This window comes from Lissotriton helveticus, chromosome 7 (genome assembly GCF_964261635.1).
Source record: "Lissotriton helveticus chromosome 7, aLisHel1.1, whole genome shotgun sequence".
Classification (NCBI taxonomy): domain Eukaryota; kingdom Metazoa; phylum Chordata; class Amphibia; order Caudata; family Salamandridae; genus Lissotriton; species Lissotriton helveticus.
Genome location: NC_136068.1, coordinates 681,816,432 through 681,888,520, shown reverse-complemented (window position 1 = coordinate 681,888,520; position 72,089 = coordinate 681,816,432).

The following is a 72,089-nucleotide window of genomic DNA, read 5'->3' as shown; positions in this document are numbered from 1 at the left end:
CTCACTACTCTGCCCTCACTCACTACTCTACTCACTACCCACTACTCTACTCACTACTCTACTCACTACTCTAGTCACTACTCACTACACTACTCTACTCACTACTCTACTCACTACTCACTACTCTACTCACTACTCTGCACTCACTACTCACTACTCTGCACTCACTACTCACTACTCTGCTCACTACTCACTACTCTACTCACTACTCACTACTCTCCACTCACTACTCTACTCACTACTCACTACTCTACTCACTACTTTCTACTCACTACTCTACTCACTACTCACTACTCTACTCACTACTCACTACTCACTACTCTACTCACTACTCACTTCTCTACTCACTACTCTGCACTCACTACTTTACTCACCACTCTACTCACCTCACTACTCTACTCACTACTCTACTCACTACTGACTACTCTATTCACTACTCTGCACTCACTACTCACTACTCACCTCACTACTCTACTCACTACTCACTACTCTACTCACTACTCTACTCACTACTCACTACTCCGCACTCACTACTCACTACTCTACTCACTACTCTACTCACTACTCTACTCACTACTCTACTCACTACTCACTACTCTACTCACTACTCTACTCACTACTCACTACTCTACTCACTACTCACTACTCTGCACTCACTACTCACTACTCTACTCACTACTCTACTCACTACTCACTACTCACTTCTCTACTCACTACTCTACTCACTACTCTACTCACTACTCACTACTCTACTCACTACTCACTACTCTACTCACTACTCACTAATCTACTCACTACTCACTACTCTACTCACTACTCACTTCTCTACTCACTACTCTGCACTCACTACTTTACTCACTACTCTACTCTACTCACCTCACTACTCTACTCACTACTCTACTCACTACTGACTACTCTACTCACTACTCTGCACTCACTACTCACCTCTCTACTCTACTCACTACTCTACTCACTACTCACTACTCTGCACTCACTACTCACTACTCTGCGCTCACGACTCACTACTCTGCACTCACTACTCACTACTCTACTCACTACTCTACTCACTACTCTACTCACTACTCTACTCACTACTCACTACTCTACTCACTACTCACTACTCTACTCACTACTCACTACTCACTACTCTACTCACTACTCTACTCACTACTCACTACTCACTTCTCTACTCAGTACTCTGCACTCACTACTTTACTCACTACTCTACTCACCTCACTACTCTACTCACTACTCTACTCACTACTCTACTCACTACTCACTACTCTACTCACTACTCTACTCACTACTCTAATCACTACTCACTACTCTACTCACTACTCTACTCACTACTCTACTCACTACTCACTACTCTACTCACTACTCTACTCACTACTCACTAGTCTGCACTCACTACTCTACTCACTACTCTACTCAATACCCACTACTCACTTCTCTACTCACTACTCTACTCACTACTTTCTACTCACTACTCTACTCACTACTCACTACTCTACTCACTACTCACTACTCTACTCACTACTCACTTCTCTACTCACTACTCTGCACTGACTACTTTACTCACTACTCTACTCTACTCACCTCACTACTCTACTCACTACTCTACTCACTACCGACTACTCTACTCACTACTCTGCACTCACTACTCACTACTCACCTCACTACTCTACTCACTACTCACTACTCTACTCACTACTCACTACTCTGCACTCACTACTCACTACTCTGCACTCACTACTCACTACTCACTACTCTGCACTCACTACTCACTACTCTACTCACTACTCTACTCACTACTCTACTCACTACTCACTACTCTACTCACTACTCACTACTCTACTCAGTACTCACTACTCTACTCACTACTCTACTCACTACTCACTACTCACTTCTCTACTCAGTACTCTGCACTCACTACTTTACTCACTACTCTACTCACCTCACTACTCTACTCACTACTCTACTCACTACTCTACTCACTACTCACTACTCTACTCACTACTCTACTCACTACTCTACTCACTACTCACTACTCTACTCACTACTCACTACTCTGCCCTCACTACTCTGCCCTCACTACTCTGCACTCTGCCCTCACTACTCTGCCCTCACTACTCTGCCCTCACTACTCTGCCCTCACTACTCTGCACTCTGCCCTCACTACTCTGCCCTCACTTCTCTGCCCTCACTACTCTGCCCTCACTACTCTGCCCTCACTACTCTGCTCTCACTACTCTGCACTCTGCCCTCACTACTCTGCCCTCACTACTCTGCCCTCACTACTCTGAGTCTGCCCTCACTACTCTGCACTCCCTACTCTGCCCTCCCTACTCTACCCTCCCTACTCTGCCCTCACTACTCTGCCCTCACTACTCTGCCCTCACTACTCTGCCCTCACTACTCTGCACTCTGCCCTCACTACTCTGCCCTCCCTACTCTGCCCTCCCTACTCTGCCCTCCCTACTCTGCACTCCCTACTCTGCACTCCCTACTCTGCACTCCCTACTCTGCCCTCACTACTCTGCCCTCACTACTCTGCCCTCACTACACTGCCCTCATGTGAGAAGTTGGCCTGATAGGTGATGTTTCCAATTCTGGAACCCCCTGTTATCAGACCAAACAATCCCTTATGGTGTCTGGTTGTAAGTCAACCTTATTAGACAAGCTATCCTAGGGGTAGCATGGACTAAGCAGCCTAAAGGCTTAACTTAAGAGGTCGTGTTAAGCGAGCTGTTTTACCACATACAATCCTGTAATATCAAATGAAAGGACACCACACAAGTATATATTATAAAAATATATGTGTTTATTACTAAAAACAATCCCCAGTATTCTTTATGAATAAAGGGGCACAGGCGTTAAATCAAAAGCACAGTTTAAACATACAAAGTTGCACAATTATGGATGAGGGCGGGTGGCCACTCAAACCATATACTAAACAAGTGGTATAAGAGATGCCACTCAAACAGTGGTTAGGCCTAGGGCCTAGGGAATCGCTGGGAGCAGTCGGGACAAGCAATGCTGAAGTCGGGAACGGCCCACGGGATTCGGGAGCAGTGCGGAAAGCGCACGCATGCACCAATGTTAACCAAAGGTGCTTAAAAGTTGTAAAGTTAGAGTTTAAGGACACTTCCGCTGAACCTAGAGGAACAAAACTTAAGACACAGACCCTAGAGATGTGTACCAGTGTGGGAACACCGGCGGAGCAAAGTTACCTCACCCACAGGAAGCGGGTGCACAGGGTCGAAGTTGAGTCGGGTTTCGTCACGCATGCTCTTGGTGCTTGAAGCTGAAAGGGCTGCAGGCGGGGTGAAAGTGAAGTGTCCGGTGGAGTCCAAGGGTGGACTCAAGTCGAAGAGTACCTGAAAGCAGAGGGGACAGAGTCTGGGTCACTCAGCAGTGACCAGGGTGGAACCAGGACGGAACCAGGCAATGTCGGGCGCAATCAGGTGGTCGTCGAGGAGCTTCTCTCCGCTGTCACGTGGGCTCTGGGGCATCTGCGACGTCCAGGAGCAGGTCACGATCTGTCCCACGCAGGCTCTCGCCGTCGGCGCTGTCGGCTTCAAGATTGGAGCAAACAACACTTGGCAAAAGCAATCCACGCGGAACCGGGAGATTGCTTCTCACTCAAACCAGGAAGGTCAGAGTGGGGGCTCCTTTTCAGGGGAGCTGGTGCAGATCTGGAGCAACCAGATTCACAAGTCGTATTTGTAGTTTCGTCGGCACAGGGACCACTAGCCAGCTGGCAAGTGACCGGGCCAACGCGTTGAGCCAAATGGAGCAGAAGGGCCCCACGCAGCACTCGTCGAGTGTGGAGGGCTGAACTTCGTTGCAAGAGTGGCTCAGGGTGGGGGCTTCTCAAACCCCGGTGTACAGCTTCGAGGGTCACTCGTGGGCTGCACGGTCAGCGTCTCGTGGTCAATTCAAGATGGCGTGCCCCACGCTTCCGGTCGCCTCCACGGGTCTCAGCTCTGCAGGGACTGTGGATCGGGCTGTTGGAAGGCAGACAAGCTTGATCTCGTTGATCTCTGTCGCTCGAGTTCCGGCGGGAACTGCAACAAAGTAGACGTTGAGGGCTGGATGGTGCCTGTTTGCACAGGGTGGTCACTCCTTGACCACAAGGGAGATTCTTCGGGCTTCCACGTTGAGTAGGAGGTCCAAGGGTCCAGAGTTTCGTTTCTTATGTTTCGTCAGGAAATCTGAAGTGCATTGGCACTGCTCCCACTCTTATTCGAATCTGGGGGGCGTGATTACCTGCTAGGTCCCCCCCTATGGGTGGGACCCAGGAAGTGGGTGGATACACCCCCTTCTTTTGATCCAGGCCGCCCTGGCACGAGGGCTGGAGTGCCCCAGAACCGGTTTGGCCGGATTATGCAAGGGGCAGCCTTGTGCGCCCCAAGCAGTGTCTGGTTTCTTTCAAACCTCCCTGCTACAATCCACTATCTCCTGTCTGGAGGGTGGTGACACCCTCCTGTGACAGGAAACCCTTTTTCCAGGCCCCATTTGGCTGAGTTTCGGTCAGCTGCAGGGGTCCAGACTCTTGTCTGTGGCAGAGGCATCCATTTTGTGGATCTAAGGTCCTTTTAGAAATTAACCGCATTTAAGTAAAGTAACATGTCTTACCCCTCTAGAGGGGTGGAATGCTATCCCCGTCGCCCGAACTGGCGAGGGGATAGTATTCCAAATCGTATGACACCTTACATGACATGTTTTGATAATGCCAAACTAAAGTTGCTATATAACCGCGAGGATTATAAGGCACTTAAGAGTATATGGTATGGCATTATCCTGAAACAGCTTAGGGAGTTGTTCCCGACAGCTGCAGACAGGCTCAGCTCATGCTAGAGCTCCATCTCACATTAAACCACGCACTCTGCCTCCAGGATTGATGAGGCCTTCCATAGGAGTGGCTCACAGGTTTATATGTGTCCAGATATAGGTTTAGATATAGGTATACTATATCTAAGTAAGGGGTGATTACACCCCCTTACCCCAGCTGAGTGATCAGCCAGTTGTGTCAATTTAAGAACCGGCCAGGGGTGGCAAAAGATATGCTGCAGCCCCTGGTAGGCCTTGGTGGCCCCTATGCCCTGGGCACCTATAGTGCATTATACAGGGGCTGACAAGGAGTCCATTTCCAATTGTGGTATGTGCCTATAGCATATGTATCAGTAATTTAGTGAGAGAGCAGCAGGCTGGGGGTCTGATCAGCAGGCCCACAGCCTCAGTAGTCGAAAACCAGTGAAGCAAAAAGCAAAAATTTGGGGTGACCATAGGATAGCAGACCCTACTCTCCTACACAACCCCCCCCCCCAAACGCAGGGACATTAAACTAACCTTGACCAGATAAGTCTTCATGTTCTAAGTGGAAGTACCTGGAGAGACCATCTGCATTACCATGGTCAGTCCCTGGGCGGTGCTCCACTGTAAAGTCCATCCCCTGTAGGAAAATGGACCACCTGAGCAGTTTGGGATTTTCACCCTTCATCTGATTGAGCCACAAGAGGGGCTTATGGTCTGTCTGAACTAGGAAGTGAGTTCCAAACAAGTAGGACCTCAACTTCTTCAGGGCCCAAACCACAGCAAAGGCCTCCCTCTCAATGGCTGACCAACGTTTCTCTCTAGGGGTCAGGCTTCTGCTAATGAAAGCAATGGGCTGGTCTTGACCATCTTGATTAAGTTGTGAGAGCACAGCTCCCACCCCCAACTCAGAAGCATCTGTCTGTACAATGAACTGTTTGGAGTAGTCAGGACTCTTCAGGATAGGTGCAGAGCACATGGCCTTCTTCAGGTCATCAAATGCCTTTTGACAGCTAACTGTCCACTGAACCTTTTTTGGCATCTTCTTGGATGTCAAGTCATTTAATGGTGTCACTATAGACCCATAGTTTTTCACAAACTTTCTGTAATACCCAGTCAGGCCCAAGAAGGCTCTGACTTGTGTCTGGGTAACTGGAGGAGCCCAGTCCTGTATGGCCTGGATTTTGCTCTCCAGTGGCTGAACCTGACCTCCACCTACTAGGTGGCCCAGGTATACAACCTTACTCTGCCCTATCTGGCACTTAGTAGCCTTGATAGTTAGGCCTGCCTTTTGCAGGGCCTCCAAAACTTTCTTCAGGTGGATCAGGTGATCCTCCCAGGTGGAGCTAAAGACAGCAATATCATCTAGATATGCTGCACAAAAGTCATCCAACCCAGCAAGGACTTGGTTCACCAACCTTTGGAAAGTGGCAGGTGCATTCTTCAAACCAAAGGGCATTACCACAAACTGATAATGTCCACTAGGGGTAGAGAATGCTGTTTTGGCTTTTGACTCTTCAGCTAGTCTGATTTGCCAGTAGCCAGCTGTCAAATCAAATGTGCTCAGAAACTTGGCAGAAGCCAATCTGTCAATGAGCTCATCTGCTCTTGGAATGGGGTGAGCATCTGTCCTAGTGACAGCATTGAGACCCCTGTAGTCCACGCAAAATCTCATTTCTCTCTTTCCATCTTGGGTATGAGGTTTTGGCACAAGGACTACTGGGCTGGCCCATGGGCTCTCTGATTGCTCAATCACTCCAAGCTCCAACATCTTTTGCACCTCAGCCTTGATGCAATCCCTGACATGGTCAGGTTGCCTGTAGATCTTATTCTTCACAGGCAGACTGTCACCAGTGTCCACCACATGGGTACACCAGTCAGTCTGGCTGGGTGTGAGTGAAAACAAATGCCTGTGGGCCTGCAAAACTTGTCTGCAGTCCATCTGTTGCTGGTCAGTGAGGCTGCCCGCCAAGGCTACTCCATCAACTGACCCATCATCAGGGTTCTGAGAAAGCAGGTCTGGGAGAGGGTCACTCTCTTCCTCCTGATCCCCATCTGTGGCCATGAGCAAACTCATGTCCTCCCTGTCCACAAATGCTTTCAAACGATTCACATGGATTACCCTGTGAGGGCTCCTGGGTGTTCCAAAGTCAACCAAGTAGGTGACCTCTCCCTTTTTCTCAATGATAGGATAGGGTCCACTCCATTTGTCCTGGAGTGCTGCTGGGGCCACTGGCTCCAGTACCCACACCTTCTGTCCTGGTTGGAACTCTACCAGTACAGCCTTTTGGTCATGCCAAGCTTTTTGTAATTCTTGGCTGGCCTCCAGGTTTTTGGATGCTCTCTCCATGTATTCAGCCATCCTGGAGCGGAGACCAAGTACATAGTCCACTATGTCTAGTTTGGGCTTTTTGAGAGGTAACTCCCATCCTTCCTTCACCAAACACAATGGACCCCTCACAGGGTGGCCAAACAAAAGTTCAAAAGGGCTGTAGCCAACCCCCTTCTGTGGGACCTCTCTGTAAGCAAAGAGCAGGCAAGGTAAAAGAATGTCCCATTTCCGCCTGAGCTTCTCTGGTAATCCTTTTATCATGCCTTTAAGGGTCTTGTTAAATCTCTCCACAAGCCCATTGCACTGTGGATGATAGGGGGTGGTAAACTTGTAGTTTACTCCACACTCCTTCCACATTGCTTTCAGATAGCTAGACATAAAGTTCGTGCCTCTATCTGATAGTACCTCCTTGGGGAAGCCCACTCTTGAGAAAACTGCAATGAGGGCTTTTGCCACCACAGGTGCTGTGGTGGTCCTCAGGGGAATAGCCTCTGGATACCTGGTGGCATGATCCACTACCACCAGTATAAATCTGTTCCCAGATGCTGTTTGGGGGTCCATTGGACCCACAATATCAATTCCAACTCTTTCAAAGGGAACCCCCACCACAGGTAGTGGTATTAGGGGGGCCTTTGTTGTGCCACCTGACTTACCACTGGCTTGGCAAGTGACACAGGAGCGACAAAACTCCTTGACATTTTCTGACATATGAGGCCAGTGAAAGTGTGAAACAAGCCTGTCCCACGTCTTGTTCTGGCCTAAGTGTCCTGCAAGGGGAATATCATGGGCCAAGGTAAGAAGGAACCCCCTAAACTGCAGAGGTATAACCAACCTCCTGGTCATGCCACGCTTGGGGTCTCTAGCCTCTGAGTAAAGGAGTCCATCATCCCAATACACAGTATGGGTACCTTGGGCATCCCCAGCAGCCTCAGCAGCAGCCTGCTGTCTGAGGGGTTCAAGTGAAGGGCAATCTAATTGAGCCTGCCTCAGGTCTGCCCTTGAGGGTCCCCCTGTCCCCAGAAACTCAACCTGGTCAGGTTCAAGTTCCTCAGAGACAGTCTCCTCTTGGACTGCAGAATCAGTTTCCTCTGAAACTTGATCCTCAACCTGGGGCAAGGTGGAAGGCTCAGCCTTTCCTCTCTTGCTCCTTCTCTTGGGTTGTGGTTGGTCTATTGTTCCAAGATCCACCACTGGTTCAGGAAGGCACTTCTTAGCCTGAGACCTTGTCACTGCAAGGACATGCTCTGAAATCCCTAGCATTTCTGCATGAGTCCTGTACTCCACTTCTGACCAAGCTGAGCTTTCAAGATCATTGCCTAACAGACAGTCTACTGGAAGGTCTGCACTCACAACAACTTTCTTTAGGCCATTTACCCCTCCCCAGGAGAAGTTCACAACTGCCACACTATGGGAAGTAGTGGAGTTGCTTGCATTGGTCACTAGGTAACTCTCACCTAGTACAATCTGTCCAGGGTCCACAAAGTCAGGTGTCACCATTGTGACACTGGCACATGTGTCCCTGTAGGCCTGAGCCAGTTTCTCATTAATTAAAGGCGTCTGCCTATATTTGCCCAGGTTACTGGGACTCACTGCAGTGGGCAAATCTATGTCCACATCATATAGGAGAACTGCCTGAGTAGGGGTTCTGACTAGGCCAGATCCTACTTCAATACCCAGGGTCAACCCAGCTACATCCTTGGACTGTGTTCCACCACTGCTTACTGGACTAGGGGTTGCAGTTGCTTTAGGAGCTGCAGTGGTGGGGACTGGATTTGTCTTAGTGCATTCACTGCCCCAGTGTGAAACTGATTTGCAGGTATTACACCAAGGTGTCTTTGGACCTTTGTTCTTCTTCTTCTTGTTTCCATTTTGGGAACCACCCTCCTTACTATTAGTTTGGGGGCCTGAAGACTTCTGGTCTTTTTCTTTATCTTTCTGATTTCCACCCTTCTGGTCTGTTTTCTTCTGGTCACCACCTTGGTTCTGGGGTTTCTGCTTAATCCTTGTTCTGACCCATTTGTCCGCCTTCTTTCCCAATTCTTGGGGAGAGGTCAGATCAGAGTCAATAAGGTATTGATGCAACAGCTGGTTTGTACAGTTATTAAGGATCTGTTCTCTCATTATAAGATTGTACAATCCTGTATAGTCTGAAACTTTACTTCCCTGCAACCAACCCTCCAAAGCCTTAGTGGCACACTCAACGAAATCAGTCCAGTCTTGAGTCTGTGCTTTTTGGGTGTCTCTGAACAACAACCTGTATTGCTCAGTGGTTAGGCCAAACCCTTCAATAAGAGCACTCTTCAAAACAGAGTAGTTTTTGGCATCCTCAGGTCTAACTGTGAGGAGCCTGTCCCTCCCTTTCTCAGAAAAGGAGTACCATAAAATTGCAGCCCACTGATCCTGAGGAACCTGCTGTACCATGCAGGCTCTCTCCAGAGCAGTCATCCATTTGTGGATGTCATCCCCTTCCTTGTAGGGGGGCACAATTTTTGTCAGGTTTCTATTATCATAGCCCCTGTCTTTTTCTCTAGGAAGATTGCTGCCACCAGTGGCATCTAAGCCAATCAATTTCTGCTCTCTTGCCAAGGTAAGCCTAGCTTGAGCCAAGGTAAGTTTAGCTTGAGCCAGGGCTACCTCCTCCCTCTCTATTTGGAGTTTGACAGCCCTCATTCTGGCCCTATGCTCAGTCTTCTGAGAGGCAGTCATACCTCTCTCAGATTCTCTTGAGGCACTAGAAATATGAGAGTCCCCTGAGGGAGATCTCACTCTTCTGTTGCCTGGGAGAATGTTATAGGTTCTGGGGAGGTGCTGGCCCTCTCCATTCCCTAGTAGGTCTAAGTTGGCCTGGTTAAGCCTGGCAACTTGGACCTGGCTACCCCTCTGATCCTGGTCTTCTGTGTCCTCAACATCTGAGTCCTCATCCCCCTCTTCTCCTTCTTCTCCTTCTACCTCCTGAGGGGTACCAGTTACAGGTGGGTTCTCTCCATCTCCTGACTCTAGGGGAATTCCATTCGCCCTTTCTAAGTCATCCTGTTCTAGAATGGCTATCAGGATAGGACAGGTGGGACTTCTGCCCCTTTTTAACCCTCTTGATACGCACAAGGCAATCAAGTCCTTTCGGGTTAGTTTGTCATAGCTGGAAGTTGCCTGGGTAAGGTCAACTGTCACAGGAGTAGACCCTGAGGCTTTTCCTGTGTCAGACATGACTACTAGTGAGGTGTAAGTGGTGCACTTACCTACACTAAGTGTTTTCCTACTGTACCTTGCTAGTGAGTTGTAGTCAGGGTGTGCTAATCCCTTTTATCTACAACTACTAAGTTCAGTAGAACTTAATATGCTAAGCTTTTGATTTATATGTACCTAGAGGTACTTGATGTGATCTTTCAATTTGATAAAAAGATTGCAATGGTAAAACAACAGCAAGCTCAAATCCCACCGCTGCCACCAATGTGAGAAGTTGGCCTGATAGGTGATGTTTCCAATTCTGGAACCACCTGTTATCAGACCAAACAATCCCTTATGGTGTCTGGTTGTAAGTCAACCTTATTAGACAAGCTATCCTAGGGGTAGCATGGACTAAGCAGCCTAAAGGCTTAACTTAAGAGGTCGTGTTAAGCGAGCTGTTTTACCACATACAATCCTGTAATATCAAATGAAAGGACACCACACAAGTATATATTATAAAAATATATGTGTTTATTACTAAAAACAATCCCCAGTATTCTTTATGAATAAAGGGGCACAAGCGTTAAATCAAAAGCACAGTTTAAACATACAAAGTTGCACAATTATGGATGAGGGCGGGTGGCCACTCAAACCATATACTAAACAAGTGGTATAAGAGATGCCACTCGAACAGTGGTTAGGCCTAGGGCCTAGGGAATCGCTGGGAGCAGTCGGGACAAGCAATGCTGAAGTCGGGAACGGCCCACGGGATTCGGGAGCAGTGCGGAAAGCGCACGCATGCACCAATGTTAACCAATGGTGCGTAAAAGTTGTAAAGTTAGAGTTTAAGGACACTTCCGCTGAACCTAGAGGAACAAAACTTAAGACACAGACCCTAGAGATGTGTACCAGTGTGGGAACACCGGCGGAGCAAAGTTACCTCACCCACAGGAAGCGGGTGCACAGGGTCGAAGTTGAGTCGGGTTTCGTCACGCAGGCTCTTGATGCTTGAAGCTGAAAGGGCTGCAGGCGGGGTGAAAGTGAAGTGTCCGGTGGAGTCCAAGGGTGGACTCAAGTCGAAGAGTACCTGAAAGCAGAGGGGACAGAGTCTGGGTCACTCAGCAGTGACCAGGGTGGAACCAGGACGGAACCAGGCAATGTCGGGCGCAATCAGGTGGTCGTTGAGGAGCTTCTCTCCGCTGTCACGTGGGCTCTGGGGCATCTGCGATGTCCAGGAGCAGGTCACAATCTGTCCCACGCAGGCTCTCGCCGTCGGCGCTGTCGGCTTCAAGATTGGAGCAAACAACACTTGGCAAAAGCAATCCACGCAGAACCGGGAGATTGCTTCTCACTCAAACCAGGAAGGTCAGAGTGGGGGCTCCTTTTCAGGGGAGCTGGTGCAGATCTGGAGCAACCAGATTCACAAGTTGTATTTGTAGTTTCGTCGGCACAGGGACCACTAGCCGGCTGGCAAGTGACCGTGCCAACGCGTTGAGCCAAATGGAGCAGAAGGGCCCCACGCAGCACTCGTCGAGTGTGGAGGCTAGAACTTCGTTGCAAGAGTGGCTCAGGGTGGGGGCTTCTCAAACCCCGGTGTACAGCTTCGAGGGTCACTCGTGGGCTGCACGGTCAGCGTCTCGTGGTCAATTCAAGATGGCATGCCCCACGCTTCCGGTCGCCTCCACGGGTCTCAACTCTGCAGGGACTGTGGATCGGGCTGTTGGAAGGCAGGCAAGCTTGATCTCGTCGATCTCTGTCGCTCGAGTTCCGGCAGGAACTGCAACAAAGTAGACGTCGAGGGCTGGATGGTGCCTGTTTGCACAGGGTGGTCACTCCTTGACCACAAGGGAGATTCTTCGGGCTTCCACATTGAGTAGGAGGTCCAAGGGTCCAGAGTTTCGTTTCTTATGTTTCGTCAGGAAATCTGAAGTGCATTGGCACTGCTCCCACTCTTATTCGAATCTGGGGGGCGTGATTACCTGCTAGGTCCCCCCCTATGGGTGGGACCCAGGAAGTGGGTGGATACACCCCCTTCCTTTGATCCAGGCCGCCCTGGCACGAGGGCTGGAGTGCCCCAGAACCGGTTTGGCCGGATTATGCAAGGGGCAGCCTTGTGCGCCCCAAGCAGTGTCTGGTTTCTTTCAAACCTCCCTCCTACAATCCACTATCTCCTGTCTGGAGGGTGGTGACACCCTCCTGTGACAGGGAACCCTTTGTCCAGGCCCCATTTGGCTGAGTTTCGGTCAGCTGCAGGGGTCAGACTCGTGTCTGTGGCAGAGGCATCCATTTTGTGGATCTAAGGTCCTTTTAGAAATTAACCGCATTTAAGTAAAGTAACATGTCTTACCCCTCTAGAGGGGTGGAATGCTATCCCCCTCGCCAGAACTGGCGAGGGGATAGTATTCCAAATCGTATGACACCTTACACAACATGTTTTGATAAAGCCAAACCAAAGTTGCTATATAACCGCGAGGATTATAAGGCACTTAAGAGTATATAGTATGGCATTATCCTGAAACAGCTTAGAGAGTTGTTCCCGACAGCTGCAGACAGGCTCAGCTCATGCTAGAGCTCCATCTCACATTAAACCACGCACTCTGCCTCCAGGATTAATGAGGCCTTCCATAGGAGTGGCTCACAGGTTTATATGTGTCCAGATATAGGTTTAGATATAGGTATACTATATCTAAGTAAGGGGTGATTACACCACCTTACCCCAGCTGAGTGATCAGCCAGTTGTGTCAATTTAAGAACCGGCCAGGGGTGGCAAAAGATATGCTGCAGCCCCTGGTAGGCCTTGGTGGCCCCTATGCCCTGGGCACCTATAGTGCATTATACAGGGGCTGACAAGGAGTCCATTTCCAATTGTGGCATGTGCCTATAGCACATGTATCAGTAATTTAGTGAGAGAACAGCAGGCTGGGGGTCTGATCAGCAGGCCCACAGCCTCAGTAGTCGAAAACCAGTGAAGCAAAAAGCAAAAATTTGGGGTGACCATAGGATAGCAGACCCTACTCTCCTACACCTCACTACTCTGCCCTCACTACTCTGCACTCTGCCCTCACTACTCTGCCCTCACTACTCTGCCCTTCCTACTCTGCACTCCCTACTCTGCACTCCCTACTCTGCACTCCCTACTCTGCCCTCACTACTCTGCCCTCACTACTCTGCACTCTGCCCTCACTACTCTGCACTCACTACTCTGCCCTCACTACTCTGCCCTCTCTACTCTGCACTCCCTACTCTGCACTCCCTACTCTGCACTCCCTACTCTGCCCTCACTACTCTGCCCTCACTACTCTGCCCTTACTACTCTGCCCTCACTACTCTGCCCTCACTACTCTGCCCTCACTACTCTGCCCTCGCTACTCTGCACTCTGCCCTCACTACTCTGCCCTCACTACTCTGCACTCTGCCCTCACTACTCTGCCCTCACTACTCTGCCCTCACTACTCTGCACTCCCTACTCTGCACTCCCTACTCTGCACTCCCTACTCTGCACTCCCTACTCTGCCCTCACTACTCTGCCCTCACGACTCTGCCCTCACTACTCTGCCCTCACTACTCTGCCCTCACTACTCTGCCCTCACTACTCTGCCCTCACTACTCTGCCCTCACTACTCTGCCCTCCCTACTCTGCCCTCCCTACTTTGCCCTCCCTACGCTGCACTCCCTACTCTGCACTGCCTACTCTGCCCTCACTACTCTGCCCTCACTACTCTGCCCTCACTACTCTGCACTCTGCCCTCACTACTCTGCCCTCACTACTCTGCCCTCACTACTCTGCCCTCCTTACTCTGCCCTCCCTACTCTGCCCTCACTACTCTGCCCTCACTACTCTGCCCTCACTACTCTACACTCTGCCCTCACTACTCTACACTCTGCCCTCACTACTCTGCCCTCACTACTGTGTGTGTGTGAAATACGTACGTAAAAATCAACTCAAGGTGATGGCAAATAAAACACGCCGCAATCTACATAGGTGTTTTTGTTTATTGCAAAAATCTCTGTTAAACTCTAACATATTGAAGGGAGGAGAAAACAGCTACGGAAATCACTCCTCGCAGACAAGAGGCAAATGTTCGTGCAACAACAGAAATATCTTTTCAGAAATCTTGAAAGACTGCGCACTTTTATTTTAGAACACACGCGGATTGGCGAGGCAAGGGTGCTTGTATGCGAGGTATCTTAAAAAATACTGTGACTGCCCTTGAAGCTACAGGAAACTTCTTTCCATTATCTCCGCCGTGAACGCGGCACTCTGACAGCTCCTAATTAAAATGAATGGACTGCCGTGCGCGAAAGGTAAATGTTAAACGCGCGCATGATACATGCAATGCAATGGTGAACGCGCTCGCACCATCTGGATTGCATTACACGGGCACTCTGACAGCTCCTAATTAAGATTAATAAGTCTGCCGTGCGCGAAACCGCCGACAATATGCCAAACATGGCGCGCGTAAATTACATATAGCCTATCACGTCTAGGCTACTAAATAGACAGCACAGCGAACACGAATCACTAGGCAGATGCCATAAAAAACGCGGCGCGCACTAAGGAATGTGCCAGCCCGGACCCCTTTCAGAATTCTTTTTTTTTCTAAATACATAAGAGCTCGGAAGCTCCGCCCCCACTTCGTGGTGACGTAGGCCCGAGCGCTAAAAATGCATGTTATGCATTTGCATACACAAAGCGGCAAGCACCGTGCAGTGCCTGCCGCATTGTGTATGCAAATGCAGGGGGGTACCACAGGTACCCCCCATGTGCACCCCTCGCCTTCACCATGGGGGCCTGCAACGGGCCCCCAAAGTGAAGACCGCCTGCTTTGCCATGGCGGCATTGCCGCCACGGAAAGGCATCTGACGAAGCCCATCCTGATATGGCTGGCGGTGTCTGATAGACATCGCCACCATATAAACCCTTTTCCGCCCCGGTCCGCCGTGGACCCCCCAGCTATGTTAATATGGCGGGGGGTCATTGCAGCAAGGATGGCGGGAGGATCGCCCCCGCCAGGCCGATGTTGGCTACCGCCAGCCTGGCGGGGGCGATCCGCCAGCCATCCTAATGGGCCTCTTAGTATGGTTACATTCATTTGAAATGGCCCCTTCCTTGCTATGATATTTTGTTGGCTGATCACCCTGCTTTGTTTGTAAACCATTTGATGCTTCTTCCTTGCTATGGCAATAATAATGGGGCACTTAGCTTCATTTTTACTTCAGCATCCGTGCGTGCTAGGCTTACTATCTTCTGATGATGGCAACTCGGTCATCTATTTATTTATAATGCCTTTTAGTCCGATGCTTAGGGCTGTACCAGTTATTAAAGGACCTGAACCCAAAGTATATGTCCGAGCCAAAGGCTGAGGTGAAAGGTTGTAAGGATTATAGAATATTCTACCACATTTGGTTGGAAGGCTCTAAATTAAAAAGTGAGACACAGAATGACAAACATTATTGGAGAAGAAGGCCTGTACCAGCCGTTATTGCCCCTGTGTCCCTTCATTGTTTTCCACTGAGCTCCCAACTGCCCAGTGTTGTAATTATCCAAGGACGACGACACTCTGGTAGATATTGAGCAGGGTGGAGTCAAAGAGTCTCCAGCAAAAGCTCCAAACCAGTAATACCTGCCCAGGAGGGTCCCCATTAGATAGCATTTCTATTGTAAATAAGACCAATGAAATTTGGGGTTAAAATCACTAAATTGTTTGTAAGAGGTGGAAGGTTTCAAGAAGCATATCTGTTGGATTCACGGAGGGGACGTTCCTGTCAGAGCCCGGTAGAGGCCCCACTTATTTATTGGCAAAGGTACTGGACCACACAGTAGTAACCTTCTACCAGTTGCTGTTGCAGCCTGCAATTCCGGGACGATGCCTGTACAATAGAGTGGACATTCCCAAATTCATTCTGATACTACCATTGTTGGGACTACCCACGGAATACCACACTTGGCATTTGGACCACAGCAACTACTGGCTTGGACGGAGACAGGGATAGATACAGTTGGAGGCCGCCATTTTGAAAATGCCCTGATCCCTTTTGAGGACTCAGTAGAAAACCATGACCTCCCAGTGGGCCAGTTCTAACAATATGAAGCCTTGACACCCACCTTTGGTGCGTTATGAGGCAGGGGCCGGGACGAACCAATGACGCATACCTTGTTTCATGCATTACTTACCTTAGGAACAGCCGGGCACCAGGTACAATGGTTTTACATGGCACTGATAGAGGCCACTTTAACACCCTTTACCAAGATCAGGGAGAGGTGGGAACAAGCCTTAAATAAGGAATTTACTCACCGAGGCTGGCATTACCTAAGGCGGTGCCACGCAACACCAGACTGAAATACATCCAGTTCAAATATGTCCATATGACCTAAATTGACTTCAAACTATCCATGGAGGGGTGATGAGCAAATGTCCGAGTTGTACCTCCCCAGATACAGACTTTATACACATGGTCTGGAGCTGTGCAGTAATACGCCCCTTTTGATGCGCAGCGACAGCACAGATAGGAACCACCTTGGAGAGAGTAGTGGACAACTCCTTAGAAGTATGCCTACTAGGCTACTAGGCTTGTTCCCCACCCACCTAAACATAGAATAGGGAACAAGGGCCTCCTTTATGAGAAGTGACGCATCGATGCGTGAAAGCAGCGATGCGTCACATCTCAGTGCGCCCTCCTTGCGACATGATTGATGCGTCATATTTACTGTATGACGCATCATGTCGCAAGGAGTTACAGATACGTCAGTGACGCATTGCTGGAGTGTGTCACAAAAGTGACGCAACTCCAGCAATGTGTCCTTTCACATGGGGCAAGCCCCAAGTGAAAGGGCCTGTATCAGTCTTACGCCTGCTGTGAGGCAGGCATAAGATATTGACGCATTTGCATCCTAGAAGTGGCGCAGTGAAATCTCATAGATTTCACTGCATCACTTCTACGGCCCTTTCTTGAGTCAATACGCCCCCCTTGCATACATTATACCTGGCGCAGGTATAATGTGGCGCAGGGGTTTACAAAGTGACGCATCTACCTAGATGCATCACTTTGTAAATATGGCGCAACAAGGCGCATTTTTTATGCCACTGGTGCGTCACAAAAAGTGACGCACCGACGGCGTAAAAGTGACGCACAGTCTCATAAATGAGGCCCCAAGTTTATAGACTCAGCTACGGCCCTAGCCAAGAGGCAAGTAGCAATGGCATGGAAATATAGTCCAGGGCCACAGATTGAAGCCTGGAGACGGGATGTCACTAATTGGACCAAAGCTAAGGGCGGAGCGTTGACTAGAGAGGAAGCGAGAGGTAACGTCCCATAGCAGATCAATGGAGAGAACTAATGCATACTGGGAATTCCCCCCACAAGTGACTAGCAACAATGGGGGAGATGGTGAGGCAACAATGCCTGCAAGAGTGACCACCGATATGTAGGTGAATAGAAACGCAGTTCACCCTAGATAGGCTCCTGTAAAGTTTTGATGCCAGCAACCTGACCCTTGTATAGCCTCCAATACTGAACACAAATTCCTGTTCTCCACCACTCCGAAGTAATGCACCTTAGGCATACAGGACCCACCCAAGGAGTGGAAAAACATATTTCGTCCTCTGTTGCCCTCACACACCCCTGGGGGTGTCATGCTTCATCATTGGGCGTTTGCTCCTCGTAGGGTCAGTAAGTTATGAATTGCATCGACACGTGCACAAAAGAATCAAGATGTGTAGCGCGTATGCGTTTGAAGATGAATGTCCGATTTATTTAGTATGCGGCCATGTCTAGTAACATGTTAACAAGCTTGTTACTTGGCAATATAGGCATCATGGCTTGCATTGAGCGATTGCGCATGCATTAGGGATTAGTTACCCGGACACATGCACATGCGCATCGAATACGCGCTGTCGTGCATGCGCTCACCTTCTGATTACCGTAGGACTTCCCGGAAAGGGTTTACCTCCAGGTGTATTCCCTAAGTATTTAATGAGCACAGACGCCCTTGCCTAGTTTGGTTCACTATTGGCTGACATTCGGATTGGGTTGGTGCACAGGAGGCAGCACCCCGGGACAAACGTAAGGCTAGATTTAATTTCCGCAGAAGGTATCTGTACATCTCTACTCAGTAACTTCTGAGTTGGAGTCACAGTCTGATTCATGGCTGCATATATCTCTATTTCTATTCACTTGTCTAGTGATTCGAAGCCCGGTAATGTGCGGGCGCCGAATGTTGTTGCCAGAGAAAACATCGCTCAAAAAGCGAGGTGAGCACTTTGGAGGATTAATAAGTTTGATGGCACCCATTGTTTATGGTGCCGCCTTTTGCATTTATTGACGCCAGTTACTGAGAGTTTGAGTCATGTTCAAAATACATTTGGGGCAACTGCTTGTACCACGCATGCGATTTACGAGCATATGTAGTTTTCGTCACTGAGGGGTTCCCTTGAGATCTTGATAGTGATATCTCTTTAGGGGGGTTCCATACTGAGTAACCTTCGGTGCTCTAAGTGTCTCATGAGCCAGTTTTGTTGTTTTTATGTGAAAACGATGTGCACACATTGGTGGCACATTTTATGTCATCAAGTTGTTACTGATGTGCATATATCTTTGTTTTACTATGTTCTCTCTTCCTAGGGATTGAACAGGAGCGGTACATACAATGAAGCTGTAGTCAGACTACGGGTTTACAACCTCACCGCCCGCCCTGTTGTATTTAGAGGGTATTTTAATTTAATTCACGTGCACATAAATTTTATAATACTGGTCCTGATGAAGCGCAAACAACCCTTAAGGCGACGGAGGCGCGAAATATGTCGACCCATGACCTTCTTGATTCCTGGGGTTAGTATACCTACAGGAACAAGATTTTATTGGGCAGTTAAATCTGCTAAGGGTATATATATTAAACATCTGCTGCATATTTACCCCTTTTCAACCTAATTTTCACTTTGCACGCACTTGTTTACCCTCATTGGACCCCCACCCCACACACCCACATGCACCATCCGGCTGTCCTAAAAAGATCTCCGATAAAGAGACCCTTCGGGGGCCCGTAGGGAATTGCAGCGCTGGCCCTACGAGGAGCAAACGCCCAATGATGAAGCATGACACCCCCAGGGGTGTGTGAGGGCAACAGAGGACGAAATATGTTTTTCCACTCCTTGGGTGGGTCTTGTATGCCTAAGGTATTGTTTCCCTTTTCCCTCCCTCCTTCTTGCAACCCTTTTTTAATATAAACAGGTGACTATTTGCACCCGTGCATTTCAGGTGACTATTTGCACCAGACGCTGAGGAACTTCTATGGGAATTCACAAGGGCATATTATCAAGCCCCTTATCGCCGATTTAGCGGCAGTTTCCTGCCGATAAAAGCGGCGATAATGTATCGCCCTTGCTTGATAATATAGCCCCATAAGACCATCTATGATGAGGGGTTAACACCGTGGAAATGTACGACATCAAAAAGGTATTGGGGCTTATAAAAATTAACATATGATGTACTAATTGCTCTGCATAGATTCTGTCAATGTATGTATGCATAACAAAAAATGCCAATACATTAAAAAAAAAACATCTGTTGGATTTTTTTTTTGTTTTTGGGTGTGATAAGGTTCCACCATTTTTGTCCCATTAAAAGATGTTGGACTGAATGCCTGGTTTTGAGGGTCAGGAAAAGAAATCGATATGAAGCATGTCAACAGTTTGTAGTCACATTTGCTGATACTGTCATACTAATTTTAAGGATTTGTGGTGAGATCTAAGGTGGTGATACTTTGTGAAAAATGCTTATCCTCTGCTGGGATTTAATGACCACTCTTTGAAAGAAGACAGTTTTCTTCTATGATTTTCTCATGAGAACATATGGGAATGTGCTACAGTTGAAATTCACAAATATCTTCCTGCGCTACTTGAGAAATAAGTCTGACATGCTGAGCAAAACATTTACTGCCAATAGTAACAGTAGCCCGTCAGTTCATTCCCAACTGTTATTTTGAAGCGATAAAAACTCTGGGGCATGCTAACAAGCCCCTAATGCAACCGGAGTGCCACTTTATCTGCCACTTCGCCAGCGTTGCTCTCAACCCAACATTTACAAGTTGGCACTAAGCCACTTAGCGTGGCTTAACAACACTTGTAAATATGCCCTTAGGGCAGCAGTCTGCTGCAGAAAAGGGGCGGGCATGGCTGTTGCTGTCGCCTTTTTGATGCTGCCACATATTTACAAGGTATTGGGCAGCCCCCAAAAATAGACCAGGAAATACCTTGTCTTAAACAGGCAATACGAGGAGAAATGTGGCATCAGACATAAAAACAGCAAATCACCTGTAAAGATTGTTTATGTGCAGGAAGGTGTCCCAGCCTGCATATAAACAATAATCCCTGCAGGGCAGGCACCATTGGAACATGGCGCAAGGGTGCCTGCACTGGCGCTAGGCAGCTTTTTTAGCACCAGTGCTAGGGGAAATGCAGGGTTGTGCTGTATTTTTGTAAATACGGCGCATCCCTACAAATAACAGGCATTACCAATTTTAGAGTAACACCACGCGCCAACATTTTTTTGTAAATATCCCCCTCAATGCAGCCATGTAATCTTCGAGGTAGTAGAGCTTTGCATTCGTTGCTATCCTGAAAATCCTGACCACAAGCACAGAGCTCTGGGACTCCAGCGGCCATTAAATACACATAATCAAGACCGACATAAGTCAATGAAATATCTCGAAACATATAATTAGAAACTATTTTTATTCAGGAACTTCAAATTACTTCTGTGAATCGCAAATGCACCATTGCACCAGTTTTCTGGTGATGACTCAGAAATAATGATGGGTTGAAACACTGTCAACACTACCTGGAATTAGACCTGGCAGTACAATTATATGCATTAAGCTGATTGGACACACAGACTATCAGGTGCACCATCACCTTCCTCATAAAGGTACGTGTGGCAGAGGTCTATGTATGACCAGCAATTTTCAGGCGATAATAGAAAATGTCAAGATAACCTAGGTGTTTAATGTAATTGCTAGAAGGATCTGAGTTCTGTCTAGTTGCATTTTTGACTAAAGTAGCATACTGAGGTAAAGTGCCTGCCGCAAACCACAACTTAGGGCTCGATTTTGATGTTGGACGGACCTGAGTCCATCCAACATCGATTCGGTACTAGGACCGACCAACCTCCTGTCAGCGGTCCTGACCCAGCGTTTAGAATCGACCGAACGATGTTCGGTCACACTCCTAATTTTCACAATGGGAGCATGCAATCCGACAGGAATGCATGCTCTCATTGTAAAGAGAAGAGGTGCAGTTCATCCCTGCACCCCCTGGTAGGCACCTCAAGGTGCCTGCCAGGGGGTGCAGGGATCAACAGGGTAGAATGATAGGTGCCCCCTAGGCCACTAACCGGAGGCTGTGCACCCATAGGGACCCGGCTGGGGGCCCCCAAAGTTGACTTCTGACGGCGTTTCTGTGTTGGAAAGGCCGGCACAGAAAGGCTGTCAGAACCTGACATTTGTAATCCCTTGGGCGGAAAGAGCCACCCTTTGGGATTACTGGAGGCTTTCCGAATGGCAGACTGGCTCTCTGAGCCCATCGGAAGCCATTCCGTAAATCCGGTTCGGATTCCTTTCCGACCGACTCCATCCAAATGGGTTGGTCGGAAATGAATCCGAACAGAAGATTATGATGGCATTGTAATCAGCCCCTAAATGTACATTTCACAGATTTGGATGTTATGTAGAGTTAGTCCAGTGAGTTACTGGTTTTGTTACAGAAACCCCAGTGGAGTAGCTAGCCCTTTGCCCGCCCGTGGCAGTCCCTCCGTTTGCCGCCCGCCTTGAAGAGCGGGAGGCAGGGGTGCTGGTGACATTCTGTCTGTTGATTGCTATCTGCATGATGGCCACATTGTATAGAGCGGGAGGAGGCCGCCACTCCCAAAACTTGTGCCACCTGGAACGGACCCCCGCCCCCCCTTGCAAAATCCCTGAGAACCCCTTTTGTTACTTACAGTCAATTTCTTACAGTCCTTCTGATATAGCACAGTCAACACAAAAATGCCATAAAAGAACATCATGCAAACTGTAAGGCATATGTCTGGAGCCTTATTGTTTTCAGCCGAATGCTCTCACCCACCTACTTCATTGGCCCTCCCTCGTCTGATGCCCCCTTAGGGCTAGGGCGTAAGGCCAAGCCTGGCGCGGCATGTTGCGTCCATTCAATTTTTTCCCCCTAATCGATACTGGCTCGGATACCTAAATGCACTTTCACTGAGTTCATATGAGCGATGTCTGGGACTGTTGAGCTTTTATTTACTGTTTATTCAATTTCTAATTTCTACCCTCTGCCTTCTCAGGTTATTAAAGGACTCATTTTTTAGACAGAAAAGGATACGCTGATTAAGCGGCCCTATTCTGCTTATAATGGAGGATACTACAGTACTGCACCTGTTTCCTGCAACATTATGGGATATTTAAATATGCCCCACCTCTCTCTCGCGAACTCTGTTGTATGACAAATTATCTGGCACATGTGCCCTTTGTATAATAAACTGACCTCCTGCTGTTATAAGTGGCTATTCCATTGTTGACAATGTAACTGTAAAATGCTATATAAAAAATATACATATATATATTTTTAAAGGCAAACAACCCGTGCCCGATAGGCTGATCTGACAAGTCAGCCTGGCAGGGTTTTTTGGCTGCTTGTGGGCCTGTTTTATAGTTTGCTGGCCGTTCTTTCTTGGCTTAAATCCATGCACTCTTCCATACCTTGTAAAAACGTTCACAGCGTATTTTCACAAGATCATAACTTCCCCGATTTACAAACAAGGGCCACTTTTTTAGCTATCTGATTCCTTAATCGGGACCCGTTTTATTTTGGTACCTAAGGCTATTTTGTGTCCTAGACTGATACTGCTCTCCTTCTAATGCCTATTAGGTTTTTCACTGGCTTGCCCCGCCCCTCTAACTTCCTTACTATGTATTTAAAGCCTTTATTTGATCTGATTAGGAGGTGCAATATTACATTTCATTCATAAGCTGGTGATTCTCAAATGGTGCCAAGACTGAATTGCTAGCCAATTCATTGCAACACTCTAGTAACTTGTCTCTGGTAACTTGGACAGTAGATGCAGGTCTGCCAACTGCAACATAACAGAGCTAATAGTGGAGTTTATGTGTTTGGACTCAACCAACTCACATCATAATACTACATTTCCTCACAGCGTAAAACCCTCTAGCCTTTTCTTCTAAATATATCTGGCTAATGAACCTCATTTGGCCTATGTTTAAAAGAATGTGGACCCTATTCACAAAAGTAGATTTACGCATGTAGATTTACTCATGTGTTAATCTACTAATGCACCTTGGTGCAAATCTAGAAGTTACGCACTGCTCCATTTCTGAGTGTAGATTTACACCCAAGTGAAGACATACCTGTCTGCACGCCTTCAGTTCAGGAGAAGAGACATTTAAGTCTGAATTGATGATTGTAAAGTTACTACTAGACACTTTTGACATGTAGGTGGAAATTTCCTATACTGTGGAGGCGGGGAGAATCTCCCCAGAGTAAAATATAGGGAGAATTACTAAATCTTATTGATTTTTTGTAAGTAGCACATTAGAAAAGTTTAATGTAAAATATAAATGTATCTTAAATTCTTTTTTTTTTACCCAAAAACTAATTAAAAAAAATGTTAGAGCACATTAAAGCTTCAAAATAAGTGTTTATTAATTATTTTAAATTAATGTATTTTATAGATATTAATGTTTATATAAATTAAAAAAATATGCATAAGTTAAATACTTTTTAAAGAAAAATATATAACTTTCAATGAAAAAAAGGTTAGAATAAGTCATTGTTTGGAAAACGTTATTTATTCTTTCTATATAACCCAACTTATGCTATACAAACATAAGAAATTCTAACGTTATAGTTATAACTTACATTTATAATTTACCCATCACCTCCAATTTACTATAAGCTGTGCACCTCCGTACACACTCTTTTCATCTCACTCACTACACAATATTAACTATAACTCGTGCTTTTTCCATGCACTGGTTATAACCTTGCATATTATATGACTTATAGGGAGGGAGACGGTGGCAGTGTCTCCCAGACCCGCTGCTGTGCGAAGAGAGTGTCATCACCTGTAAGAGATTGGTTATTTCAGGGGGCTGCGAGAAGCGCTAAACGCTGAACAAACAGACTGATTTTAGAGTCTGTAACAATTTTAATTGTGTTTTACTGTATTTTAATTGGGCAGACTCACGTGTTCCTTTTTTAATCAGCTCCTCTCCCTCTGAATCTCCTGGGCTCAATTTCCCGCCTGCCCGCCTCGTTCCGACCCGGCAATAGTGCCGTTGTGCGGAGGGCGGACAGGCAAGAGCCAGGCAGACTGCACTTCCGGTTTCCCCGGAGTTGAGGTTAGCGCTCTAGTGGCTACCTCACTCCGGGCTATTTAGGCCGTCCTGACCTTCGAGCCGGCGCGGTAGGGAGACGGTGGCAGTGTCTCCCAGACCCGCTGCTGTGCGAAGAGAGTGTCATCACCTGTAAGAGATTGGTTATTTCAGGGGGCTGCGAGAAGCGCTAAACGCTGAACAAACAGACTGATTTTAGAGTCTGTAACAATTTTAATTGTGTTTTACTGTATTTTAATTGGGCAGACTCACGTGTTCCTTTTTTAATCAGCTCCTCTCCCTCTGAATCTCCTGGGCTCAATTTCCCGCCTGCCCGCCTCGTTCCGACCCGGCAATAGTGCCGTTGTGCGGAGGGCGGACAGGCAAGAGCCAGGCAGACTGCACTTCCGGTTTCCCCGGAGTTGAGGTTAGCGCTCTAGTGGCTACCTCACTCCGGGCTATTTAGGCCGTCCTGACCTTCGAGCCGGCGCGGTAGGGAGACGGTGGCAGTGTCTCCCAGACCCGCTGCTGTGCGAAGAGAGTGTCATCACCTGTAAGAGATTGGTTATTTCAGGGGGCTGCGAGAAGCGCTAAACGCTGAACAAACAGACTGATTTTAGAGTCTGTAACAATTTTAATTGTGTTTTACTGTATTTTAATTGGGCAGACTCACGTGTTCCTTTTTTAATCAGCTCCTCTCCCTCTGAATCTCCTGGGCTCAATTTCCCGCCTGCCCGCCTCGTTCCGACCCGGCAATAGTGCCGTTGTGCGGAGGGCGGACAGGCAAGAGCCAGGCAGACTGCACTTCCGGTTTCCCCGGAGTTGAGGTTAGCGCTCTAGTGGCTACCTCACTCCGGGCTATTTAGCCACGCCCTTCCCACAAGCGCGCAGCGGTTGCGCGCAGGGGGCGCCTTCGAGCGCGCCTAAGAAGCGCCGAAGAAAAGCCCGTCTGCGCCCGTCCGCGACAGGACGGGGCGAGGGGCGATGGACCTTGGCTCTGTCCCACAAACCGTCACCGGTAAGAATTCCCAACCCCTTCCCTACTCATCCCTTTTCTTACGTAGCCTAAGACCTGTCACATGTTGTAACACAATCATACCCTGGCATCGCATTGAGGCAGCTTACTCTTGCCCTGAATGTCGACACCTATCCAACACCAACGTGTCTTCTGCGGACCGTCATACCTCAGTCAAGGGTTTGAAAAGCTTCTTATTAAACGTACGTTCCTTACCCAAACATCAGCATCAGGTCTGGGACTTAATACATTCTATCCAACCGGACATATGCTTCCTTGTGGAAACCTGGTTGAAACCCCACACTGTCACAGCCATTGCAATGGGGATTCCCTCTGGCTATAAGATCAAACACCTTGACAGAGACATTAAAACCGGAGGCGGTTTAGCGATCATATACAGGGATCATATACACTGTACAATTATTGAACAACACTCAAACGCACAATTAGAAACCCTGCTTTTTAAATTTCATTTAACTAATCATTTTACCTGGAAAGGGGCTTTGGTCTATCGACCCCCGGGAGCAGATCCCAATTTTGCACTCTCTCTCCAAGAAATCTTAGCCCGACATATTAAATCAAAAGAAGACTTTCTGCTTCTAGGCGATTTTAATATACATGTTGACCAGCCATTGTTGACCGAATCCATGGCTCTAATTACAGATTTACTGAATTTGGGCTTGGAATTAAAAAACCATGGACCTACTCATACAGGGGGACACATGCTCGATCTTATCTTCTCTAACTCTACTAAAATAAACTGTTCTTTGGCCACCAGCATATCGTGGACCGACCACTCCTTGTTGGAATTCACTCTCCCTACTCCTACGAGACCCATTAAGAATGTCCCCCCCCCCCCCTCTTGGAGACGTCAATGGCACAAAATTAATATTGATACGGCTCGTGAGGTATGGACAGATCCTATTTTTCTGGAGTCCGATACAGCAGATACTGCATTAGCCAAACTCAATGAATCTATCAAAAAAACCATTGACACCATTGCTCCCCTAAAAAGACACAAACAACACCTAGTATCAAAACAAGAAAAATGGTACACAAAAGAACTGAGAACAGAGAAACAAAAATGTAGACGTCTCGAGAAAGTCTGGAGAAAAACCAAAATTGAAAATAACCGTTTGATCTTCCTAAAGGCCCAATCAGAATACTATAAAAACATTAAGTCAGCAAGGAAACTACAATTGACACTACAAATAGAAGAAGCAGGTAACAGCCCTAAAGAACTTTTTAACATTCTACAAAATTTTATAAAACCCACAGCGTGTGAAAGTTCAGACGACTTTTCACAGGAATTGTGTGATAAAGTCTCGCTGTTCTTTGAGGACAAAATCAACACTATCTATGGAAAGATATTAGCTGCCAACAATATCAGCAAAAGTCAAACTAAAATCGGTCCCACCGCTATTTCTGTTTTAGACAACAAAACCTTCCTGATGCTTTTCCCCCCCATCACTCATACAGAGCTTCTTACCCTCTGTACTCATATCAAAACAGGATCCCCTAATGACCTTGTACCGGCTAAAATGGTCGGCCCTTTGATCCCTTTATTAGGTCCCCAGATTCTGGAAATGGTAAACATTTCCCTCAGAACAGGCCAAGTCCCAGCAGATTGGAAAAAGGCAGTGGTGAACCCAATAAGAAAGAAGGCTTCATCTCCCTGGACAGACCTATCCAACCTGCGTCCCATCTCCCTCCTACCTTACCTAGGCAAGATCACGGAGAAGCACGTGAACACCTATCTCTCGAAACACCTTGAAGCGACGGAAGGCTTGGACCATTCTCAATCTGGGTTCAGGCCTAACCACAGCACAGAATCAGCACTTCAGACAGTGACCAATAACATCAAAATGGCACTGGATGATGGTTGCTCTATGGTTCTGGTGCTGTTGGACCTTTCCGCCGCTTTTGATACGGTGTCTCACAAGGTGCTTCTCCATCGCCTGGAGGAGGTAGGAATAGAGGGAGAGGCTTTGGCATGGTTGGAGAGTTTTCTGTCCGGGCGTTCCCAAGAGGTTAGGCTGGGCTCCCACAAGTCCACCTATCGGGAGCTCAATAAGGGGGTGCCACAGGGCTCCTGTTTGAGCCCGACACTCTTCAACATATATGTGGCCCCCCTTGCCAACCTAGCAAGATCTTTCGGGTTCACCCCTGTATCCTACGCTGACGACACCCAACTTCTTTTTCCCTTCAAAACTCTCACACCTGCAATAAAAAGATCTTTTGCAGAGGGGATGAGAGCCATTGCAGACTGGATGTCATCGAATTGTCTGCAGTGCAATGTCGGGAAAACAGAGGTTGTGTTGTTCGGCCAAGCAACAACACACTGGTCCTCTGACTGGTGGCCTCTGGAACTTGGCCCTGTTCCTACCCCCAAGACTAAGGTCAAGAATCTGGGAGTTTTGTTTGACCAACAACTCATTTTTAAGGACCATGTTAATCAAGTAGCCGGCACCTGCTTCCGGGCTATAGGGATGCTCAGACGTGTCTTTCCCTATCTCCCGGATCACCACAGGAAAACTCTGGTGCAGGCTCTTGTTATTAGTAGGATCGACTACTGCAACGGATTGCTCCAAGGAGCTAATGAAGAGCAAATCAAGAAATTGCAGGTCATTCAAAATACAGCCGCAAGGATTATCATGAATGCTCCTCCTAGGACTCCATCATGTCCCCTATTGTCTCAGCTTCACTGGCTTCCTGTGAAGAAGCGTGTTCATTTTAAGACTCTGTGCACCATACACAAGAGTCTAATGGGGATGGGCCCTAAGTATTTCATAGATATTTTTAAGCCTTACACCCCAGGACGCTCCTTGCGTTCTAGCGACCAACTATTACTTAAAGTACCTAGAATTAAGAAAGCCAGGCAAGGTGGACGTGCACTGGCCCACACCGGACCTGTTTTATGGAACTCATTGCCGCTCGGACTGAGGTCAATCACCAATCACATGATGTTTAGGAAAAACCTCAAGACCCATTTGTTTCCCTGCTACTAACTGCCCTCCCATCCTTGGACACAGTCTCTTACTCTCTCTATACCTGCAGTTATAGCGCAGAGATACCCCTTCGGGGGTCTAGTCTGGCGCTCTATAAGCATATAAAATAAATAAATAAAATAAAATAAATATAGAAATTGAAATCATAGCATTCATAACAAAACTTAGGACATTTCCAAAGACATAATTTCTGAGAACACAGTGCATGGTAGAGTGGCGAGTTATAGTGTCGTCACTGGGAAGTGATAGTTAGGATCGTGTTTCATAAGAAAACATTTTTTGGTTTCCTTTTAACTTTGGCACGCTTTGACGAATCTTCATGAACATTTAAAAAAAAAAAATAGTCTTGTTCACCTCAGCTTCTTCTTTGAAAGTTTTGGGATGAATATTGTTTCCCCATTCATTTCTCAATAGGAAAATTGAACAGCAGTCCTGCAAAAATTGCTGAATGGCATTACACCAAATTTGGCAGAAAGCTAGATCTTAGTCCAGAAAGTATGCTGTTTGAATTTTTGTTGTAAATCTGCTCCGTAGTTTGGGAGTAATTAGGCTCAAGAAACATTGTATATTTTATGTCCCAGAGGATCTGCGGAGCCGGCAGATCTCATGATGAGATCTGACTTGAGACCACCACGTCAACGACGGTGTGGCGGCAGCCATATTAGGACTCTGCACTCTGTCATGTGTCCTAGGAAAACGTTTTTTAAAATATATAGGGGGGCAGGGTAAGGATATCTTGCTACCTAGAACTGATGGAGGGTCCCAGAAAGACCTCCCTTGGGGCCAATATTGTTTGTAGGTTGAGCCTAGAACCAGCGCGCATGCGCTGCTCTGCAAGACCTATTGGGGAGGAGTAGGGAATAGAAGCCCCGCCCACTCTCCTTCCATATTTGCCATTGGCTTGTGTCATTGTCCATCCTAAATTCTGGCTTCTGATTCATCAATAGGCTTGTTACTCCCTCCTTAGTTCCACCTCCTCTTCATTTGTCACCTCCCATGGCGACTGACCCTTTACTTCGGTTGTTACACATTACGTGTTATTTAGACTGTGTGCACTATTTTCTTTAACAAGGTTCTCCTACTGCAAGGCATGACATGCGTTGGTGCCTTCTTTACTCCCCCCTCCCTTCCGTTGTCATGCCTTCTCTCCCCCGCCCTCCCTCCCGTTGTTTGTGCCTTCTCCCCCTGCCACCCTCGCATTGTCCGTGCCTTCTCCCCTCCACCCGCCTGCCCTCACAATGTCCATGCCCTCTTGACCACTCCACCCTCCCTTCCGTTGTCCGTGATGACTACCATTTGCAATGCAATAGGTCTTGCATAAATGCGAGACCTATTGCATTGCAAATGCTTGTTTTTAATGTTGCCACAATTTTAAAACGATACCCCACAGTGTGGCCCAGAGTCCCGGGGGTGACAAATTCATTATTTAGGGGGAGAGGGGCACATAGCCACCCTCTTCAAGCCTCTGAGAGGTCCAGGGGACCCCCTCCCTGAGCCTTAGAAGGACCCATGAACCCTATCCCCAAGGGCTGTATAAATTATTAAGGGGTAGGGGCATGAGACCCTCCCTCCCCAAACCTCTAAGAGCCACCCGGGACAATGTTTTCATAAAGGGGAGTGGGGCTGTGTGCCCCCACCTCCCTGAGCCTGAAAAGGCACCAGGTACTCCATCCCAGGAGACTTACTGTCTTTTTAATGTTGATGGGGGCTGCAGCACTCCCTGCAATCCCCCACAACATTAAAGGCTTGGTGGTGCCCCTCCCTCTTATGGGGCACAACCAAGCTCTGAAAAATATAAACAATAAAGCTCTCTCAGGCCATTATGGAGCACTCCTTCATTGCCTATGGAAACCTGATCCTAACTATAACGTGTGCACCTCTGTACAAAGTGTTGTCAACTCACTAGCCTGGCTAAATTAACTATAACTGGGCCGTCTACCATTCACTGTCTTATCATACATGATGTCCTTTAAGATGTCATGAGGCTTGTTATGAATGCTAAAATGTAACATGCTATAAGTGATGTAATATGATAGGGTATAAGCAGTGCATGAGGAAGGAGTGAGTTATACTTAATTTAGTAAGGCTAGCAAGTTGACAAAACTCTATTCAGATGTGCATTGGTAATAGCAAGGTTTGGGCATGGGTGAATTATAACTTTAAGTTATAACTATAACGTTATAATATACGGTCTCCCACGCTTGTTTTTAAATTGGCCCCCTGAGTGGGTCAGGTTGTGAATTTTGTTTAATACATTTGGGCGAGGGGTGCACACAGCCCCCCCCCCGGCCGCGTCACACCCCTCATATGCCACTTTTGGCTCTACCACCCCCCTCAGGGCCCAGCTGTGTACAGACAAAGGGTGGGGGTACACAGAGTCCACTTCACCTGGCCGCTTTCAAACCTGGCAATGCCATCTCATGGGGCCCAGGGGTATATTAAATTGTGAGGGGTGCCGCACAGCCCATTCATGAAGTCAGCAATGGCCCTGAGGACCCCATCACCCAGGGCAGTGTCGTACCCAGACCAGTTGCTGCCCGGGGATGGTCCCTGGGGTGGTGGCACGTAGCATTATGTAAGAGCAGGGCGGTACTAGTGATACCTCCCTCAGCCGCACTGTGGCCGTGTGTAAGAGCAGAAGGAAGGTGCTGGTGATGCTGCAGGTAAGAGTGGGGGAGTCAGTCTACGCCCCCAAAACTTGTGCCACCCGTGGTGACCCCCCCCCCCCTTGCTACACCACCGCCCTGGGACACCGCAGTTTCTCTGCACTAGTGCAGGAAGGAAAACTAACCCTGGATGGTGAACTCCGCTCCGCTCTCGGAGTATACGGAGTTTTCCGGATTTTTTTCCTCGATTGCGTTCACCAACGTCAAGTTGGCAAGTGCGAGCGAGGAAAATCAACCTCCCAGCGAGATTTTTCCTTGTTCTCGATCGTCAACATCAACTTGGTGAGCGAGAGCCTAGAAAATGAACCTCCCGGCGAGATTTCTCAATGCGGGGGGTGGTCAGGTTTCACAATGCGAGTGTTCGCGTATGCTCGTGACTGCTCGCGTTGAGAAACTGCCCGTTCGTGTTGAGAAAGCTGCCGCTCGAGTGAAAATCTACTCGAGCGGCAGAAAAAGAAAGCCTGCACTGTGCATTGTGCCGTTCGCAATATTCACACAGTGCGTACAAACATCTTGCACTGTGCAATCACCACGAACAGCATTTTTCTATTGAATTCCGCTGCTCGCGGAGATCTGTGTAGTGCGGCAGTTTTTTTACCACTTTGCGGAGTTTTGCATAGCGCAACTCAGCAAACTCTGCCCAGGGTTAAGGAAAACTTGTCTTTGCAGGAGCAATTTCAAAGCTCCCATGAAGCAAGAACAAACTTTAAGTCTGCTCCCAGCAAGCAGGAGCATGAAAAATGCTCCTGCCCGCTGGCTGCAGCCTATTCATCTTTTTCCGTGCCTGCACTGGAGCGGGCAGTGAAAGAGATGAAAATATTGCTCCTCTATGTAGTGAGCAGCATTTTTACATGTTCCCTGCGGGTGGGAACAATGCTGGCACCTACTGGAGGCAGGGAACCAGCTGAGGCTGCTGGGGCATTGGGCCCCCCCCCCCTGCAGCCTGTAACAATGAGGAAATGGGTGCCCAGGGTGGTCTCCAGGGCACCCAACCATTACTGACTGTGCTCCAGGGGATGTGGTCCCTAGGGCTTGAATCCATCCAGGGAAGAAGGTCATGTGTTCCCTCCCCTATTTACAATTAGCCACACCCTAGGGGATGGGGTCCCCGGGGCCAATTTTGGCCCAGGTAAGGGGGGCGCATGCCCACTCACCTTTCAGAACTAGCCCCAAATGATGGGACCCCCGGTGCCAAAATCAGCCCAGAGAGAAGGGCCACACGTCCCCCCTCCTTCATTAAATAGGTCCTGGGGATGGGATCCCCAGGTCCAATATTGTCCCGGGGAGGGGGGCTGCGTGCCTCCCCCTTTTAGTATTCATCGGGTGCGCTCCAGGGCACCCACCATTTACTGTCTGGGCCCCAGGAGGTGGCCAGTAATTGACCTGGGGAGGGGGGCTGTATGTCCTATTCCCCATTTATATGGAGTTTGCTGCCTTCGGGGAGTTGGCTGCACAACGTCCCTGTAACCTTTGTTTTTTCAGGGAATTCTTTAAAAAAGTTAACGTAGTGGGGGGGATATACAAATATCATTTAAAAGACTAGGCGCCAGATGTAAGTAAATACTATTTACCTATTCTTAAATACCGAATTTTACCAATTCGGTATTTAAGAATAGGTAAACAGTATGTAGGTACTTTTTCGGTAAATTTTACCGAATCTGTAAAATTCGGTATTTACCGAATCGGTTTTTACCGATTTGGTAATTGCCATTCATTCCTATGGGCCTGGAGGCCCATAGGAATGAATGTCAATTACCGAATCGGTAAATACCGATTCGGTAAAAGGGGGAAAACATTGAAGGGTGGCAGGGTGTCACTTTGAATACCGAATCCTACAAAAATGCCATCTACATCTAAAAAGCCCAATACTGGTCGGTAACGGCTGAAATTCGGTCATTTCGGCCATTACCGACCGGTATTGGGCGACCTACATCTGGCCCCAAATAACTTTACTATTTTAACATTAATTGCTATGGGGTCTGAAGTGCCTCAGTGAAGGAGGAGATAGAAACATTAGTGTTCTTCTGCTCTGTCATTCACGCAACGCAACACATTAACTTTGGTTGGTGGACTGTGCTACGTAGCTGTTTAGTAAATTTACCACTCTGTGTTCTTTTGTGGGAAGCCATGGCTTATTTGTTCTATTTTCTCATCCTTTTAGGACCTTACCCACTAGCTGTATAAAACCTTTCGCTAGTTTGAAGTTAGACATCTTTGCATTTATCTTGTTGGTTTACTTCTGCTGCATCAAGTTTCCTGAGAGACAGGTAAAAAGAATTCTTCTTGTGTCCCAGCTCACAAATCACTGATTTAGGTGATTCAATATACTTGATGTGTCTGTGTGCCCCTGAAATGAAAACACAACACCCTCCTGAGAAAAGAGAAGTGCAGTGTTGACTTTGTTTTTGCCCATAATGCAACATTTGATTTTGTGAGTTGACCTTAAATGTCCAAAAAGTTGTCAAAGTTGGTATCAGGTGACGATCTCTTTAAAGATTCATGGAGTGGCACCTGCCCTTGAGCAACTAATGCCATTCTAGTCTTTATATTACTGCTTGTCATCAGAACTGGAAGATTAAAATGACTGCATTGGCACAAGTATAAGTGTCATGTGAGCTGCAATGTTTCCACTGGGCAACCACCGTGATGCAGGGAGATATGTGTTTGGGAAAAGTAATGTGTTTGAAAACAGAGAATAAAAAAACATACCCTGCAAAGGAAATATATTTCATAATTAAACAATAGCGTAGGAGGACAAGGGGGTGTTGAAGAATAAGGAACCCTTCATTGATAGCGAACTGTGAGAAACTGCGTATTTTTTGCTTAATAAAATGAAAATAAAACAAAATGTGTTTTTTTGTGGTATCTTGCACGAAAGTTCTCCTTGAACCAGTCCCCGGTGAACAAAAAAAATGAAATGCCATTGTGTAATGATAAATGTTTAATTTCGCAAATTGCAAATTTTGCAGCTTGTGCAAATTTCGCAACTGTAATTTAAGATTTTGCACCGGATTTATGATGAAGTAGTAGCATCTTATCACACAAAGGACCCAGACGAGTTTCCAAAGGGCCTTCCTAAAAGTAGATATTCTTTGCACTGAACATTGTTATACATGTAATAAAATTAAAATGATTCATGTCAATGTTCCTGGATTTGAGGCTGATGGAATTTAACTCTGATTTTGTGGAAATTGATAAGGCATGTATTCAGGTTCAATATTTGGGATGAGAACAGTTTTTTCTCGTGGCTTTTTTGGGGCGGAAGATGCCCTGAATGTTTTACGAGGGGATTCATTTGATTACAGATCTTAAATGCCAAGTGACTCGTGGTCCAAGGCGGACTTGAAAGTAGAATCTGAATTAACATCAATTGTATATGAATCGCTATAAAGATGCAAATGGCACACATGGGATATGAAAGGTTGTGCTTTTGTGATGCCAGCAGGGCTTCGGATGGGTCAGACAAGTAGTCAATGAAACAGCCGAAGATCTGTTAAAGTTGAAAGATTTGTCACAAAATCCCTTGGGGGAGTTTGCCCCGCCCACCCATCCCATTACAACATAAATTGAATTCGTGTCTGTTTTAACAAGTGAACCAGGCCACAATTGCTTTAAAATGTCTGCATTTTTAATGAGCACCCCTCCCTTATACGGTGAAAGAGAATCGCCCATGGGAGAAACGTCACTGGCAGACTGCCAGGGTCTTGATGGAATAACAGAGTGATTTGCCCAGAACACACAGAGAATCACGGAAGCGGAAAACACTGTTCTTTTCTTAAAGCACCATCGGTTGTTTTCAGCTGCGGAAGGTGCAGTTGCGTGAAAAGGTTTAATGAGCAATGTTAGCCTCCAGGACAGTCAGCCATATTCCATTTAACAACAGTCCTAATTCGATCAGCAGTGTTCACACCTAGGGGAGGGCCCTGGGCTGGTGCACTAGTAAGCATGCGGCCTGAGTCAGATTTATTTAATTGTTATTCAGGTTCTGAGGTGGGGAGATCTTAGGCAGTATTTCCATGCCCGAAGGTGCACAGTGAGAAAGTAATAGTGTCCCAAGTTGCCAAACTGGATTTCAATCTGAATAGAGTGCTTGTTAAATAGCCGCTGGGGGTCCAACGAATGCCCAACAGGGATGACTGGTCATGAGACAGTGGTAGTAGTTACCCTGCAGAGGGCACTGGAAGGGGATTGTCTAAGTAAGTCTCAAAATCGCGCCGAACGCATGAAGGAGACAATTAGTGACAGGCCTACAGAGGTAAGCCTTGGTTGCTCAGGACACCTAGTTAGATAGCTTGGTCGGCATACACAGGCAGGTGATTTCAGCAGGGGCTTAGCTAAGCTTGCGACAGGCAGGGGCTGGCAACCAAGGTGATGCATGAAGGTTGCAAGCATGCACCAAGAGATGGAGGCTCAAGCCCATCCAAGACAGACAATAGCACCTGCGCTAGAGCCAGGAGCTACGCAGTGGTGGTAGCTGCCACTTAATTGTGGGTTGCGATGCAATAACCTGTGGAGAACATGGGGTCAACATAATTTGGCTACAAGGATGGCAGAAGGTTGTTCTGGTGTCCGCCGACCCAGAAAGGGACGAGTGTTCTGCGTTCAGGTGTCCCCCCCCCTTTTTAAAAAGACAAGGACTCAAGGACACCGTTTCTAAGTCTCTTATCCCATGGCAGGATAGTCCCCAAGGTGGGATATGACCATTGTTGTGCCCCCCCTGGGCAGGGACAGCCGCCCACACCAGCTGGAGCCGGTACGGGAGATAAAGGTTGGACACATAGACTGGGGGTGCAGGGCCCATAACCCCCTCACAAGGCCAGGGTAAGGAGCCTTAAAAGCGACGGGCTGGGGCACCATAGGGCTGAAGGGGGTAAAACAGCTTCGGCAGGGACACAGATGGGTCCCCAGCAAATCTTCCAAAAGGACTATAGCTAAACACGTGACCCACTAGCGTGTAGTTCAACACCTTACTGGTATAAGTATCAAGGGCCACAGGTGGATAACAGGGCCCGACCATCTGTAGGTTGGCACTTCGCGATATGTGCAGTGTCTAAGGATGGACACCTCCCAATTATTCCCTCATACCTGCTGTGACACCATTCCTATGGGCACCAGGGATAATTTGAACATAATTACAAAGTTGTCTGGTCAAGGTGGCGAAGTCGGGATGGATAAAGTTCCTCCTTGAGGTGCGCGAGGCACTGGAAGCTGCTGGATGGAAGTAGGAAACTCTGAGGTGGGGGGCTCTGTCATCGAAAGCAGCCTCCTCCAGAGCTGTGGCGGAGTTACAGGGCGATCTGGAGGCAGACGGGTACAGTAAGGGTACCTCTGCCTGGCACAGTAAGGGTGCCTGAGCCAAAGACCTGGAGCCACAGGAGGTTCTGGGAAAACCGCGAGATCGCCCCGTTAGTCCTTCGGGCGGTTGGGGAGCCTGACCAACCGGGGGTGTGCCATACCGCTCTGCCCTGAAAGGGGCGGGAGTATAAGACAAGATCACGTGATCCGGAAGAGGGATCTACAAAGGTGCTGCACTGTCCGGGCGTCGACCCACCGCGCTGGCTGGCTCATTAGGCGGGCGGAGCAGCGAGGGGCTGCCTGCCTTGGATCGCCCGTAAGATAACCCACTAACGTCATACTTTGTTGTATGAAAATAAACCTGCAGCAGTTCTTTACCCATAACAATGTGTCCTGCGTAATCATTATATGGACAAAATGTGTAATATGTGTGGTGGGAGCGGATGACGGTGTGGGCACTATGTCTCTGCCCGTGTCCCACGCAGGGAGACATCAGCAGTACAGCCCCCTTAGTGGCCACTAGTCGTAGCCCTCCCCTTCTTCAGGGTTAGGAGGGGAGGCTCTCGGAGCATCACCAGCCCCTCCCCCGGGGGACACCAAGGATGCACTTCCGGGGGAGGGCGCTCTCGTGGGGGGTGCGGGCCAGATACTTATGCCCCGGCCGCCTCCAGATCGGCCTCTTTTTAGAAATTTTGCCACGTGGAGGATCGCTCTCCGTCTGCCGCGCTGCACCCACCCTATCCTCGTTCCCAGCAGCTGGGCAGGCGGCGCGCATATGGAATGTTTTAATTTTTTCTCTTGTGTTGCAGGCGGAGTTACAGGGCGATCTGGAGGCAGACGGGTATAGTAAGGGTACCTCTGCGACAGACTGGTACAGTAAGGGTACCTCTGCCTGGCACAGTAAGGGTGCCTTGAGCCAAAGACCAAAGACCTGCAGCCGCAGGAGGTTCCGGGAAAACTGCAACGGTGCCCCGTTAGTCCCTCGTAAGCTGACGAATACTCCTACTATTAGCCATAGGACCCCAAAAGGGCACGAAACCCTTAAAGAAGTCTCCAGCTTCTTGTGCGACAGTATCTTTCGCATCGATAACACCTCTACCATATCTTGTCTTATGGTAATTGAAAGCAGCAGTGTATGTAGGGGGAAGCAAAAATGCCACCTAACATGTACCTGAGAAATCAGGAGGCACCCAGGTGTATGCTCTGTCGTGACAAACAAAATACGTGCATTTGGCTGGCACGAACGGTGGAGATTTCTGGGATGTATAGACATAGGTGTGAACACACACACTCTTACCAAGCTGAGCTCTCGGATTCTGACCATTACCTTGCAGACAAAAATGACCTCGGTGGGGTACAATCCAAATAGGGGGAGACCTTTTCCGTCTCTCCTTCTCTGTCAGGCTAATGCTATATCCAGTCTTGTTCCAACGAATATATGCTTGTACCTCATCCTTAGGGATAGCATTATACGCATCAATATCTCTGATGAAATCTACTATTCCATGTATCAAGGCATTATTACTCGCATTATCTTTGACGGAACGTACAGGAGATGCTTCATTCGCATAAATAAACATTGATTGGAGTGCCCAAACTGACCCATTAGGCGAAAAAGGCAAAACTAAATATGGCATTCCCTTATCTGTCGTATGCGTTATAAGACCACATACCCAGCAATTCGTGGTATTTACTACTAGCTGATGCTGATGCAACATTTGTATAAATGAATTGTTAACAAATTCTGATCTTCGTGTCTGCTCATGTTCAGGCAACGTGTGAAATTCATGCGGAGAAACAGTAGAAAATGAAAGAGTAGGTTGGGGCGTAGAGGCAAGCATCTGTTGTGTAATATAGACAATCCAACCCACACAAGCCAATATAATATTCAAAAGCATTAAAAAACACAATATCAAAAAACATTTGCTACAAACCAATGTACACATTTTCATTTTAGAATCAGTTCTCTTAACACCCTTATCAGATTCAAAAGACTCCATCGTCTAACGTGCTGCTCACGGCTATTACCTTCTTCACTTAAGTGTGCATCAAGATTGTACTAACGACCAAGAACCACAGACCTTTCATCAATTCGCGGCTCACCCCTTAAGACTGTACCGTGACCCTGCAGCGGAGTCCGGATGGTGACTCGAAAAAGAAAAAGAAAAATAGTCTCTTGTCTGAAAAAGGTGTAACTCACGACAAAAATTCAAATTTTATTTGTCCATTTGTTTGTCCTTTCTCGGTCTTAGATTGTAATACTCTTTGCCAGGCACAGTTTGCTCTTGAAAAAGTGTTTCCGGATTCGTTGTATCAAGTCTTAGATGCGGCGGCACAGCAGCTTGCAGAATTTCATCGTCCGCACGTTCTGACTGAGTCCATACCAAATATGCGTCACTAAAAGGTACAAATCTAGGCATTCTCTCACATTCAGAATCAGCTGTACCTTCCCTCACCCACTTGTCATACGGTAAGGGCAACGGAACCTTTTTACAATGGGTACCATGTACCCAATTCTTTTTACCAGCTACTCTAACTGCAGTCCGAGTTGACAACAAGACTAAACGCGGTCCAGTCCACCTTGGCTCCAAGTTCTTAGTTCGCTGGAAGTTCTTGGTAAGAACATAGTCACCAGGTTGAATCGTGTGGCCTGGATCCGCAGTCGCTGTCGGCAAACTGTCATAGACCTGTTGGTGGAGAACACGTAATTTAGCAGTCAAGTCATGTAAGTAATCCACCAGCATAGGGTACTCGATATCACTGTATTTCTTAGGCCTTGGGACACCCCAAACATTGGCCGGACGACCAAAAACGATTTCATATGGGCTAAGTCCCACACGAGAATGTACTGTCGTCCTTGTTGACAAAAGAGCCAATGGCAAGGCATCTGGCCATGTAAGACCAGAGCTCGCTTGTATTTTAGCCAACTTCAATTTCAGAGTGCCATTATAGCACTCGTCAAGTCCAGCGGACTGGGGGTGATTCGCAGCATGGAATTTCTGATTAATACCCAAACACGCACACACTTTCTTCATGATCTGACCCACAAATTCACTTCCATTGTCACTCCATACAATTCTCGGCAAACAATACCTAGGGAAGTACTCTTTGAGCAAAACCTTGGCTGTGGACAAGGCAGTATTATCCTTTAAGGGGTAGGGCTCTATCCATCTGGAAAAGGCACAGACAACCACAAGGACATATTTTAAGTTATTGCATCTCTTCTTGTGAATGTAATCTAGCTGTATCACTTCAAATGGATAAGTTGGAGGAGCAAAATGACCAGCTGGAGTTGGAGTTCCCTTTCCAGGATTATACATCAGACAAATCATACAATGGTTCACCACATTCTCAGCACATTTAGGAATTCCAGCATTCTGCCATACTGGAGCCAACAACTTGCATATCCCTTTCAAACTAATGTGAGCCATTCCATGAGCCATAGTATCCACTGGGAGCACATACACATCAGGCAACAACCATCGCTGGTGCTCCGACAACTCAACCCAACAACCTGTCGAATCCAACATACCCGTAGTTTCTCTCCACACACTCACTTTCTATTGTGTCTTCACACATTCCACCAGCCATAACCCAGTTAGCAGGGCCCGCAACATACATTCGACTCATCATATCTTTTGCCGTTTCTTTCGCAACTTCATCCGCAAACACATTTCCTCGGCCCACATCACCCACAACCTTCTTATGCGCACTACACTTCACAATTGCAATCTGTTTTGGCAAAGTAAGTGATTCAAGAAGTTCATTCACTAATTGCCCATGCTGAATTTTCGTACCATGGGAAGTAAGAAATCCTCTTTCTCTCCACAAGCCGCCAAAACTATGGGCAACACCAAACGCATACTGGCTATCAGTATAAACGTTCACTCACTTTCCTTCTGACAACACACATGCTCTAGTCAATGCTATTAACTCTGCTGCTTGCGCTGAATTCTGTGCTATACGTGCTGTTTCAACAACTGTATGTAAAGTTGTGACAGCATATGCTGCAGTCAACTCTCCATTAGGAAGCTTAAAACACGAACCATCTAGCCATAGGGTACCATCAGCATTCGTAAGAGGAGTATCTTTTAAAGCAACTCTAGCCTTTGTTTCCTCTTCTGTCCGAAGAAAACAATCATGCTGTTCCTGAACATCTGACTCTACAGAAATCGGCAACAACGTAGCTGGATTCAACACATTGCACCTTTTGATGTGTACATGGCTAGCCAAAAGCGTCAACTCATAACCTGACAAACGCGCACTAGTAAGGTGATGTGTCTTTGGCCTATTCAATAAAGTATCCACTGCATGTGGGACCATCACAATCAATGTATTATCCAATACCAAACCAGCAGACTGTTGGATAGAAACAGTCGCTGCCGCTGTAGCTCTCAGACAACTCGGCAACGCCCTAGCTACCGGATCTAACGTAGCTGAAAAATACGCACATGGACGCTGCTTGTCTCCAAATTGTTGCGTCAACACTGACAATGCACAACCCTCTCTCTCGTGTACATACAGTGTAAAAGGTTTACTGTAGTCCGGGGTACCCAACACCGGAGCAGAACACAATGCATCACGTAATTCAGAAAAACTTTTCTGACATTCATCAGACCAAGGGAGAGGATACAGAGTATCTTTAAGAGTCAGTGCCAACAGAGGTTTAGCTAACAAGGAAAAGTTTGGGATCCACTGTCTACAATACGAGGTACTACCTAAAAAGGCGCGCACTTCTCTCTGTGTGGATGGCACAGTCATTTGGGCAATCGCTTAAATTCGTTCTGGGGTCAACCGTCTTTCCTCCTTCGACAAGAGATGACCTAAGTAGGTTACTACTTGGCGGCAATACTGTAACTTTGAAGGTGCACTTTATGATGAAGGTCAGACAAATGTCGTAACAAAGAAAGAGTAGCCTCTTTACAAATCTCTTCGTCATCAGCAGCAACCAGCAGATCATCAACATACTGAATAAGAGTAGCACCAGAAGGCAATACAAAATCATCAAGCTGAGTTTTCAACGCCTGACTATAGATGGAGGGACCTTCACAATAACCTTGAGGTTCGCGTTTAAACCGGAAGCTTCGACCTCCTAAAGAGAAGCCAAAAATATCTCTACTTTCCTCAGCAATTGAAATACTAAAGAAAGCGTTCTTCAAGTCGATAACTGAAAACCAAGCAGCTGAAGCAGGGATTAAAGTCAACAAAGCAGTGATGTCTGGGACAACAGGAAACTGTGGCACTACAATTTTATTGACCTCTCGAAGATCGATCACAAACCGATACACAGGTGGCTGAGAAGCATCAGTACGCTTAAGGACAGGCAGAACAGGACTGTTACATACATTACCTCTCGTTTCTTCAATTACACCCTTCTCAACCAAATCATAAATAATCGCCAAAAGAGCTCTCTCGCCATCACTAGATATTTTATATTGTGGAATACGAGGTAGCCTAGCATTTGACTTAAGGGTAACAACATAGGGTGGAATCTGCAAAAGACCAACATCATTGGGACCTGTAGCCCAAAGCGTATCAGGTAGCGATCGTAATTCCAGTGGAAGGCAATCTTTAGACAAATACATTGGGGAAATCACTTTCTTACCCACTGTAAGATGTACTCCCGAAGGAGAACAATGTAATGTCGCATACAATCTTTTCAGCAAGTCCAAACCTAACAGATTCTCACTACAACCAGTCGTTAGAATAAGGGGAGCTTCCAATTCACAAGGACCAATAGAAAGGGGCAAAGGACTAGAAACCGTATTACGAACTGGGGCGCCAGAAAATCCTACTGAAACATTGGTCAAGCCAGACAAAGGTGCGCCAGGAAGTTTAGAGTGCATGATAGAACTCTTCGTCGCACCAGTATCCAAAAGAAAAGGTTCTGCCACACCTGATGTAATCACTTCAACATAAGGTCCACTCTGGTCCACTGGAACTGACACTACTCCCTCACTTTGCCCATGGCTGTCCTAACTGTCATTATAACCAGCACTCTCACTCTTGACACAATAATCATCAGCGTAGTACTGGGCAGACTGAACAGTCGGAACATTCTGTCTGTCAAAATAATTCGTAGAATTTTGAGGGGGAAAGGAACGCTCATTCTGGGGAAACACACCACGTCCCCTACCCCTAGGAGCTTGTTGGAAACCACCACGACCTCTTTGACCAGATACACCATTCGCACGCTGTAGCAAAATCGGACAACTATTCTTAAAATGACCTTCTTCTCTGCAGTAAGCACACTGATTAGGTCCTGGCAGAAATCGCGGAGCGAAAAACTCAGGTTTCTGTAACAATCTCTGAAACTGTGGGGGTTGCTGAAACTGAGAATGATTCGGACGAGGCGGATAAGCTTGCTGTAAAAGAACTTTCGTCTTTAAGTCTCTAGTCTTCTTCTCTACTTTATCCTTCTCATCTTTATCCCTACTCTCATAATATTGGGCAGTAGCCAATATCTGGGCCGACGAAGAAACAGCCCATGAACTCTCAGAGTCCTTTAACTTATTAGAAAGTTCGGGAAGCAAATTAAAGACAAATTTGTCCTCGAACAACCTTTGACCACCTTCAGTGCTCATGTCCTGACCACTATGATCGATAAACGTCTCCTCAAACCTAGTAAAAAAATCAGACACACTCTCGTCTTTCTTTTGTTTGCATGCTGCTAACTCATCCCAATTCACTCGTAAAGGAGGCATCATAGTTTTCATTAAATTAATAATCCTACCAGTTAATTCTGCAACTAAGGGTTCAGGTTTGGCACCTCCTACCTGCCGACCATCAGCAGTAATATTAGCCCACTTTTCTCCTAACTCTGGCGCATGATCCTCATGACGGATCTTCGCCCACAAAGGTTGAGGAACTACATTACCCATCAGCATATCTATGTCAGTTAAATTCATAATACACGCATCAACTGTCTGAGACAACTCCTTGTAATAACCAGCAGGATTTTTACGGGGGTCAGGTAAGGTCTGCTTAAGAGCTAAGACCTCTGCTCTCTTCCAAAGAACATGTACTCATACTCACTGAAAATGAGCCGGTTCGGCCTGAATACCCTGATTAACATTAGCAGCAACTGCCTCTCTCCATACAGGGGGAACCTCTCTCATAGGATACTGCTTCACTTTCCTCCTAAGAGAGGAATCAGGTTCGTATAATGTCTGAGGCGGAAGCCTAGACCTAAAAACAAGTATCGTCTCTACGGCGTCTGCAACATCAGACTCCACTATCGTCCCTTTAGCAAACTCTCTCTGGACATCAAGCACTTCCTGCGGAATCGGACCCAACTCATTATCTTCCCATTCATGACGAAGAAAAGTACACATTACGTCAAAAACATACCTTTGCTTAGGCGGATCCCACTGAAAGAAAAGATCCATAACCGCTTGCAAATCATACCTAGAAGCATTTAAAACCCGTCTACGAGCCAATAGATCCAACACTGTCCGCTCCTCGGGACTAGGAGGCTGACTACGGCTCTGCTTTCGTTCCGAAACAGGGGTCATATTCAGTGACCCAAAGAGTGGAGACAAAAGATTAGCAACAGTCTCAGTCATTCGTTTTCAAGCAGAAGGAGAAGAAGTGGACATAAAGACAGGAGAATGAATATTTTGAGGCAAAAGAGGTGTAGGGACAAAAGTGGCAGGAGTCAGAGATACAGGAATGGAAGGCAAAGGAGTTTGAGGCAAAGCTGGTAACAAAGCTGGCGGCCCTTGAGGGGGCTGCACCGTAGGAGGGAGAACCATCTGTGAAGCAACGGGTGGCCGAACAACAGCAGGGGGCTGAACAACAAAGGGTGCAACAACCGGGGGTAATGGAGGTGCAGTAGCACCCTGCCCATAAGGGGGTGGCAATCTCAGTAAATGAGACATCAAAGGATCTTTTTCAGGGTCTTCAGTCACTTTTGGAAGGGAAGGCGGCAAGGCCGGATAACATTTATCGATGGCCATGCAACGTTGTCTATCTGAGACTTCACTCGCATGCTCTTCTCCATCTTCCTTAAACTGCCTAGCAGCTTGTAGTACTGACATATTCTTATCTTTCCTATCTCTCTTTGCTTGCTTAATTTCTCGCTGTTTGGCTTCCTTACGCCAAAGGCGGAAAGAGTCAAACATTGCCGGCTGGGCTTTCTTCCTAAATAGCGCAACTTCCAGATTATCTAAAATATTTAATTCGAAACTACCATGTTGGGGCCATCGTAAAACACCATCTTTCTTTGTACAGTGAACACATACTTTGCTATAAGTGATAGGACCCACTCCGTGTTTTGAATAGAGCTCATAAGTCGGAGTTCCAACCGGAGGTATCGGACACGAATCCTCCAATCGGGAATCCCTGTTGCAACCACAACTAAACCATTTCCTAATTTTGCTAAGACCAGGCATCTTATAGCTCACTAATCTAGCTTCAAACTTCTTGGGGTTATCAAGTATCGATACACTCGTAAATATACGAGCCCCTCGGCTTCGATTATTGCAACAACCGAATCAAAACCAAGAAACAAAACAAAGTCGTGGGAGCGACCCACTTATACTTAACCAAAATATCTGTCACGCCACCAGAAGACCGTCTATTGTCTCGCTCTACAAAGCATCAATCGAGCGTCCAAGAGAGGGCGAGAGTCAGGGCAGCAGTCCTTCGTAGCCGTCGGAAAGCGGGAAGCCTCGCAGAAAAAACCTTCGGTCCATGTCGACATGCAGGCGTCGATGAAGTGGCGGCCTTCCTCCAGAATTTCTTCACGTGGCTCCTCACGATCCTCGGGCTTGGACCGGTACCGCTGAAGTCGCCCAACGTTGGGCGCCAACTGAATAACCAGGTTTTAGAACCCAGCGGCGCCAGGGGCACGCCTAAAGTCTTCGGATTCACCTGTCTTGGTATACAGAGACACGGAATACTTCTGAGTGGCGTCAAAGATCAAATTTATTAGCTGCAGCTAGTAACAGTAATCCCAGCAATACAACACGGTGTACAACTCAGGAGACTGCTCAATTTTCGTAGAGCAAGACATCACTTTTTATCCACATTTTGCTCATTACAAATGCACACCCACTGCGACAAATACTGACAAATGAAATACATTTTCCCACACATTATCACATTCCAAAAAGCTCGATTTACACTGTACCAACCCACAAGTTAATTATTAGGAATGTCCCAAATTCGATTTCCACAAGCCGGACAAACCCATAATTGAAAGCACTACCCATGTAATGAAAAGTCGTAAGAAAAGGAACAGTTCAGATGCTGAATAGGATAAGATATGTGCAAGGAAGCTAAAGTTAACGATCTCCTGAACATTGATTGGCAATCTCAGACAACGATCAGCTAGAGAAATTGACCTCGCAAAAGGGTCAGTTTCAGGTGACGGGGTCAGCATCTTTGCAGTTCACTCACAAGTCAGAAAAGGCCTAGTTAATGCATACATGAACAACGAAGCCCATGCAACTTTGTTCGTTCGGTTACCTCCACGGCCTACTTGAGGGCAACACAAAATGGCCTCAACCACAACTCAAACAAAATGGAGTCTGGTTCGAGAATCACAGAATCTCAGTCACCTTTACGCCCTGAGATGCGTCACGCATCTCTTGATCTTTGCACCATGATGTGCCGCATTTACAATGCGGCGCATCCATGGTGGCACAAGGGGTTTCAACCGTCACGCAAAATAACTGGCACATCCCTGCTGATATGCAGGGATGCGCCAGTTATTGTAAATCTGCCCCTAGGTTTCTACCACTGCCCACCAGAGGCGTTTACTCGCACTCCCCAACAGCGCACTCTTCTACCACTGCCCACCAGAGGTGTTTACTCGCACTCTCCAACAGTGCACTTTCCTACCACTGCCCACCAGTCGTTCTTTCACATCACCCAACGGTGTGTGTTTCTGACACTGCCCACTGGAGTCTTTGTCCGATTCAATAACAGTGCACATTTCTAACGCTGACCACCAGAGTGCATTACTCACGTCTGCCAGCAGTGCACGGTTCAAACACTGCTCGCAACAGTTTCTCTCAAACATCAACAGTCTAGGGGGCAAATTTACAATAACTGGCGTATCTCTGCATATTAGCAGAGCAGCGCCAGTTATTTTGCGTCGCAGAAAAATAGCCTTGCGCGACCATGGATGCGCCGCATTTACAATGCGGCACACCGTGGTGAAAGGATGGAGAGATGTGTGATGCATCTTCTGCCGTAAAGGCAGCGCATTGCTGGAGTCGTGTTGCAAGCACAACGCAACTCCAGCAATGGTTAGGAATCCCCGTTCCTAACATGCTGCATCACTCCTTACGCCGTAAGGTTTTGACGCAGTGGCGTCATAAAAGTGACTCAGTGAAATCGTGTAGATTTCCCTGCATCACTTTTACGAGGCTTTCCTATGTCGAAACGCCCACCCTGCGTACATCATACCTGACGCAGGTATAATGCAAAAAAAAAAAAAAAAGAAAAACCAAAGGTGATGATGGACGGAGCGTTGACAATACAAACCCCCAGTCAACTGATCTGGGTTTAATCCATCACCGTCCGCCACCCCAGTTCAGACATGGCTATATGCAAATCAGAGATAAATTGTCCCCGAGCACATAGATACAGATTCTTAAATTGTCCCAAGAGAAAAGATAACCACAATCAAAAAATTGCTCTTTCAAAAGTTCCTCAAATTAATTTCCTTTAATTTTCATTTCTTTTCTCTTCATATATCAACGAAATTCTTCATAGTTTCCTTCAAATTGACATAGAAATGTAGCCAATGCATCAAGGACCAATGCCAACACGTGTTTCGTCAGAGGGAAAAATAACCCAAATGACTTCTTCAGGGCTACAATAAAATAAAAAATACATAATATATACAATTCTCAATACATATAAGGCCAAACCATCACCAGTGAATATACAGTTCACCTAAAGCAAAAAGTAAAGTGTGACATAATATACTGTTTGCAGGATTTGAGACTGTCACAAAAGAATTAACAGAAAGGGCAACTAAATTCATCACTAAAAGGAGAGCAAACCTATGCAAAATAAGTTCCAGAAGAACAAAAAAGTCCAAATAGTATAGGAAAAACACCTAAATGTGGTAGATCACCCACACACAACCAAAGTAAAACCTTATAACCCAAAGTGCAAGCTAAAACACACGGGAAGCTATAGAGGGCTGTAAAGGCGAAAAGTAAGGCTGCTAGTAATTTTTAATATATATATATATAAAGGGGAAAAGACTCAAATCTCAAAGGCCATATCCATTTATAATGGGTTGCCTAACCCTAGGACCATAATTCCACCAGAGCAGGGAAGTTTACTCACCAAAAGATACAGTCCAAATTTGAGGTCAGGTAAACAACTTCCAGAAGATATTAGTTCATCAAATATTACTGAGAACTAAATCAAAAGGGAAAAACCAGTTTAAAAACATATTTTCTGGGTGCTATATCATAGCATCCTATACCTATCTAAACAAAACAAAACTCAGTAGAGCTTAATCGGATTTAAAAAGGACCCATCTCAGAATGGGTAGTAGGGAGAGTTACCTCAATCCATTTTCTATCTCAGAGTTCTTCTTTGTAGAGTAAAATATAATAAGGATCTGTAATTAAAATACAAACCAATATACATTATCAGAATTCACCTCAGTATATTAAGAGCAGCTTAAGATTGCAATATACTGACTACAAACACCCTGGAAATTAATCCATAGGTGTGTGAAAACAGTCACGAAATAAATCAGGTAATAATTTTGTTAAAAGGACATATTTGTTACTCACTACAATATAAGTCGGTAATATCAACCCAACTTATATCTATATAAAAAACAACTATACAATACGTCAGTACAAAGTGATCAAATTACCAATACATAGGGAGCATGCATAACAAAACAAACAGTCGGTTAAGTAGTGAAAGTTGCAGCACCACTTTGGCTCCCCTCATTACCCACAGACAACTTGAGCCCATATTAGTGGCTTTGAACTAAAACGGAGAGTGCTCCTCAAGCCGTCAGCACAAGGAGGTTCGTTTACGCTAAGAACCAGATTATTGGTATAAGGCGTATTAATACACACTCCCGCCAAACTCTCCCTACCGGTCCCGGAATAAGCATAGAGCGTCATATTTTACTCCCAAAGCGAACATACAAGACGAAGTGCGCAGTCGGTTAAACAAATCATAATGCTGCACTAATATAGCTCCCCGCATTATCCACGATTAGCCAGCGCCCATGTAAGTCCCCCTAAACCTACCCGGGAGAGTACTCCTCACGCCGTCAGAAGGGGTTCGTTTTCTGTGAGAACCGAAATGTTAGTTTATGGCGTTTAAATAGCCGTTCCCGCCAGGCGAATCCTGCCAGTCCCGAAATAAACATAGGACGTCAATGTTTACACACACCCAGTAAATAGCGCCATCTTGGAGTGGTAAAATATCGAGCATAATTGCACTCATATGATATATTTATTTTAAATTATTTACAATCTGGCTTGCCAGTGAGAAAACGTTTCTTAAAACCGGAATGCAACATATTTAATGTTTTTACCTAAAAAAAACCATAACATATAGTCACGGGCCAAAAACTCAGAAATAATCGACTCCAGGCTTAGACATAGATGACAGACTACTAGCCCAAGCTTCACTGTGCTCAAAGGGAAATTTTAGAAGGAATAAATAAAAGGGTTTACATAAAATTATTTAAAAGAAAATAGAGGGAACCAGAAGAGGAAACCACATCCAGAGAAAGGGAACACACATTCAAGACCCAGCATAATAGGTGCAAAAAAGTAAAATAAACATTTTTTACATTTTTAAGCAGACCGAGGCCTCAATCTGCAGAACACTAATTGAAAATAATCTAACGCATACACAGACAATACTTAGGTCTTCTGCAAAATATTAACACACCATCACAACACCAACAGGCGGTGTCTAAGTTACAGTACTTCTCTTTTATACGGATATTGGTAAAGGCTAATGTTAACATTTCTAGCCCAGTAATTACACTCCAAACACAATATTATACATTATAATGAAAGAGCAGTGTGGTTTTTTAAAAATATGTCTATTAGATGAAGATTTGTAATACTCAGCTGATTCTAAGTTAAACACCAATAGACTAAAGGAAATAATGTAGTTCATGGTCCACATTTATCCCGTACTCCACCGCATGAAGTTTGAGAATCCATTTCGCTTCACATTGTCTCAGTTTATGCTCTCTATCTCCGCCCCTAAGGTCACCATATATAGTTTCCAGACCATGAAATTGGAACCCCAAACTTTTTTTATACTCCACACAGTTTGCTGAATGGCAACCGATTGGGTATCTTTGATCCATATTTTTAAGGGCACGGAAATGTTCGATCATTCTTTCTTTCAAAGGGCGGATGGTACTACCCACGTAGATTTTCTTACATCTACAAATGACTACATAAACTACATATTTGGTCAGACAATCCATATGCTGATGAATTTTAAAAGTGCGTGAACCATTATAACTAAACTCCTTAATCCCTTTATGGGCCATACGGCACATGCTACAACTGCCACAGGGAAATGAGCCAATGTTGAGATCCCTCAACCATGTTTTCGGCGTACCCTGTTGTTTAGGGTAACTAGGGCTAATCATACCCTGGATAGTTCTGCCCTTTCTATATGTAATACTGGGTGAGCTGGGAATATATTCCAATAGAGTTTTGTCTGCCAATAAAAGAGGCCAGTTCTTTTTCAGAATTGCATATAACTTATCCGACCATGGATGATAGTTTGTCACCAGGCGTAATTTATTACCCTTATCAGAGTTCGGTTTCTTAGCTGTTTTCAAAGTATCAGTATGTTTAAGTTTGGTCACTCTGTTTCTAGCTTGTATTAACACTTTTTCAGAGTAACCCCTGTTCTTGAATCTTCTCTCAATGTCTGTCACATTGTGCATAAAGTCTGCATCCTGAGAACAATTCCTCCTTGCCCTAAGCATTTCCCCATAAGGGATAGCATTTTTCTGGCTTCTTGGATGAGCACTACCAGCGTGTAAAATTGCATTACACGCGGTGGATTTGCGGTACATTTTGCTCTGTATTTTCCCCTCAAAATGGAAAAGCTCCAAATCAAGAAACACTATACTATTCGAGTCAGAAGTCATAGTAAAGGTCATATTACATGTATTGTTATTCATGTGGGCAAAGAAATCGGATAGGTCCTCATCTGTACCCGTCCAGATTAAAAGACAGTCGTCGATATAACGACCGTAGTACAGAATATATTCCTGCCACTTGGCACCCGATGGGCCCCAGACATGCCCCGCCTCAAACCATCCCATAAAGAGACAGGCAAAGGACGGGGCAAATCTAGAACCCATCGCGGTCCCACAGGTTTGCAGGTACCAGTCTCCGTTAAACAGGAATGCATTGTTTTTAAGAATAAGATTAGACATTTCAATTAACATTTCTGAATGCTCCAATAATTCAACTGGACGTCTGAATAGGAATTTCTTAAGTGCCTCCAGACCCTGTTCGTGTAAGATGTTTGTATATAAAGAACAGACGTCCATAGTGACAAACTTCATTCCATGGTCCCAGGTCAAGTCATGCAAGAGATTAAGCACATGCTTACTGTCCCTAATGTAAGATGGTAAGTTGATAACGTAACTACGCAAAAATCCATCAACAAACTCAGACATTTTCTCAGTAGGTCCACCGATACCCGATATGATCGGTCTACCCGGTGGTGCTGTCGAATCTTTATGAATCTTTGGCAGCATATACAGACATGGATAGCGAGGTTTATCTGTCTTTAAAAATAGGTATTCATCACCTGATAGCAACCCACGATCCCGCCATCTGATCAATTCAGTATTTATTGCTCTAACAATCACAAACATAGGATTAGTATCCAATTTCCTATACCAGGCCCGGTTGTCAAGTTGGGATAAGATCTCAGCATCATATTTCGACCTATCCATAACTATCACATTTCCCCCTTTATCTGCTTTTCTCACTATGATATCAGGGTCTTGAGATAGAACAGTGAGCGCCTTGCGTTCTTTTGCTGTCAGATTAAATGTTCTAGGGGTGAAGTTATGTTTAGTCATATATGAGTCCCACTTGTCAATTTCCATAATCACCATTTTGTGAAACAGATCAATGTTGTTGCCACTCGTAAATTGTGGGGTCCAGCGGGACTTATTTCTAAGACCACTGTCTTCACTCATGTTAGTGCAAAGATCTAATTCTGCTGCAACATCAGACAAGTTGGTAACTGTATCACCATCATCATTCAATGAAAGTAAAAGAGCGGTACTTTGTAAAACATCAATTGAAACATCACCAAAAGGTCTATCAGATAAGTTAGATACAGTGGGATTGGGGTTATTTGCAAAGAATTTCTTTAATTTCAAGTGACGTACAAATTTGTATAAGTCAACCTTCACATCCGTTACATCATATACAGTAGTAGGACAATAATTCATTCCTTTCTGTAAAGCAGATTTCAATTCTGTGGACAGACTCTTACTTGACAGATTAATCACCTGGATTCCATTAGTCTCATCATAATTCATTTCCTGGTCCTGTTGTAAGAGCGTGTGTGCATCCCCTCTCTTCCTTTTGCTTCTCCTCCCTCCCCTTTTTCCTCTCCTTGTTTTAATTGTGTATCCTGATTCACTCTCCTTTCGCTTCCTTTGTTCCCCATTCGTATTCTCTGCACTTCCCGTAAAAAAGCATTGTCGGGTAGTGCCACAAGGGAATTGCCACTCACATTTTCCTCACCACTACTAGAGAGATTACTAGATGATCCTACACTTGTACAGCTTGGTGTCAGGTTCGTAGCACCTGATCTAGTTTGATCTTTCTTTACAATATCATCGAACCTTTTCGCAAAAGTGAAGATTCTGCCATTGGCATAGTCTATCTCATCACGTCTTAATTTGCGTGCCTTACGTTGTTTAATATCGTCCTCATATCTCCCCAATATTCCTTCCAAGATATCAAAATTTTTCTTAGTAGGTTCTGGAAGGTTTAAATCACTAATTTCTTTTTCAAGGACATCTATCTCCAAGGCTGTCTTTGTCACTTTGCGGTCCGCATTTTCGATTAAGATATTCATTAATCTGAAACTATTGTCACTCAATTCCTTTTCCCAAATCTGAAGGAGGTCTACTTCCCGGTCATCATAGGTGGGAAAAATTTGAGCCCGCAACCCTCTGGGTACTCTATTGAGTTTAATATACTGTTTTAGAGTCGCACCATCCCACCATTTGGAGATTTCAAATTTTCTTAGTCTCTCTAGTCGGTTAAATTTCGTCTTCAATCCTTCGTTAACTTTCAAAGCTCCCTGAGTGACTGCTTTATTCACAGGTAATCCTGCTGTCAGGTTTTTGAATAAATCCTCAGCAACTTTCTCGCGATCCTGCCTAGAACTCATTTTCAAATTATTATCACAGTTCAATTGTAGTAGTCGATATGCAGCAAAGCCCAAATTAACAATACAGACCAAGTAGTGGCTGGGTAAGTTTTGCGCAACAACAACTGCTGTAATATTCTCAAAATAAAGAGGCTCAAGGGAACAGGGGGAAACGGCCACCAGCGCCCCCAAAAGGAGAACTCTTCTGAAACCAGGGAGTTCACTTAACAAAGATAAATTGTCCCCGAGCACATAGATACAGATTCTTAAATTGTCCCAAGAGAAAAGATAACCACAATCAAAAAATTGCTCTTTCAAAAGTTCCTCAAATTAATTTCCTTTAATTTTCATTTCTTTTCTCTTCATATATCAACGAAATTCTTCATAGTTTCCTTCAAATAGACATAGAAATGTAGCCAATGCATCAAGGACCAATGCCAACACGTGTTTCGTCAGAGGGTAAAATAACCCAAATGACTTCTTCAGGGCTACAATAAAATAAAAAATACATAATATATACAATTCTCAATACATATAAGGCCAAACCATCACCAGTGAATATACAGTTCACCTAAAGCAAAAAGTAAAGTGTGACATAATATACTGTTTGCAGGATTTGAGACTGTCACAAAAGAATTAACAGAAAGGGCAACTAAATTCATCACTAAAAGGAGAGCAAACCTATGCAAAATAAGTTCCAGAAGAACAAAAAAGTCCAAATAGTATAGGAAAAACACCTAAATGTGGTAGATCACCCACACACAACCAAAGTAAAACCTTATAACCCAAAGTGCAAGCTAAAACACACGGGAAGCTATAGAGGGCTGTAAAGGCGAAAAGTAAGGCTGCTAGTAATTTTTAATATATATATATATAAAGGGGAAAAGACTCAAATCTCAAAGGCCATATCCATTTATAATGGGTTGCCTAACCCTAGGACCATAATTCCACCAGAGCAGGGAAGTTTACTCACCAAAAGATACAGTCCAAATTTGAGGTCAGGTAAACAACTTCCAGAAGATATTAGTTCATCAAATATTACTGAGAACTAAATCAAAAGGGAAAAACCAGTTTAAAAACATATTTTCTGGGTGCTATATCATAGCATCCTATACCTATCTAAACAAAACAAAACTCAGTAGAGCTTAATCGGATTTAAAAAGGACCCATCTCAGAATGGGTAGTAGGGAGAGTTACCTCAATCCATTTTCTATCTCAGAGTTCTTCTTTGTAGAGTAAAATATAATAAGGATCTGTAATTAAAATACAAACCAATATACATTATCAGAATTCACCTCAGTATATTAAGAGCAGCTTAAGATTGCAATATACTGACTACAAACACCCTGGAAATTAATCCATAGGTGTGTGAAAACAGTCACGAAATAAATCAGGTAATAATTTTGTTAAAAGGACATATTTGTTACTCACTACAATATAAGTCGGTAATATCAACCCAACTTATATCTATATAAAAAACAACTATACAATACGTCAGTACAAACTGATCAAATTACCAATACATAGGGAGCATGCATAACAAAACAAACAGTCGGTTTATCGACGACTGTCTTTTAATCTGGACGGGTACAGATGAGGACCTATCCGATTTCTTTGCCCACATGAATAACAATACATGTAATATGACCTTTACTATGACTTCTGACTCGAATAGTATAGTGTTTCTTGATTTGGAGCTTTTCCATTTTGAGGGGAAAATACAGAGCAAAATGTACCGCAAATCCACCGCGTGTAATGCAATTTTACACGCTGGTAGTGCTCATCCAAGAAGCCAGAAAAATGCTATCCCTTATGGGGAAATGCTTAGGGCAAGGAGGAATTGTTCTCAGGATGCAGACTTTATGCACAATGTGACAGACATTGAGAAAAGATTCAAGAACAGGGGTTACTCTGAAAAAGTGTTAATACAAGCTAGAAACAGAGTGACCAAACTTAAACATACTGATACTTTGAAAACAGCTAAGAAACCGAACTCTGATAAGGGTAATAAATTACGCCTGGTGACAAACTATCATCCATGGTCGGATAAGTTATATGCAATTCTGAAAAAGAACTGGCCTCTTTTATTGGCAGACAAAACTCTATTGGATTATATTCCCAGCTCACCCAGTATTACATATAGAAAGGGCAGAACTATCCAGGGTATGATTAGCCCTAGTTACCCTAAACAACAGGGTACGCCGAAAACATGGTTGAGGGATCTCAACATTGGCTCATTTCCCTGTGGCAGTTGTAGCATGTGCCGTATGGCCCATAAAGGGATTAAGGAGTTTAGTTATAATGGTTCACGCACTTTTAAAATTCATCAGCATATGGATTGTCTGACCAAATATGTAGTTTATGTAGTCATTTGTAGATGTAAGAAAATCTACGTGGGTAGTACCATCCGCCCTTTGAAAGAAAGAATGATCGAACATTTCCGTGCCCTTAAAAATATGGATCAAAGATACCCAATCGGTTGCCATTCAGCAAACTGTGTGGAGTATAAAAAAAGTTTGGGGTTCCAATTTCATGGTCTGGAAACTATATATGGTGACCTTAGGGGCGGAGATAGAGAGCATAAACTGAGACAATGTGAAGCGAAATGGATTCTCAAACTTCATGCGGTGGAGTACGGGATAAATGTGGACCATGAACTACATTATTTCCTTTAGTCTATTGGTGTTTAACTTAGAATCAGCTGAGTATTACAAATCTTCATCTAATAGACATATTTTTAAAAAACCACACTGCTCTTTCATTATAATGTATAATATTGTGTTTGGAGTGTAATTACTGGGCTAGAAATGTTAACATTAGCCTTTACCAATATCCTTATAAAAGAGAAGTACTGTAACTTAGACACCGCCTGTTGGTGTTGTGATGGTGTGTTAATATTTTGCAGAAGACCTAAGTATTGTCTGTGTATTCGTTAGATTATTTTCAATTAGTGTTCTGCAGATTGAGGCCTCGGTCTGCTTAAAAATGTAAAAAATGTTTATTTTACTTTTTTGCACCTATTATGCTGGGTCTTGAATGTGTGTTCCCTTTCTCTGGATGTGGTTTCCTCTTCTGGTTCCCTCTATTTTCTTTTAAATAATTTTATGTAAACCCTTTTATTTATTCCTTCTAAAATTTCCCTTTGAGCACAGTGAAGCTTGGGCTAGTAGTCTGTCATCTATGTCTAAGCCTGGAGTCGATTATTTCTGAGTTTTTGGCCCGTGACTATATGTTATGTTTTTTTTTAGGTAAAAACATTAAATATGTTGCATTCCGGTTTTAAGAAACGTTTTCTCACTGGCAAGCCAGATTGTAAATAATTTAAAATAAATATATCATATGAGTGCAATTATGCTCGATATTTTACCACTCCAAGATGGCGCTATTTACTGGGTGTGTGTAAACATTGACGTCCTATGTTTATTTCGGGACTGGCAGGATTCGCCTGGCGGGAACGGCTATTTAAACGCCATAAACTAACATTTCGGTTCTCACAGAAAACGAACCCCTTCTGACGGCGTGAGGAGTACTCTCCCGGGTAGGTTTAGGGGGACTTACATGGGCGCTGGCTAATCGTGGATAATGCGGGGAGCTATATTAGTGCAGCATTATGATTTGTTTAACCGACTGCGCACTTCGTCTTGTATGTTCGCTTTGGGAGTAAAATATGACGCTCTATGCTTATTCCGGGACCGGTAGGGAGAGTTTGGCGGGAGTGTGTATTAATACGCCTTATACCAATAATCTGGTTCTTAGCGTAAACGAACCTCCTTGTGCTGACGGCTTGAGGAGCACTCTCCGTTTTAGTTCAAAGCCACTAATATGGGCTCAAGTTGTCTGTGGGTAATGCGGGGAGCCAAAGTGGTGCTGCAACTTTCACTACTTAACCGACTGTTTGTTTTGTTATGCATGCTCCCTATGTATTGGTAATTTGATCAGTTTGTACTGACGTATTGTATAGTTGTTTTTTATATAGATATAAGTTGGGTTGATATTACCGACTTATATTGTAGTGAGTAACAAATATGTCCTTTTAACAAAATTATTACCTGATTTATTTCGTGACTGTTTTCACACACCTATGGATTAATTTCCAGGGTGTTTGTAGTCAGTATATTGCAATCTTAAGCTGCTCTTAATATACTGAGGTGAATTCTGATAATGTATATTGGTTTGTATTTTAATTACAGATCCTTATTATATTTTACTCTACAAAGAAGAACTCTGAGATAGAAAATGGATTGAGGTAACTCTCCCTACTACCCATTCTGAGATGGGTCCTTTTTAAATCCGATTAAGCTCTACTGAGTTTTGTTTTGTTTAGATAGGTATAGGATGCTATGATATAGCACCCAGAAAATATGTTTTTAAACTGGTTTTTCCCTTTTGATTTAGTTCTCAGTAATATTTGATGAACTAATATCTTCTGGAAGTTGTTTACCTGACCTCAAATTTGGACTGTATCTTTTGGTGAGTAAACTTCCCTGCTCTGGTGGAATTATGGTCCTAGGGTTAGGCAACCCATTATAAATGGATATGGCCTTTGAGATTTGAGTCTTTTCCCCTTTATATATATATATATTAAAAATTACTAGCAGCCTTACTTTTCGCCTTTACAGCCCTCTATAGCTTCCCGTGTGTTTTAGCTTGCACTTTGGGTTATAAGGTTTTACTTTGGTTGTGTGTGGGTGATCTACCACATTTAGGTGTTTTTCCTATACTATTTGGACTTTTTTGTTCTTCTGGAACTTATTTGCATAGGTTTGCTCTCCTTTTAGTGATGAATTTAGTTGCCCTTTCTGTTAATTCTTTTGTGACAGTCTCAAATCCTGCAAACAGTATATTATGTCACACTTTACTTTTTGCTTTAGGTGAACTGTATATTCACTGGTGATGGTTTGGCCTTATATGTATTGAGAATTGTATATATTATGTATTTTTTATTTTATTGTAGCCCTGAAGAAGTCATTTGGGTTATTTTACCCTCTGACGAAACACGTGTTGGCATTGGTCCTTGATGCATTGGCTACATTTCTATGTCAATTTGAAGGAAACTATGAAGAATTTCGTTGATATATGAAGAGAAAAGAAATGAAAATTAAAGGAAATTAATTTGAGGAACTTTTGAAAGAGCAATTTTTTGATTGTGGTTATCTTTTCTCTTGGGACAATTTAAGAATCTGTATCTATGTGCTCGGGGACAATTTATCTTTGTTAAGTGAACTCCCTGGTTTCAGAAGAGTTCTCCTTTTGGGGGCACTGGTGGCCGTTTCCCCCTGTTCCCTTGAGCCGCTTTATTTTGAGAATATTACAGCAGTTGTTGTTGCGCAAAACTTACCCAGCCACTACTTGGTCTGTATTATATGCAAATCAGTCTGACCCTGTGCCTTCTGGGAACAGTCCAGCCCGAACTGCCAAGCCATGTCTTCCCTGGACCGGAATCAAGCTTCCCAGGACCGGTTTCTGGCATTACAGCCGTCTTCAGCCGGGCTTGCTTGACTCCAGTGGCAAAGTGAGCAAGGGACTCACGTCTGAGCATACCCTGCCAACTTAGGGCGAACAAAGAAAAACCAAAGGTGATGATGGACGGAGCGTTGACAATACAAACACTCACCCCCAGGCAGGTATAATGTAGCACATAGCTTTACAACGTGACACATCTCACTAGATGCGTCACGTTGTGAATATGTTGCATAGCGACGCATTGTTTACGACGCCGCTGCGTCACAGAAGTGACGCAATGGTGCCGTAAAGATGTCACAAGGGGCTTGTAAATTGGCCCAAATGTTTCAAACACCTTCCATCAGATTCCATTCATCAAACTCCTCAACAGTGCATATTTCTAATACTGCTCACCAGAGTTGGTTCTTCACACTGCCCAACATTGCATGTTTCTAACACTGCCCACCAGAGTTGGTTTCTAGTATTCCCCAGAAGTGCACATTTCTAACAGTTCCCACCAAAGTTCGACACTCACTTCCTCTACCAAAGTGCATTTTTCTAACACTGTCCAAAATTGGCAACAATACACATTTCTAACAGCGCCTACCAGTGTCGGCTAATCACACCGCCCAACAGTGCATGTTTCCAACACTTCCCATCAGTGTTGGTTACTCCCACTGTCCAACAATAGACCGTTCTAACATTGCCCACCAGAGTCGATTACCCCCACTGCCCACATCGAACGTTTCTACCACTGCCCACCAGAGTCAGTTTCTCACATTCTACAGAAGAGCAGCTTTCTAATACTGGCCAGGGCGGTTGTTTACTCACACTGCCCAGCAGTCTAACCTCCTAACAGTGCCCACCAGTTTTGCTTACTAACACCACCCACCAGAGTTGGTTGGTCAACAGTCAGTGTCAGAATCCACTTTAGGACAAAGAGCACAAGTAACCACAGAAGGACCAACAAAACGTGAGACTTCCCCGGCGAGAATGACCCCGATTTAAGAGTAAGGAGGGTTCCTGGTAAATAATCGTGGCATCATCTAACATAAGACAGGAGTACAATGAGTAAATGAAGCCAGGACCACTCACCCTGGACATGGAATAGGGTGAGATGTTGGCAGTCAATACTTGTCTCCGTGTGACGTTTAAGTTGCCCCTGTACGGGGTCTAATAAACAGTATCTGCCGTATTATGAGAAACATAACAGTTATCAGACATTCTCCACAGTTTATTGCTCACACATTTGGCACAACTATAAGCCATGGTGGCTCAATTAACTGTTCTTGGCGTTCACATTATCTTCAGTCTATAGTCACTTCTTAATGCTGCTCTCACACACACGAGTTTATTTAGAGGTTATTTTTGTGCACGCCTTTGGTAAGCGCTCGTTTTTCATATCCCCAATATTGTGATACCATTATTTAAATCATTTAATTCGAGTTTACTGTAATTTAGTATTTCCAGTACTTTGCTTGTTTTTCAATTAGAAAGATAAGTGTGTAGTCATGTCCATATATGTGCATGCATAGATGGAGCAATGGGCTGAACTAATCACTTTATGGTTACGGTTCATAGATACTTTATTTAAAATATGGCGGGGCATCAGGAAAAGTGCTACAGTCTATTTCGTCTATCAACCAGAATTTACCCACTCTCATTTTCAGTAGCACTATCGACAATACAGAGATTGAATCAAAAATTCAAGTAAAGAAGACTTGACACAATGGTTTGTAGAAAACCCATGGTGAGCAATAGCCTGCCAGAGGTCAAGTCAGAGCCCTGACCTTGAAGCACTAAAAGAAAACATTCCTTCTGGGGAGCTTCTAGGACCAAGGAGGAACTATACCACTGAAGTTACCTTTCAAGAAACACAGAAGGAAGTGAATGGATGTTTAAGAGCCAGGGGTACTCTGAAAGGACTTTTTTTACACAGCTGAACGATGAGTAGCGAAGTAGAACTATTCTCTTCCAGGACAAGAGGAAGAAAAAAAATCAAATTTCAATGAGTTAGGACACATTCTGAACAAATGGTGATATATCCTATAGAGTGGTTCTAACATAGGTTGCGAGGCACCGAGAAGATTCAAGTTTATTATTAGAAGGGCTATGTATAGGAGAGACTTCCTGGTAAGAAGGAATATAAATGCTATACAAACAACCCGCGTGTCCCAGATTACGGCTTTAGAAAATGCCACAAATACAAAGCCTGTAACCAGGGTTTTACCAAGATGATATTTCACATATTTCAAAGAAGCCTTCATCAGTCAAAAGACGTACAACTGCAAATTTGATCGCCTGGTGTGTATATTGAGTTGCCAATGTTAAGAAAGTTACACGAGATGCACTATTTTGCCAGTACATAAAATAATACTGCCACACATAGGGACAAAATGTGATAATGATTCCAAGTATCCACTTGCACAACACTTCCAAGAATTTCATGAGGGAAATGGGACCTTGCAAGCATATTTTGTTGCTAATTCTCTTCCAAGCACTGGCAGAGGGTGTGGCAGAGAAAGGGCACTCAGACGCAGGCGGGCCTGATCACAAAGGTAAACTTACACATGAGTAAATCTACAGTCGTAGATCTACTCTTAAACTTTGTAGTATATGTACTACTTTTGACAATCCACCATTTCCGATTTTACCTTTACAACACAGTGCAGACTTACCTGAAACGGGGTGGAGCAAAATTGACTGTAAGGCTACTACTCATAACTTTTTAAACAAAGGCAGAGGTCTCTGCTACCAGGGCAGAGATCTCCCTATAGCAAAGCATAAAGGCAAAAGGGTATCAAAATATTTAATAATACAATTTTATATATATATATATATATTGATTACATTTATACTTATATATTTTTAAGGAGTACAAATAATTAAATACTTATTTATGACGCCGCGGTAGGCCTTTCTGATGCTGTCGCTAGAGCGGTGGATCTTATAGCCCCTACCTCGTATGGCTACTCTGCCAGAAGACGACCCTCGGCCCCATGGTTCTCAGAGACACTCAGGCTACTAAGGCAGGACTGTAGGAGGCAGGAGAGGCTCTGGCAAACTAGTTGGGATTACAGAGAAAGGGATAGGCACAAGATTCTGTTAAGAGATTATAAAAGGAAAATAATTGAGGAAAAACAGGCCTATTTTTCCAATCTAACGGCCTCCCTCACTTCCTCAAGGGAACTGTTCAAGATCGTTGATTCCCTTTGTTCCTTACAGACTCCTGACCCGGTTAAAGGGTCTCAAGAACTGTGCGATAAGATCTCACTATTTTTTCACACAAAAATAGCGGATATTCATGCTTCCCTGGTATCTCAAAGGGACCTATTGTGTCCTCTTCCCCCTGTATTTCCATTGCCACTGGACTGCCGGCCCATTGACTTAGGCAGTAATCTGTCTAATTTTCCCCCCCTCACGCTCCAGCAGCTAGATCTGCTCCTGAATAGGATTAAATCTGGTTCGCCTCTGGACCCCTGCCCCCTTAGGATCCTTAAGGATTGTAGGGAAGTTTTATTGCCCTTTTATCTTGAAGTGATGAACCTTGCCATTACAGAAGGCATCTTTCCAGTGTCCTGGAAAAAAGCAGTGGTCAAGCCCCTGCTGAAAAAGCCGTCACTAGATCCAGGGATAATGAAAATTTCCGTCCAATATCACTGTTGCCGGCCCCAGCAAAGATGTTAGAGATCCATCTTAACTTACATCTGACTGCCTTTCTTGACTCCTCTGGCTTTCTGGATTCATCTCAGCATGGGTTCCGGAAGCACCATAGTAGGGAGTCGGCTCTTACTGTGGTTATAAACCATATCCGTACAAAGGTTGATGAGGGACAGACTACTTTTTTGGTGCTGCTAGATCTGACAGCAGCTTTTGATACCGTATCTCCCTCCATTTTAACATCGCGTCTTAGGGAGATGGGGGTAGAGAGCTCTGCGCTACTGTCTTCTTTCCTCAATCAGAGAGAGCAGAGGGTCAAGCTAGGAGAATTTTTATCCCCTCCCAAACCTGTGCATTGTGGGGTACCGCAGGGGTCGGCTCTAAGCCCCACTCTTTTCAACATATTTGTGGCCCCACTCGCCAGGCTGGTAAGATCTTTTGGGATGGAGGTGGTGTCATACGCCGATGACACCCAAATCCTGGTCTCCCTCTCCCACTCGGTGAGTACCTCCGTTCTCAGTTTTAGGAACTGCATGGAGGCAGTTTCACAGTGGATGATCTGTAATTCACTAAAACTGAACGGAGAGAAAACCGAAGTCCTGATCTTTGGGGGAGACCAGGATGCCTGGTCAACTGACTGGTGGCCCCCTTCCCTTGGAGAGTGTCCACGTTCCACTAAATCCGCTCGGAAACTGGGCATGATGATTGACACTTCTCTTGCTACGGACCAGCAGGTAAATAGAACATTCTCTACCTGCTGGGGTGTCATCAAGACCCTGAGGAAAATCACTCACTACCTCTCTCTGAAAGCCCGGAAACAGACTGTAGTGGCCCTAGTCACGTCCCGGTTAGATTACTGTAATGCACTCTACTTGGGCATCAAACTAGGCCTAGTACAACGCCTGCAGACTGTACAGAATGCGGCAGCTAGGTTCGTTCTTGACGTCCCAGGCCGCTCATCTGCCACCTTAGCCAGGAAGAGTCTGCACTGGCTCCCAATTCAGGCTAGGATCTCTTTTAAGAGCTTATGCTTTGTCTATGGGGCGCTATGTGGTGACGGTTCGGAAGACATACAGTCTCTCCTAGTTCCCTACACTCCCTGTAGAGACCTACGCTCCTCTAGTAAAAATCTCTTGACTGTACCCCGGGTGCGGAAAGTCAGGTGGGGGGGAAGGGCCTTCTCCGTTTTGGCCCCGAGGCTGTGGAACACTCTCCCGCTGGAATTAAAATTACAACCCACTATTGGTTCTTTTAGGAAGGCATTAAAAACATGGCTTTTCGCAGAGGCTTATCTGTAAGTTGGTTTCCGGTACATATGCTTTCTTTTATTTCTGATAGGCGCCTTGATGTCCATGGGCTAAGTCTGCGCATTACAAGATGTCCTTCATTCATTCATTCATTCAATTGTAACATTGTTTACCATGGCATTCCATTTTAACCCCTTGGGCGTGGCCACGATTCTGCGCCTGTGCGGCCGTTTTAATGAGTGGTCGGGTTCATGACGGCCCCCAGCCGTCATCAGCACACGCCCACCGTGATGCCTGATGGTCGGGGGACATCATCATTATGGAAGGGGTTAAGTTTCTGACTCCATTATTCTCTGCAGGATGGTATTGAAGTGCCAGTGGTTGATTATTTGTGGTGCTTGACTTACTCCAGGTCAAAGCTGGAGTAGATTAGCTGTAGTAGTTTTAGAAGTGCAGGTTGTGAATAGGAATGGGCGTACTCTTTTGTGGGAAGGTGAATGTCCTAATCCAGTGGTTCTTCACTTGTGGTCTACGGACCCCTGGGGGTCCGCTAAGCCTACTCAGGGGATCCGCAACTGATTAGAAAATGAAATAATATTGATAAATTAATAAAGTGTGCGGAAATAAAGAACCAAATGTAACCTTGGAGGCTAAAAATAAAGATAGTATCCTAAGATTGATTCATGGGAGCAATGGAAGTGCATCAAGCAAGATATGGTATAGATGATGAGCGTCCTCAATTGAATTTGGAAAACGAACCTCCCCATTAAAATTAAAATGTTGATTTTGTTTTATATCTGTTTGTCAATCATTTGTGTATTTGTTGGATGAATGCTTGATTCTGTGTGTTTTTTGTATATTATTTTGCAGTTCAAATGATTGAAAATGCTTAGGCCGGATTCCCTGGCTTCCAGTAATGATTCAGTGGGGGTCCCTGGATTTCTGTTATGATTCAGTGGGGGTCCCTGGGTTCCAGAAGTGATTAAGTGGGGGTCCGAATGAATCATATGGGTAAGAACCACTGTAATTTAAACATCTCCTTAGCCCTCATTTTATCCTTTCTTACTCCTCCGTAAACCCCACCTATTTAGTCATAAGTATTCCCCATTTTACTTCCACTCACCCCGTCCCTCCCACATTTACTAAAAAAATGTATTTGTATGAACTAGCCTTCATGTCCATTTAAGAATGTTAATTTTGAGTACTTTAAGTTTCAATCTTTGCAATGTGATGGTCATTATAGGAGAATTAAATGACTTGATGGAAATGTGAACATAGTGGACTGATAATTTGCCCACTTGGTTGGAAGCCATGTGGTCTTTAAATCTGTGTAAAATGATAAAAATATATATTTTTTCTTAGTTTGCACGGAAAAGGTAGCCTCTACAGAGATACAACGTTCGATCAATCATGGAGCCTCACAGTGGCAAGTAGAGATGCAAGCATCAGTGATCAGTGAGAGATGTACCACTGAGGCAGAGTATGAAAAATTGTCCAGAGGGCAGTGTTACAAGCTGGTACTGTTGGGTAATATTAGAAGTTGACGCTGAAAGGCCAATTTTAGTTTCTGGCAGTGATGGAAGATGTGAGAACCAGACCCTGATGGGCAGAGGGTGAAACTGGCAATGGACTGCAGTGTGAGAACGAAGTTGGCTCTCACCAGCAGTGCAGAATCTTTCACTGACAGGAAGCGTAGGAAGCTAGGGGGTTGAGATGAGACTGGCACTGAGGGCAGTCTAAGAGGCTCTCACAAGGAAGAAGTGTGAATAGCTGGCAGTAAATAGCAGTGTGAGATGTTGCTGTTTGGCCACAATATGAGAAGCCGTAAGTGAGAGCAGGGTGAGAATCAGTTTTGAGGACAGATTGAAAAACGTATGCTGAGGGCAGTGTGAGAAGCTAGCACTGGGGGCAGGTTGAGGTGGGTTGAATATCCAAAAGTGTCAGAAGTTTGCATCAATGTGCAAAGTAAAAAGCTGGTGTCCAGGGTATGAATGTCCGATCTATGGGTGCCCAGATACTGGAGGTCAACAGATTCAGGCTTACAAATTGGGGGGGGAGACGTTTTGTGGTCTCAACGGCAAGAGAGTGGAATCTACTTCCTCCCCATATCAGAGGCATATCAAATTTGTTGATGTTCAGTAAGGCTTTAAAAACATGGCCTTTGGCAAATAATGGAATCAACAGGTACTGCAGCCGTTCTCATCTGAGCTAGTGCCTTGAAACCTACAGGTATTTGTTATGCTTTATAAGTTATTATAACCTATAACATAACATCTTGTCAGAAACTAGCAATTGTGAGCAGTGTGAGTAACTGATACTCATGGGAAGTAAGAGAATGGTATGTGCTATAGATCCACGGAGTGCTACATCCAAACAAACAACCCTTGACCCCACCAGGTACGTTGCTCCCCCTCCGCACAGCACCGCCTGTGTCTCCCTGCCCCAGCTGCCACTGCTGCAGAAGTTCGAGGCCCTCCACCACCCACAGGCTACCACCTGCGCCTCATCCCTGGTAGCCAGTGGTAGGCCGTAAGTAGGTTTGTTCATCCTCCGCTTTATTGCTTTTATTGTATTGCCTGTATTTTCATTGTTGTGTCTGTGACTGCTGTTGTCTGTCTTCCCCCGCAGCCTGTATGTGGTCCATGCCCCTTTTTCTTCCCTCTGTTCCATTCGCTGTCCTCGTTCTCTCTCTGCCCGGTCTTTCCTTCTGTACCCCTCGCTTCCCCCGTGTCTCTGCCCAGTTTTCCCTTCTGTTCCCCTTGCTGCCCCATGTCTCTGCCTGGTTTTCCCTTCTGTTCCCCTCGCTGCCCTGTGCCCCTCTGCCCATTCTGCTTTCTGTTCTTAGCTGCCCCTGTATTTCTGTGTTCTGGATTTTGCCTCTGTGCCACTCGTTTTTCCGGTATTTCTGTGACCTTTTGCCTTCTGTGCCACTCGTTTTTTCCCTAGTTTTTGTGCCCCTTTTGCCTTCTGTTCCACTCATTTTTTGTGCCCTTCTGCCCTCTGTGCCACTCGTTTTTCCCTCATTTTTGTGCCCTTCTACCCTCTGTTCCACTCGTTTTTTTGTGCCCTTCTGCTCTCTGTGTCACTCGTTTTTCCCTACTTTTTCCCTCGTTTTTGTGCCCCTTCTCCCTTCTGTGCCACTCGTTTTTCCCTTGTTTTTGTGCCTCTTTTGCCTTCTGTTCCACTCGTTTTTGTGCCCTTCTGCCCTCTGTGCCCCTCGTTTTCCCCTCATTTTTGTGCCCTTCTACCCTCTGTTCCACTCGTTTTTTTGTGCCCTTCTGCCCTCTGTGTTTTTCCCTCATTTTGTGCACTTTTGCCCCCTGTTCCACACTTTTTTTGTGCCCTTCTGACCTCTGTGCCATTCGTTTTTCCCTCATTTTTGTGCCCCATTTGCCTTCTGTTCCACTCGTATTTTGTGCCCTTCTGCCCTCTGTGACACTCGTTTTTCCCTCATTTTTGTGTCCCTTTTTCCTTCTGTTCCACTCGTTTTTGTGCCCTTCTGCCTTCTGTGCCACTCGTTTTCCCCTTGTTTTTGTGCCCCTTTTGCCTTCTGTTCCAATCATTTTTTGTGCACTTCTGCCCTCTGTTCCACTCGTTTTTTGTGCCCTTCTGCCCTCTGTGCCACTCGTTTTTCTCTTGTTTTTATGCCCTTTTAGCCTTCTATTCCAATTGTTTTTTGTCCCCTTCTGCCCTCTGTGCTACTCGTTTTTCCCTCGTTTCTGTGCCCCTTTTGCCTTCTGTGCCACTCGATTTTCCCTCGATTTTGTGCCCCTTTTTCCTTCTGTTACCTTCGCTGTCCCTCATGCCCTCGCCGCTGTGTCCCCTGCAGCCCCGCCCTCCTGACGGCCCACTGCCCATTCGCTGCCCCCGCCTCCCGCCTCCAAGCTGCTCCTCCCTCCCACCTGTCCATATATGCAGGCCGCTGTGCGGCCGCGCCGCTGGTGTGCGAAGGCACGCCTAAGGCAAGCCTATCTGCGCCCATCTGCGCCTGGACCATGTCCCGCGCCAGAACCCCTGGCCCCCGCACCCACCAAGACGACCGCCGCCACTACGATGCCATCACTCTGCACGCCCTCAACTCCCGACGGAGCCACACCTGCTTCAAGGCCGCCCCAAAACACACACACTGCCCCTTCACCTGCCGGAACTGCAGCTACACCAGCCTCAGAGCCGACGAACCACCTGCCAAGAAAGACCCCAACCACCTCGGATGCATACTACTGAACACCCGCTCCGCACGCAAGCATGCCGTCAAGCTCTGAGACCTGCTCGACACAACATCCCCGGACGTCGCCTTCCAGACAGAGACCTGGTTTAACGACTCCTCCGCACCCGACATCACCATAGCCATCCCAAACAGCTACAAGATCACCCGCAGAGACCGCACCAACGGAGTCGGAGGAGGAATCGCCATCGTCCACAAGAACAGCATCAGGGTCTCGACTAGCACTGACGTCGTGCTAAGGAACATATCCATTTCCAGGTCCACACAGACCCTAACTCCACCCTCAGAGGCCCCCTTGTCCGCTGACCCCCTGGACCTCGCCCCCAGTTCAGTGACTCCATCGCCGATTTGATCAGCATGCACACCCTGACCTCCACCGACTACATCCCCCTCAGAGACCTGAACTTTCACCTTGAGAACAACAACGACAACAACTCCACAACCCTGATCGATAACCTCTCCAACCTCGGACTGAAGCAACTCGTCACAATGCCCACCCACTCCGCCGGCCACATGCTGGACCCCATCTTCTCCTCAAACCCACACGTCTCCGTCTGCCACACCACCAAACTCCTCTGGACCGTTGCATCCACTTTGCCTTCCAGAAGCCCACCACCCACCACTGCACCCAACAGATCCCCCGCTGCTGCTGGAGCAAAATCATCGAAGACCAACAACACGCAAACCTCGCTCTCAGCCCACCCACCGAACCCTCCAACACCGACGACGCTGCCCACAGCTTCAGAAGCTGGATCGAGGACTGCACCAGCACCCTCACCCCACTGAAGAAACCCCCCCCCGCAGAGACACCAGCAAGAGGGCCGGCTGGTTCACCCCAGAACTCCTAGCCTCCAAGCAAGCCTGCCAGAATCTAGAGTAGAAATGGCACAGTGAACAAACTCCGGACAGCCAGGCAGCACACAAGGACGCCATCTGCAACCACCACCACCTCATCAGGGCTGCCAAGAGGACCTCCTTCAAAGACCGCTTTGACAACAACACAAACAATAGCGAGGAGATCTTCAAAATCATGAAGAACTCTCCAACCCCAGTTCTAACACCAATGACATCTCGCCGTCACCAGCCCTGTGCGACTCCCTCGCCACCTTCTTCCACCGCAAGATAGCAGACATTCACGACAGCTTCAACACCCAGACAGCCCCAACAGACAGCAACACAACAGACCCTCCGCACACCATCGACCACGACCCCCTGCTAGCCTGGGCCAGCGTAAGCATCAATGACACCATCAAGACCATGCGCACAATCCACTCCGGCTCTCCGTCAGACCCATTCCCGCACCACGTCTTCAGCAGAGCAAGCAGCTCCATCACACTCCACCTGCGCAACATCATCAATCTCTCCCTCGAGACCGCGACCTTCCCAGAGATTTGGAAACACGCCGAGATCAACGCCCTACTCAAAAAACCTAAGGCAGAGCCAAGAGACCGCAAGAACTTCCGGCCCATTACTCTGCTCCCCTTCCCGGCCAAGGTCATCGAGAAAACCGTCAACAGACAGATAACCCGATACCTCAGAGAAAATAGAATCCTGGAACCTTCCCAGCCAGGGTTACGCAGCAACCACAGCACTGAGAATGAGCTCTTCACTGCCACCGATGACATCAGGACCCTGTGATCCAGCGCTCTCACCAAATTATTGCACAAAAGACACTATCTACTACCACAAAACTTACACTACAACACTAGGCCCATAACAACAATAGAGCGCTTGAATCATGAGGCGATAAGATCTAAATATAGTTGTTTAAACCATCTGCAATAATCAAGACCAGCTTGTCATTTTAGAAAGTTTATTTTAACACATCTAGAAAAACTTAGGTTTTGGTATTTTATTAAACAAGCATTAGAAAATGTCATAAGAAAGATTTATTTAGTATTAATAAAAAGAGCATAAATCAAGAATTATTATTCATTAGCAGGAATAAGTAAAATTAAGCATTTTCCAAAATCCTAACTATATCTCTGTCTCTACCCTCATCACCTAGTAATAAAGTAATTAATAAAAACTCCTGTCCTCACGTGTAAAGTCCATCAGCATAACATCGTCCTCCAGAATTCTCGAGCGTAAGCCAACTATGTGTTCTCTGAACCTATTCTTATACCCTAATTTAGCTGAGCTAACTATTTTTCACATTCCAGCAGACGAATTCTAGTTCTCCATTGGCTGAGCCACCTCGTACCACAGTAAACTGTGACACCTCTTTCTTGCATGCCCGGGCAAATTCACTAGTCCATTGTTCATTTAGAAGTCTTGGCAGCTCTCCTTAGACTGCTACATTTTGTAGCGACAGCTTCCTTTTTAACCTTGAGCTTAGTCAGCTCTGAACTCCCGTGGCACGTTAGCAAACGTTAGCAGATTTCTCCAAAAAGTCATCTTTTTAGCAGTTCAATCCAAAACCTTTCAAAATAAAAGCTCAGAGGCCTTTTCCATCCTTCTTGGAATTATTTTCACTTGAGCCATTTTCATCATTAGGCCTCTTTCAGAAAGCGTCAATTTTCTGCGCCACCGTCCCTGCGCCACTTTTAAAAAGGGTACTAATTTTCTGCAGCCATCTCTAAGCTTCACTTGTAAAACTATTATATAAACAAACACAAAGAATAATTAATGAAAGAAATACAGTTTGTTCTGTTGCCTCCCATCATTGCTAATTATTAACCCATTAGTCTAAATTACCTAGCAGTAAAGCACAAATAAAGCAGCATTTTATATCTACCTGTCTTCATGAATCCATAAAGCCTTATGTGCACCTAGAATAGTAGAAATGACATCACATAGACAAGGGAAGCAAAATAAGCACATGCCATTATTTCAAAAACAGCTGCTATTAGTTATGACATGACAATAGACAAGATTAATTTATTATTTTCCACATACATAAGAATGCAACATAATGCACATTTATGGGCACATATGTTAGTTTCCCACGTGTTCTGTAATGTAATGTATCTTTAAACTAGATTGAATTATTATACACACAGCACAAATTGTTAGCATTATTAATTTATTTATGGAAGTGTGACTTCATGGGTTTAAACAAATTTTTGTTTTCTATCCCGCTCCATCAACTCCCTCATCTGGTGATTAACAAATCACCACACCAGCACCCAAAAATTTAGCAAAGATTTTATCTAAGATGAACATGATTCAATTTCACCTGTGTTAGTATTTCTAAAGACTTATCTCATCAGTTTATCTACAATTCTCATATTGAGTTTTAAGAAACCCCTCTAGTTCTATTTCATTCTCTTGTGTAACATGCAACTGAGCTTCAATAAAAGTGTTGTAAAAAACTATAACTAATAAAATGTCAGTATCTTGCTTATCATTTTAACCTTAAACTTCTCCTTATTAATTTCTCAAAGAACAACAACCTTAATTAACCAAAGCAGAATTATAATTGCATTAAGCTTGCAAAGAAAAATAAAACAAAAATTTTAAAAATTTTACCTAAATTTTCTAAAAATTTCTAACACCCCCCTTTTTCAATTTTTTTTTTTTTTTTTTTTTTTTTTTTTTTACTTAAACCTTCTAACAGTTTTTCTTCGACCTAATGTCACAAATTAATTTTTCAGCTAACAGTATTTCTTCGACCTTGTGTCATCTAACAAGATTTCTTCAGCCTTATGCCAAAAACAGAAAACCTAAATTTTAACAGGTATGTACTTCAATCATTGTCACTATTCTCTTCAATCTTTTCCTGACTGCAATCCATTACAGGTATCACTTCCATATTCTTTCCTGCCTCACTTTTCTTTTCAGAATCCCTTTGACTTGATATCTCATCAATCTGTTTCTTTGATTTGTATCTCAATTTGAATTTTAGGCCTTCAATTTCTTCTGACCAGTTATCACTTTTTCTTAGTGATTTCTTCTTTTGCTTGGTCACATTACATTCTGTTCTCCAAGCTCCTTTTCTGAATTTTCTTATTTGAGAATCTTCATCATTCTCATCAGTTTCAGTGTCAGACATTTCCATTCTGGACTCAGGTACTTCTTTACTCGGCAGCTTCACTCCGTTATGAACATCATCTTTATAGCTGGTACTTGGCAATTCATTTTTTTCTTCAATTACCTTCAACTTCCCAGTTTCAGAATTCCTGTTCCTGTTTTCAGAGTTACTTTTCTGCTTTTCAATACTCTCCTGGTCTTGAATCACAATCTGATCACATTCTTCTTCTGCTTCTTTTTCTGGCAGATTTCCATCATTTTCTGAGTCTTCAGTCACAACTTTCAAGTCTTCTTCAATCAAGGCTTGTTTTCTATTTATGTTCTCCAGATGTCGACCAACTTGTCGATCTTCAAGATCTGGATTCTCTTCAGGCTCTTTTTCAGAATCTGAATCATCAATTGTGACACTATCCTCATCAGGATCTTCAGGTGTAGTTACACGAAAAGTATGGCCAGTGTCAATCCACCTCTTCAGTCT